This window comes from Papaver somniferum, chromosome 1, assembly GCF_003573695.1.
Source record: "Papaver somniferum cultivar HN1 chromosome 1, ASM357369v1, whole genome shotgun sequence".
Classification (NCBI taxonomy): Eukaryota; Viridiplantae; Streptophyta; class Magnoliopsida; order Ranunculales; family Papaveraceae; genus Papaver; species Papaver somniferum.
The window spans coordinates 170,587,960-170,660,048 of record NC_039358.1 but is presented as its reverse complement, the minus strand read 5'-3'; the positions used below and the strand labels follow the sequence as shown (position 1 = coordinate 170,660,048).

The 72,089-nt window shown below is 35.3% G+C and overlaps 3 protein-coding genes and 1 non-coding gene across 6 annotated transcripts; 3 read left to right on the top strand and 1 right to left on the bottom strand.

The window, feature by feature from the left end:
- The first annotated feature begins 13,572 nt into the window (after positions 1–13,572).
- LOC113307887 lies at positions 13,573–15,928 on the top strand. Its single transcript, XM_026556358.1, has 2 exons — positions 13,573–15,054; positions 15,239–15,928. The coding sequence occupies exons 1-2, from the start codon at positions 14,002–14,004 to the stop codon at positions 15,707–15,709; spliced, it is 1,524 nt and encodes a 507-aa protein (XP_026412143.1). The 5' UTR covers positions 13,573–14,001; the 3' UTR covers positions 15,710–15,928.
- Positions 15,929–23,710: 7,782 nt separating this feature from the next.
- Positions 23,711–27,133, top strand: LOC113307873 (NADH dehydrogenase [ubiquinone] 1 alpha subcomplex subunit 2-like). Of its 2 annotated transcripts, none has more exons than XM_026556340.1 (4): positions 23,711–23,835; positions 25,551–25,684; positions 25,826–25,932; positions 26,749–27,133. In XM_026556340.1, exons 2-4 carry the CDS (start codon positions 25,599–25,601, stop codon positions 26,850–26,852), a joined length of 297 nt encoding a protein of 98 aa, XP_026412125.1. In that variant the 5' UTR covers positions 23,711–23,835; positions 25,551–25,598; the 3' UTR covers positions 26,853–27,133. The 2 variants fall into 2 exon arrangements, with proteins under 2 accessions (XP_026412125.1, XP_026412132.1); XM_026556347.1 differs by lacking the exon at positions 23,711–23,835 and adding an exon at positions 23,903–24,039.
- Positions 27,134–46,704: 19,571 nt separating this feature from the next.
- Positions 46,705–46,777, bottom strand: TRNAK-UUU. Its single transcript has one exon. It is a non-coding gene; the product is annotated as a tRNA-Lys (tRNA).
- Positions 46,778–48,588: 1,811 nt separating this feature from the next.
- Positions 48,589–51,432, top strand: LOC113307860 (protein SLOW WALKER 1-like). Of its 2 annotated transcripts, none has more exons than XR_003339358.1 (2): positions 48,589–50,320; positions 50,933–51,432. XR_003339358.1 is itself a non-coding variant. In XM_026556328.1 (2 exons), the coding sequence occupies exon 1, from the start codon at positions 48,639–48,641 to the stop codon at positions 50,226–50,228; it is 1,590 nt and encodes a 529-aa protein (XP_026412113.1). In that variant the 5' UTR covers positions 48,589–48,638; the 3' UTR covers positions 50,229–50,245; positions 50,933–51,432. The 2 variants fall into 2 exon arrangements, 1 of the variants encoding a protein (XP_026412113.1); XM_026556328.1 differs by having other exon boundaries at positions 48,589–50,245.
- The last annotated feature ends 20,657 nt before the right edge of the window (positions 51,433–72,089 follow it).

The following is a 72,089-nucleotide window of genomic DNA, read 5'->3' as shown; positions in this document are numbered from 1 at the left end:
AGTTTGCAAACTGGTACACAAACTATAGGTTCCGGACTTTGGTCTTGTCCGGCCATTTGCAAACGGGTACGCAAACAGCCGTCCCGGAACTAACTCAGGTTGAACCGTTCGCACACTAGTATGCAAACAAGGTCTCCGGACTTTAACAGTTAAAACCTTCCGCATACTAGGTATGCAAACATGGTTCCCGGACCTGAATCATACCAAGACAGTTTGCATACTAGGTACGCATACTGTGTTGTATCCAGACAAAGGTTTTTATTCTAAACTCCCATTTCAATCATTGAAACATCCTTAGAAGATGACAATAGCTTTCTCAAACAAATTATTAGCTTCTAGTATTTTTTAAGTGATCGAATGATCAATACGAAACTTTCCAAGTCGACATCAAATGATTGTCTCACACAAATCATGTAAGATGTTTCAAGGAAATTTCCACATGATCATCTTTTGACTTATTATTTAGTTTCCAACAAATAAATTGTTTCCACCTAAACTCGTCAAGAATAATGATGAACGTATCTAAAGCAAAAAGCATCCAACACATATTTCGAGAAATAGATAACGAGATAAACTCGTCTCAAAATATCAAATATGTATAATATAAAATTCTATATAGCTATACGACTTAGTCTCACTAGGAGATAGAATAGAATAGACTTCTGAGTGATAGATAAGTTTAGTCTCCACATACCTTTTGTTGATGAATTTTTTCCAAGCTCTCTTCAGTAGATCTTCGTCTTCAATCGACGAACGTCGTGAAGTACACATTCTATCATAATCCGAGACATAGCTATAAGTAGACTAAAAATCAAGAATATAATTTTGATCAACTAAACTTGACAAAAAACTTGAGATAGCAATGCTTGCGAGTTCGACCGAGCAATGCTCTAACAATCTCCCCCTTTGTCAATTTTAGTGACAAAACTATCAATACATATGGATTACAAAATAAATAAACTTTGTAGCTTCTCATCCATCATGCTTGATTTCCTTGGCTCTTCAACATTCCTTGAATTCTTCGCCACTCCAAGTACTTCAACGATCCTGAACGTGTTCAACTCAACATCATTGTTGTTGAAGATCCGTAGCCATAACAATAAGAAAACATATGAAAACATTTTTTCTCAATCATTGTTATACCGTGTCATAGTATGATTACACATCATCAAAGTCCAATTGTATCACAACTTTGACAATAATACTACGGTGATATGTATCACTCCCCCTTAGTCAATACTTCATCTCACAATGAAAATCACTTCCCCTTACATAATGATCCGTAAACCATATGTATGTAGTGTGAACTACTTAATAATTCTCCCCCTTTTTATCAATATAAATTGGCAAAGGTACGAAAACTACGGGATCATAATGAAATTCTAAAAGAGATAATTCATGACTAAAAGAGAACATATCAACTTTGTTTCGATGATTTCACATAGTCGAAACTTAGTGTATTTATCAAGGAGTTTATAAAGATATAAGATAACTCCTACAATATTCCACAGCCTCACTCCCCACAAAAAATTGGCAATTAAGCACAAGTTCAATTAAGACCTCTCCCCCATAAAATGTCATTCCTGAAAGAACAACAAGAGCGACCTTACTTTTACAAGAAAAGAAGGATTTCTTTGGACATGAACAAATTACATGAACATGAATTTGTATCCAGTAAACTCGAATAAATTAATCACAAGAAGACCTTATAGATTAATTTAATCGGAAATGCTCAACATAAGAAAACTTACGTAGCCATACAGTACTTTCACATAGAAGTAGATCAGGGAAAGATCAATACTGCGGAATATTCAAAAGTTCATTCTATCTTTTATCAATATTTGCATAAAGACATAATAGACTTAACTTTTGAGCATATATGAGATAATCATAGTTCACAGATGTAAACACACATATCCCATAAAATATTTTTGTAATATATAAAACCAATAAAGATTAGTACTGCAAAATCTTCCAAATAACTTAGAATTTAAATAAATAAATCTAAAAACATTGCAAGATGAAAATCGTTGGCAATAGCTATGTGTAATAACAATATTTATCATTCTTAAACACAAGAATAAATTCTCATAAGAAGTTTCCTAGACAACATAAAATCAATTCCTAAGAACCAAAAACAAACTCAACCAAAAGTCAAAGAACACTTACGGAACCCTCGCGAGTCTTAAGCCCTTTGAGCTTGTGATTAACATCATCTACTGCTTCTTCGGAGAAGATATCCTCATTGAGAAGATCTTTAACATGTGTCTTCATGAGAACAAGGTCAGAGTTAACCTTTTTCAACTCAGTTCGCAACACATAAAGACCCTTCATAGTATCAACGAGCTGCAGTTTTGCTTCCTCAAAATATTTAAGAAAATCATGAACCACTTCAACAGAAACCATTTCATCATGCTCTATATCTTGATGAGTATATGCATAATAGCATGAGACATCAGAATAATTATCAGTATTTTGAGCTTTGACATCGTCAGCATATACTAGGGTTCTTTTCTTTTTCCCTTTGGAACCGTAACCTTTACCTTTATCAAGAAACCCTTTCGTAAAATCATAAGTCCGAGAATGAGATGACATTCTTGATGTGATAAAAATAACCTAGAGTGAGATAGCTCAACTTCAATAGGTTAGGTATATAAACGGTTTTTCGGGGAGTATTTTTTAGGGTTTTTGGAGTCGGTTCGTGACATGTCACAAAGGTACCCGTACGACCACAAATTTAACCCATAAGAGAAAACTTATAAACAAAAACTGTAAAATTCTTTTTTAAAAAAGAACACAGTAAAATTTTACTATGTGAAAATTTTCTTTCACAATTTTTAGCTCAATAAATTTTATATTCTCACAGGAGGAAAATTTAGAGTACAAGGGAAGCAAACTAAGCATTTTAAGAAGCAACTTAATTTTTCAAAAATTAAAAAGTAGACACTAGAAGAGATTCTCGACAAAAAAAAATAATACTTATGCAAAGTAGTCTACAAACAATAGTCTCGTTATGAAGAAAATAGCCCAACTAATTAGAGAACACTTTACCAATAAGTATACCTGATTATTAGCACATCTTACTCAACATGATTTTTCATGAGTAAGATTTCAATCCTTGTGATTAATTAACACAAGTATGAGCTTTATGATCATCAAATGAATATTGTTCATGGTTAATCCTCTTTTTCCTTCTAATTTTTGGAGGAAACCCTTTTTGACATGAAAAAGTATCAAAAAACTTACTATTATCAAAGTATGAGACTAAGTTTGAATCCTTACCTGAAGAGGTTTGTCTGGAGGAATTTGACAACCTATTAATAAGATCTTTGTACCATTCAATTATCATATTTAGGTTGTCCTTCACATCTCCATTGTTGTTTACACTTTCTGGCACCTTTCTCACATCCTGAACATCATCCCTCACCTTAGTTTGAGGTGGATCTTTCAGAATCTTCTTGACCGATTTGTGTTAACGCTACTATTACAAGTTTGAACGTTAGACGAGCAGATTGAGCTGACTTTCCTGGAAGAATTCACAGAGTGAGTACTAAAACCGATTGGTTTAGACATCCGAATGTCAGTTACACCTTTGAGTATTAAATCTAAGGTGTGTTGAAGTCGACCAAAATAGTTGCCATTCAACCACAATTTCACTTCCGTTGAACATGTCCTTTTGAATCACAAAAGAGACATACTTTCTGATCACCAGAGTGATTAGAGCGAGTAGGATTAACAACATCGACAGAAGATTTTTTCCTTCCGTCAGATATGGTGATTCCTTTATCAGAGGAAGTTACATGCACATCTTTATTAATAGGAAGGGTATGCAATATAGCTTCTGAATCTGGTTTCAACAGAGAAACATGATTACAAGTAACCACGTTTTCAGTTATCACTGTTGGGTTAGAAGTAATTGGTATAGTAGACTCCACAGAACATTCTTTACATTGAATATAGAGTTTACTCAATAGACGTTCGATTTCCAATGCATCCTCCTTGAGTTTAGCCTCGAGTAAGGTTCGAGATGAACAAACTACGACGTTCTCCTCACGAAGAATCTTTAACTGGGAATCACGATCCTTTACCATACCAAAAATCATATTGAATTTGTGTTTCAGCTTATTGATTTCAACTGCCTGGATTCTAACAAGATTTAGAATCGCTGCACTCTCTTGGGCTGCTTCCTTTTCTACTTCAGAGTCAGACTTGTCAATAAGGTAATTAGGGTAACACTTATCAATATTTGTTTGTTTCGTGGGAACAGAATGTTCATCTATATGCGAGATGGCCAAGTCTTTCTGTTTAATAGATTTCACAGAAACAAACCTTTTATTCCTGGTGATGCGTTTTTCAGAGATAACACTTTTGTCCGTAGAGTCAGATTGCTACAATCACAGACTTATGAGGTCTTGGCGTGTTTACCTGCTCTGATACCAATTGAAAAAGCGGGGGTATAACAACCAAACCCAATAATTCATTCGGCAATCTGTATGGACTAACTCCAATATAATTCCGAGAGCACCAGCTAATAAAGCGAGATCAACCAAGAAAGATATCAAGGAGTTATATCTCAATTTCTCAATATAATCTGCAACCAAAAAGATAGGAATCTGTGAGCCCGATTGATATGAGAAATACCTTGGATGGTACCAAAGACCAATGCCCAAGTCCCAATCAATTCATATCCAACAATCAAGGTCGGATTTACCAATTGATTTAACTACGCACAACTTGTGATATTTCAATTATATAAACAAATATAATGCGGAAAAGAAACAACACAAACACCAAAAGTTTTATTAACGAGGAAACTGCAAAAGCAGAAAACCCCGGGACCTAGTACATTTTTTAATACCACACTGTATTAAGCCTCTACATACACTAGCCTACTACATACACTAGCCTACTACAAGTTAATTTCGGACTGGAATGTAGTTGAGCCCTAACCAAGTCTCACACCGATTAAGGTACAGTCCGGTTCCTTACGCCTCTAGAACCACGTCGGATTCTGCGCACTTGATTCCCTTAGCTGATCTCACCCACAACTAAGAGTTGCTACGACCAAAGTCGAAGACTTATAACAAATCTGTCTCCCACAGATAAGTCTATTCTGATAGATAAATTTGTCTCCCACAGAAATACCTATGAAGTTTTGTTCCGTCTTATGATAAATCAAGGTGAACAAGAACCAATTGATAATCCAGTGTTATACTCCCGAAGAGCAGCCTAGAAATATCAATCACCTCACAATAACTTAACTATATGTTAGTAGAAGAAATTATTGTGGAATCACAAAGAATGAGACGAAGAGCTTTGTGATTACTTTTTATGTCTTACCTACCGGCGATAAATCTCGAGCAAATATTAGAGAAGATAGTACTTAGTACAATAGAACAAGTAAGATCAGAATACGCAACTACAGAGAAAATAGTTGGATCTGGCTTCACGAATACCAAATGAAGCCTTCAAGTGGTAAACCTATAATGGTTTTGAAAAACCTAGGTTAAAGGAGAATCGACTCTAGTCGCAAGTAGGACACATGAAAGTTTCGGGATTAGGTTTTCCATTTGCTAGAGTTCTCCCTTATGTAGTCTTTCAAATCAGGGTTTGCTTTCAATCAAAGCTAAGATAGCTTAGTAACAAAGCATTCAATATTCACCTTTAGATGAAATCCTGATTTAAGATTCAAGCTAAGTTTGCTTAAAACCAAAGCAATATCTCTCCACCATTAGATGGTCATAGCTTGCTATGCACAAATGAAATATATATTCATTTAGATATGGGTAACCGTACCTAAACGTGTATATTGACTTGGCTCAATAAAAGTTAACCGAAGTTAGCCATATGAACACTTTTGTCTTAACTGCATTCATCTAACACTTCTAGATCAACTATGATGATCAATCAATCGTGAAAGATGTATAATCAATTGAATCTATATGTATTACTCATAGAGTTATTCAATTGTTTACTATCTCATAGAAATATATATGAACAAATTGAAACAAAACCGGATTGATTCGTAATCGTACAAAGTACTTATATAAGAATCAATTCATGAATATTAAGCCACGGTTTGGAAAGATTGTGTTCCTTAATTCATAAATGTATTTGTTCATGAGTATGAAAATCATACGTAACCGATTTTAGCATTTTAACCACTAAGTTTGCAAACTGGTACACAAACTATAGGTTCCGGACTTTGGTCTTGTCCGGCCATTTGCAAACGGGTACGCAAACAGCCATCTCGGAACTAACTCAGGTTGAACCGTTCGCACACTAGTATGCAAACAAGGTCTCCGGACTTTAACAGTTAAAACCGTCCGCATACTAGGTATGCAAACAAGGTTCCCGGACCTGAATCATACCAAGACAGTTTGCATACTAGGTACGCATACTGTGTTGTATCCAGACAAAGGTTTTTATTCTAAACTCCCATTTCAATCATTGAAACATCCTTAGAAGATGAAAATAGCTGTCTCAAACAAATTATTAGCTTCTAGTATTTTTTAAGTGATCGAATGATCAATACGAAACTTTCCAAGTCGAAATCAAATGATTGTATCACACAAATCATGTAAGATGTTTCAAGGCAATTTCCACGTGTTCATCTTTTGACTTATTATTTAGTTTCCAACAAATAAATTGTTTCCAACTAAACTCGTCAAGAATAATGATGAACGTAGCTAAAGCAAAAAGCTTCCAACACATATTTCGAGAAATAAATAAGCGAGATAAATTCGGCTCGAAATGTATAATATAAAAGTCTATATATAGCTATACGACTTAGTCTCATTAGGCGATAAAATAGAATAGACTTCTGAGTGATAGATAAGTTTTAGTCTACCTTTTGTTGATCAAGTTCCTCAAAGCTCTCCTCAGTAGATCGTCATCTTCAATCGATGAACGCTGTGAAGTCTAAAGCTCAACTACACATTCTATCATAATCCGAGACATAGCTATAAGTAGACTAGAAATCAAGAATATAGTTTTGATCAACTAAACTTGACAAACAAGTTTGAGATAACAACGCTTGCGAGTTCGACCGACCAATGCTCTAACATGATCCAATAATACTTTGGATAGAATTGGAAGTTGGTCACCTCCAGAAGCACCGTTTCTAACCATAAATTGTGATGCTTATTATAAACTGTCACTTAAAGATTGTGGTACAAGACTAATTCTAATAAATTGTGAAGGTAACCACCAAGGATCAAGATGCATCTTCAGCAATAAAAATCTAAATGCAAAGAAAGCGGAATGCATGGCTCCATTGGAGGCAATGAGATGCGCATTTAATCTAAATCTGGATGCATAATCGTAGAGACAGATTCATCTAATGTTGCTACTGCTATCAACGGTGCAGAAATGCTTGTATTAGCTGGAAGAATTTATCAATCATTAAAGACATTAAATTTTATCTGAATAATTTTAGAGTTTGGAAAGTTACTCTGTAATAAGAGAATGCAATAGCCAGCAGATATACTGGCTAAATATTCGAAGAAGTTTAAGAAATCAAAAACGTGGCAGGAGAATGCTCCTGAATTTTTATGTATTCATTTCGAAGATGATATGAGACGTATCCCTCCAAACTCTATTTTTTAATTAATAAAAAATTCCTTTGCATCAAAAAAGAAGAAGATGATAATGGAAAAAAAATAGATGATATAGTTTGACGAAAGTTGATGTGAACAATTTCAAGTTTAAAGTTCAGCCGGAGATTTAAACACCGATGAAGTAAAGGAACCAATGAGCAACAGACAAATCTATAATTATGTTATACTTTGAACTAACTAATAACATTTATCATGCTTTTGTAAGATATTAACTCGCAATTGTTCGATGTAGTTACATATGATGTTGTGGGATAACACGAACAATTGAACAAGTCTAGCAAACCAGAGGTTCTCTGGCCTAACAATGACTATCTTGATATAAAGTAGATAATATCACTAATCAGAAGCAGAAGTATATTTTCAAAATTCAGCATTTTTAGAAAACTAAAGTAATTTGGAAAAGAACAGGTAAAAAGGATATATAATCTACCGAAATGTTGTTTGAGATATATGGACAAGATGAGGTGTCGACCAGAGAACTAGGGGTACATACTATGAGTATGTGTCCCATAATTATATCCAGACCGTGCTAATTTGGTAACCCGTAAAGAGCTGCATACATTGACTTCATACCAATCAGTATCGATCTGTATCAGAAGATACATGCCGATATGAATATGATACAACCCTTATTTGATAAACCACCCTTATTTGATATAAAAGTAATCACGCGTATATAGATAAACTGAAGATCTCGAATAGAAGTCCACTGAGAGGCAGAGCCAAGGGTTGACTAACTCTGGCTCTGGCCCCTCAAAATAATAAAAAATAATTAAAAAACGTATATATTTTTCAAATATTTTTTTTATTTTGTCACCTAATTTTATATTTAGCTTTATATTTGGTCCGCTAAAATTCCAAAACATTTATGATTTTCCTATTAACCTCCTCAGTTGTAATTTCTGGTTCCGTCACTATCACTGATACAAATACGTATCAGTAAATACTACACTGTAAGTACGGATCCACAAACCATGGGGAAGGGGTCGATGCTTGGTAAACTTTGAGACAGTTTGGGTAGGATGTCTTAGTGTGTCACATCATTTTTCATTACAGTTCTGTCGTTTTGGTTTATGCGTATGTGGAGTGTACTTAAAAATCTCACATCTCCCATCCCAAATACTCCCTCAACTTTGACAAAATTGTGTTTTTTTTAACAAATTTGTACCAAAAAATTGGTATATTTCCTACTAAAATTTTTTAATTATCAAGAAAGAAACAAAAACTAGGATATGAAAACTACTCCCTCCGTTCCTTTTTAATAGACTGGTTTTGTTTTTAGAGAAAATTAAGAAATTAAGAGAACTAATCATTGAAAGTGGTCACATGACACTTGTCAATAAAAGAAGTGAAGTGAAATGGTCCCCATGACACTTGTCAGCAAAAGAAGTATAGTGAAATGGTCCACATGACACTTGTCTTCAAAAGAAGTTAATAGAAAAATGGTCCCAGAAAACTAAAATAACATTTGATTTTTTTAATTTGGAAACCCGCCTATTTTTTTTGAAACATTTATTTTAAAAATCAGCCTATTAAAAAGGAACAAAATGAGTAGTATATGTGAACAAACAATTTAAAGTGAAAGTAATTTGAAGGAGGGAGTAATTGTTAGGTCCACAGACTCCACCCCTTTAGAGTTGAAGTTTTTCGTTTCGTTTTTGGAGGTAACAATCCTTTGGAGTCGAAGTTGAGTTGTAGATGAAGACGTGATCTGCATAGGAACTAGTGCTCTAATAATTTTTCTCTGTTCGACTGACAAACAGACTTATGAGCTTTCGACGATGACATTTGTTTTTTAACTTACAAATCCACCAATCATCTGAACTTGCCATATAAAACTAAAAACTGAACCTATCGAACGAATACAGCTCCACCTTCCAAGGTTGTAGGACCCACACTTCGCTCGTCTGAATTCTGATTGGTCCACCTTTAAACCCCAATAATTTAAGTGACTTATTTATTACTACTATTCAATTAATTATTTGTATTTCTTTTGTAAGAAAGATTAACCGATGCCATTGAACAATGAACCACTTTGCTCACAAATAACTCAGATTATTTGTGTTGCTTGCCGAGTAAATTTTAAAAGATATCAGAATTTCATTTCTTTTGCGTTGCATAGCCGGACTTTCCAGTCATCTCTTAGCCTTTAGATATGGGGTACCTTGATTCATTTTTATTATTGTGGACAAATCACCCACTGCTGAGAATATATTTTTGTCTTAATGAACAAAAGTTTCTTGGTTGCATATTGCATAATTACGTTTTGTATTAAATACTAGGATATGACTCGTGCCTAACGGCACGGGGTTTGGGGTTAAGTTTCTGTCACTCCATCATTAACACGTTCTAAGTATAGAGTATCCAGTTACATTAAAGAAAATAAATCTGTATCGCATTGTCTAGAAACCTGCCCTAGAAGTATGTATCAACAACCTAAATGATAGGCACGGGCAAGGATATGTGTTTCAAATCTATCCATCGATTCATACATGTTGTAATTGTTCGAGAAGAATCGAACCGATCGATCCAGGTCTAAATGTTTTGAGGAGTTGGTTAATAAACATGTCCTTATCCTAGAATCTTTAATATTGTGTATGTAAGTCATACAACCCTTTGGGACAAACATAGTTAATCGTCAGAGCAAATCCTATGGGAAGTAGAACATTACTTCGTTCACTACTTCAAAAAAAAATATCATCAAAGGTCATTCACGAAACTTGTAACAAAACTAAAAACACCTAAAATTACTTTAAAGTCAATTAGATTAATCTTGCAAAATCTGTTAGCATTAGAAGTTAATTTTTATCTTTGGTATAAATTGTTTGGTTCCCAACTTACATAGATTTGTGCTTATTCATTTTCCTAAAATTTATAATAATATTTAATTCTTGATCCATTTTTCTCTCGTCTCTTTACTTATTATCATGAACTATTTCTCAAGCATGCATAGTTGCACGAAGTTGGGGAGAAACGACAAATACAGAAATCATGACAAAAAAGGGGAATAAAGAGAGATGTGAGAAACTGAATCGAGTAAAATTAAGTCACGCGTAGCCTTGCATAATCCCATGAAGTACAGGAGAAATAACGACAGAAACACAAACCATGACAAAAAAGGGGAATAAAGAGAGGTGTGAGAAACTGAACCGATTACAATTAATTCGCGTGTAGCCTTGTGTTTGGTCAATTTTTTTATAGGTTTCATTTTTCTTCCTGCCCCTACCCGACAAATCTTAAAATCACAACATCTTCTTTTTTGGAAAAATCTGGCCTTTAAAAATTGTTTTAATATAAAAAAAAAAGTAATTTGAAAACTAAGATCAAATTAAAGCAAAACAAAGAAAAATTAACCAAGGGTGACTAAATAATTTACCTATCTTAGGACACATTTTCTCACCCTACTACCACTACGTCTTCCACCACTACCACCACCAGTCTCACCAATACCCACCACCATTATCCCCACCATCGATCCACCACCACCACCCACCATCAAAACCACCATTAATGCTTAATTTACCTATCTTAGGACCCCTTTCTCACCTTACTACCACTACTTCTTCCACCACTACATCATCGTCACCACTCCACCAGTCTCACCAATACCCACTACCATTATCCCCACCACTGCCACCATCACAACCACCATAAATGCTTACTGATATGGTAAATATCAAATAAATTTATTATGTATCAACAAAAATATATTCATGTGATTAATTAAAGAAACATTTATTATGAAATATCAATTGAATATTTATTATTGAATTTTAATTAAACGTGATCATTTATATCGGTAGATTTATGTTCTGCAAGTATAAATTTGATCGTTATTTATCTAGCCTAACTTGTCCAAACTTTGTTTTATATTATGGAAATGTAATCAATTTTATTTTAATACTAAAAACCGTGATTTATTCGATCGGGTACTATAAATAGCTGGGATCCCATTTGGGTGATCAGCGGACCGACAGTCATGATCATATTGTCTTATATGATTTAGTATCCTCCTCAAAATATTTGTGTTTTGTCATTACCAGTTGTACTAAAAACAGCCAACTAAGTCTATCATAATAAAAAATTTCTCATTTTGTAAAGACACAAAACTATTATTGTCCACTACTATTCAATAACATCCACCACCGCACGTAAAAACCAACCACACCCACTATTTTTTCCACCACCAGTAATGTTACCACCTCCACCACTCACAAATACTCGCCACTGTTTCCACCACTTACTGCTTCTTTCACTACCACCATTAAAAATTATTAATATAATTTTTAACCGGGGTCACTGTAGTACAATGATTAAGTCATTGGGCGACGGTACCACTTACCTGAGCTCGAAACTCGCCAGCACCAAATTCTTTACCGATCAATATGTATATAGTTTTTAATAAACTTATTTATTAATGAAAATATGTATTTATTAGATTCATTAAATGAACATTTATCATGAAAAATTAATTAATCATTTATCATGAACAATTAATCAGACACTAATTAATAAAGTATTTATAACGGTTAGTTAAAAAAATTAGGACCGTAGATTTATCCCTCCTAAACAAATCTCGGCCACTCTTTATCTAGCCTAACTTAGCCAAGCTTTGTTTTATACTCTAGATGTTTCTCGATTTGTCCTTAAATCTTCATTTATATTACCTGGTCTTAAAAACTAAGTAGTATGGTAAGATTGACATGATCACATGTACATAGGGACTTATTTTCCTCGGCTACATTCTATATGTGGGATGTAGGATTGTATGCATTTTCTGAACGTCATCCATGAACAAAATGAAAGTTACCGAACAAAAGATCATTGGAAGTGTCAGAATATGGAAATTGTTGTAACTAGTACTCCCTCCGTTACCTTTTAATAGACTGGTTTGGTTTTTATAGAAAATTAAGGAAATTAAGAGAATCAATCATTGAAAGTGGTTCTCATGACACTTATCAATAAAAGAAGTGAAGTGAAATGGTCATTATGACACTTGTCATCAAAAGAATTAAAGTGAAATGTTACACATGACACTTGTCATAAAAAGAAGTTAAGAGAAAAGTGGTCCCACAAAACCAAAGTAACATTTGACTTTCCAAGTTAGGAAACCAGCCTATATTTTTGAAACACTTATTTATACAAACCAGTCTATTAAAAAGTAACGGAGGGAGTAATCGATAATGAATACATATAGTATAGCAATTATACGTGGTGAAGGTGAGGTGAACTGGTGATTAATTCGGGTTTCTTATAAGTTCACGTCTTACATTTAGGCCATAAACTTGAATGGAACACGAAGAAAACAGATGTCACCTACCCTCAGGTTCTGAATTTATTTAAGAGTATGAACCCTAAATTCATTACAGCCTCTTTTAGTAAACCCATAATAATAAATTTTGAACACAAAATAATTAATTAAATTTAAATATGTCAAACCATTTATTGTCAGAAAATCTTTCCAACTCTCTTCATTAATTTGTGATTAAAACCAAGGTTGTATGTCTAAAAGTTGAGACACGGAATCGCGTTGTTTCTGAACTTTTACAGACATAATAGTCACCACTTGATCTACTTAAAATAACAAATGTTGTTAATCCCCGAAAAACGAACAAGCTTGAATATTTAGTTAGATCTAATTATGTCCACTTGATCATAATAAATTAAATCAGGGTTATTTTACTCCAAATCGAGCAAATTATCAATCAAATGGTTGGATTGTCCACCGAGGATATTCGCAGTATGGGACCCACAAAACGGCGGGTCTAGATGGAAGACCTTTTCTTGGCTACTAAACAAAATAATGATCCCCGGACATAAAATTATTTGTAAAGGCTTCTTTTGAGAAAGAAAGGGAAAAACAACCTGAGGTAATGGTTTTGTTATTTATATCATCGTATTTTATATGGCATTCAAAGTACAGCTGTTTCATCATCAAGACAAAAAAACAATTCAAATCACAAATAAAATTAAAAAAATTCTTTCCATTATTATTATTATTATTGGCTTGATAAACAAAAAACGAGCACATGGCTTGTGTGCTGTCATGACAAATTCACATTTCATACACACCTTATTATCATTCAACCGAATCACCACTCCATATTTTCTTAGCTGTTCCTATTAAATGTCTCTTTCTAATCTCTAAATCCCAAAAAAAAACTTCCCATAAAGTCATATATATCTACACATACAATAATTTTGTATCTACATATTGACAGAGAGTTTGTATTGTGAGGAGAAGAAGGTCACCGAACAGCATCTCACATGGCTTCTTCATATTGAGAGAGAGAGACCCACAAATAGAACTATCACCATTACAAGAAAAACATCAAAGAAAACCCCAAAATATTTTTTCTTTTTTGATTCTTTTGTTGTAGTTATGGATTTATTGTCCAGTACTGTTTCATCGTTAGCATCATCTTTCAAAAGTGAATACAAAGGAGAGGAGGAAGAAGAAGAACTGGATCAGCTTTTAGATGAGTATTGGTTTTTTGAGAATTTGTTTCATAGAAAAGAAAAGAATATGTTGTCTACAACTGATTTATGGAACAGTATTCAAAACCATAATAAGAATATAAGATTTGATGATGATGAGGAGGAGGAGGAGGAGAAAAAGAAGCAGAATCAATTTGGTGTTGATGACAATGTTTCTTCAACTACTCATCCCAATGATGAAGATGATGATTTACCGAAAGAAAAAGACGGCGGGAAATTTGTTCGTCAGAGTTCGCTTCGAACGAGCCCATCGCTCCCGCCATCATTAGGAAGAGACAAGGAAATTCATCGAAGATCTTCAAGCAAGTTGTCTAGGCAATACTCACTTAGCTCTTCCAAAGCTGTTCCACAGGTACACGACTCTGAGTTCCAATACTATAAAAGGCAGTCGTCTGATCCGTTGTACAACAATTCGATGCATAACGTTCAAGAGACAGTTTTTGAGAATGATCAAGAGATGGTGGTTAATAAGGAGAAGAAATCTAAGGCGATTACAAATTCTTCGACGAAAGAGATATCAACCTTTATTGTTTATAATAGTTTGCTTCGAGCTCCATCGCTTCCACCATCAGTTGGAAGATCAAACAAGGTTGTACAAGAGAAAGAATCTAATGGAAGAGTGAGCAGATTGACAAGGCAAGCATCACTTAGCTCTTCAAAAAGCGTTACACAGGAATCTGAGATTCAACAAGACTATAGACGACATTCCAACAATATTCAAGAAATAGTTACTGGGAATCAGAAACAGGGGATTAAAGATTCAGCCTCTATTACCAATTCTTCAAAGGAGTCATTAATATTTGCTCCTAATTTGCTTCGAACCCCGTCTTTACCACCCTTAAGGAAGGAGGAGGAATCTCTTCGCAGATCAAGCAAGTTATCTCGGCAATCATCGCTTACCTCTTCGGATGTTATGCCTCCAATAAATATTCCTAAGGTACTTAACACTATACTAATTACCATTTTCAAGATTTTGGCTTGTTTATCCAATTTGTCTATTTTAGCAATGGTGAAATGAATAGTAAAATGGACCACTCTACCAATTAATAGATATGTACAAATTATAATGCACAGGTCATAAATTGTTTCTAATCGTCTCTTTTATCTGTTATTTGATTTAGATTGGACCACAGCCGGCGATGCGAAGCCCGGGAATACCTCGACACCGGTCAAAAAAAGAAGATAGCAGCATACGTAAGGATGGAACAAGGACTCCCCCACTTTGTGCAACTAAAGAAGTGATAAGAAGAAGCTTAAGTTACAAAAGGAGTTCTTCAACTAAGATCGATCTCGAAGTGGAAGAAGTACAAGGATTCAAGGACTTAGGATTTGTATTTGATACAGAACAAATTAACGAAAGTTTGGCTAACATAATTCCTGGTTTACAAGAAAAGAAGTCAGTAAATATGGAAGCAGACGAAAATGAAAAGAAAACAACAAGAAGACCTTATCTATCCGAAGCATGGTTAGTACAACCATCAAAACCTACAGTTCCAGCTTGGGTTGACAAAAGATCGGCAGGAGACATGAAAGAACAATTGAAATATTGGGCTAGATCTGTTGCCTCTAATGTAAGAATACAAGAGTGTTAAAACAAAAAATAAAAAAAAATTAATTAATATGATTTTGATGATGAAAATCCAAAACAGGTTTGGGTTTTAGGACTTAGGAGAGACCCAGGATATGTAAAAGACCCTGCTGATTATACTTTGTAATCTTTGTTCTGTACATATTAAATTTTGTACCCGGTACAACATGTTTATTAATGTAAGAGTGGTATTGAAGATTGATGATGCATATTGTTTGTGACACTCATATATATACTTGTCCGCAGTAAGAATCTGCATTGATTGTGAAGTTAGACACCGAAAGTTCAAGCAACGTACAAAGCCTCTGACTGCACAATATTAACAGAACAAATCCTGGTCTGTATGCAATTGCATACACCAATTCTGCACATTTTAGTGTCCGAGTAGAAATTGCATATGAATGCCTTCTATTGTTTGGCTGTCGTTGCCTCATTCAGGTTCTACCTAGGTAGAGATTCAGGACCGGTAGAATGTCTCTGGCATTGAATCGGGATTTAGTCTAACAGGGATGGCACCTCCCGAAAGAACAAAGTGAGATATGAGGGATAACACAGTGACCAAAGACAGAATTCAAGAACAAATAACCACCACCAACAACCACCAAGTGGTTACTTATTTTGGGAAAATTTTGTTGTGATGCTGTATTGCCAGAATGGCAAATATACAATGAACGTTGTCAATCAGGACAAAAATAAAAATGTGACAACTACCACAAATAAGAAAAGAATTCTATGTACCAAGTTTTATTCCTTTATTCGGCTGCAAGCACCAAAACAGGAGTGTGACCCAATTCCAAAACGAATTCTTAACCAACTCATTTTTATCCAAATAAAAACATTTTTTGTGGGAGAAAATTAAAGACAAGGTTGCAATTGCAAGGGTCTTTTTATCAAGGCACGGACTGCCTTATGGAAACCTACTTTAGATAAGAGAAAAGAAGGCTAGGATTTAGAGAGCTTCATACCATATCACGAGAACAGCCTGAAAGCTTATAACTAGCTCAAACTCTCTAACTAGGAGTCTTCTCAACAACTGAAAAAGAAAAAGGCGCCTGGTCATGGTTTTTGTTTGCTACCACTCGGCCTTCCATGACATCATGCAATCCCATCCATAGGGCTGTTCATGGTCGGTTTTGGTTCGGTTTCTAGCCAAACCAAAACCGAAACCAATACTATCGGTTTCTAAAAATCTAAACCAAACCAATCCATTAACCATTGGTTCGGTTTCTAAATGGTTCCAGCCGGTTTCGGTTTGTCCCAGTGGTTTTTGGTTAACCAATAATTATGTCAAACGACTCAAACAAAAAAAAAGATACACAAATTCACAGATAAAAAAATCGTAGTTGCCGATAGTATTGGTTTACACAAATTTACATACAAAAAAAATAAATAAAAAAATATCAAGAATAGTTAAAGCTTAATCTAAATCTAGAGATCAAAAGAAGATATATAATATATCTTAATTTAGTTAGTGATAAACAAAAAAGAATGAAAAAGGGAAGAAGAAAGTCGAGTAGCAGCAGTGACTGCTGTAGTTAGGGGTGGAGAAGGGAGGAGACTGAGAGAAGGAGAAAGAGAAAGAGGGAGAATATCATACTGAAATATTAGATTTAGGGTTTTTATTTATCCTCTAAATCAATGGGTAGAATCGAATACTTGTTAATCAAGGTAGAAACTAAATTTAAAAATTAATCGGTTTTCCAATGGTTTTTGGTTCGGTTTTAGAGATCAAACCAAACCAAAACCAACACTATCGGTTTTCCATTTTCTACACCATAACCAATCCATTAGTAAATGGTTCGGTTTGGTTTCTTCCTAATTGGTCTGGTTCGGTCCGGTTCCAGCGGAAAACCGAAACCATGTTCAGCCCTACCATCCGCACACTATCTATGCCGTCAATCTAGTTTGACATATTTAATTATCTAGCTTGATTCTACCCATTATTGTAATTGAAACCTTGTTAACACAACATTCAGGACATCTTCAACGGGACCCAAAGTTGTACACAATAGTTTCTTTATTAGGGGTTTTCTGTCTTTGGTATTTTTGTATTACGAAGCTATAATCAGTTAGGAAACACATTGCCTTGAAGTTCAAGGAATTAGTGTATATATATATTAGGGTATCACCCAGGCCTTCGGCCTGGTCTCAACCTCTCGTGCGCCTTCGGCGCGTGGGACTTTATGATTTGTCCCGGCTATCGGCATGTCTGATCATTCTGGCTCGCGACGTCGAAATCCTTTCGTCTGGTGGATTATTTTCTAGATAATGTGCATCCATAAAAATAAAGTTACTATCCTTGAATTGTTTCCTTCTAAAAAAGACGCATGTTCCTTCCAAATACTTTGACCTTCATTAAATAATTGAAGAACAATAGAGGTGCACAATGACGTTAAGTAAATGTACGGAATACATGGATTACTTACAAATTGTTGTGGATGGTTTCAAAGTGGGCAAGGTCTGTATCAGCTGGATTGGAATGAACTTTATTCAAGTATAGTTTGTACCCGCATTTTAAAATAGTTTCATTTTCACATTGCATTATAACTGGAAGGTAAATAAACTTACGTTCTGCATTGAGTACTTGGCTCTGGGCGTCAAGTTTGGTTTCACGCCATTCTTATCATGCAAGACCAATACCATCCATTCTGGCCAACAATTTTTTTTATAGATAGCCTTGCTATATTGCTAATGAGGAACTTATAGTCTGTCAAAGAGTTACTTGTTTCCAAAAATAAAAAGTTAAACAAACTATAAGACAGAAAAAGGAAAATCGAAATGGAAATCATAAATGACGGTAAACAGATACTCGAATTAAGTCAGTTTAGTACTGCAAACACATACTCGAATTAAGTTAGTTTAGTACTGCATGATTTGCAAACATAGAGAGATGAGCAGTAGAGATCAATAAAAGTCCTCATCGAGATTGAAGAGAACGAACAAAAGTGAAGAAAAAAGAGAGACATAAATTTCCATTCAGGCGACAACAGCTATAAATAACTACAGGAAGAGGTTGCAGAATTAACCAAATATAAAGTCCCACCACTGATATGATGGGAAAAAACCACGAAGGTTCAAATGTTACAAACTTTTTAAGCAAATTACCAATTTCCATGTTTGGTACCATTACATTCCGGACAATGGTAAATAACAATTAATACAATCAAGCGAAATTAAATGAGAAAATAAATAACCAATTTGACACCAGAATTAAAAAGGATACTAAACAAACATCCTTTGAGAACATTTGAGAACTACTAAATTAAGGCATTGAATTTAAAATTTAACTATGAATAAATTGTATCTAATTTATTAACAAAATAGAGAAATTTCATGACACGACTCTCACCTACACAATAAGTGAGGCAAAACAAAAGCGCATAAATATAACTGCAATTGCTATCTCTAAATCTCGCATAGACCGATGATGGATTTGTGAATGTGCCAGCCGATGAGTTCTCTAGAATGTGTGCGCCTACCAACATGCAGTGATATTGCAGCAGTATCGATACCCTGTAGCATCTTCAGAAAATAAAAGAAACAATATTGATCGACCAACATACATATAGAAAGACACCAAAACCAAAAATATACATAAACACAAAGAAAATAGAAAACCACTTAGTGTTGTTGCTTTCTTTGTAACTGATATTATTTTCTCCCTCCAATTTTCTTTGATGGATTACAAAGAAACAATTGCCGCCATTGGTGTTTTAAGAGAATGATCCGACGAGGGACACCAATAAATCCATTGCACATGGTAAGATCAAATTAGTAGTGATTGAAAAAAAAAGAGCAACATCAAAATAAAGAAGAGGAAGTTACCAAGTTTAAACAATATATTTACTTTGAACGAAGTGTACAAAAACACTTGGATTATGAAGTTTTGATGTTTGAAGTGGAAAAATTGAAAAAGTATGCTACTCTGGATGAAGAGGAGATCACTGGCCTCCGGGAGGCCACTAAAACACCCAGCGTTACATAGAGAAAGATCATAAGGGAAGCAGAGACTGACAAGTTATGTACCAAGTCTCTCCAACTGCCTCCAACAATGTACAAAAATTTTGGTATCCATACTCTTCTACTCCTTTCCTTAGTTAAACATACATTAAATTGATGCTTACACATAACTGTTTGATATCTCTTTGAAGATCATGCAATAGTTACTGGAATAGTTATTGTGGGAGTTCCATCCATAACCTTGGTCTGCATTTCATAAAAAGTTGGTCAAACAAATGGATCAAAAACATATAACTTACATAATTTTGCCGGATAAACCATTTACATGAATATTTTCGCTTAGTAAATGAGAATAACAACAACTAAACGGAATGCGAACAGGAGGACCATAATCGTTTATAATCATTACCAACATTAGCCAAATCCACGGTTGAAGAACAATATTCAAAAAATTGTAAGAAAGAAAAATCTCACCTTTGAGACTCCACCAACTTAAGGAAGACCACCATATTTCTTTCTTAATTTTTCAACTTAATCAGCATAAAATGGGATTGATGATTACCTGAACATACCGTTCATTATTACAATAACCTTTAGCATCATCATGGAACTTAATCAGCATATTTCTTTCTTCTATTCCGTTGTGGCATTGATGGATTCCTCACTTTCACTCTCACCTGCAAAATTCACATCAACAAACCAACCTCAGTCTCGGCTAATGATGTCCAAGATGATGCCACAAACCCTCACCTTCTACCTCTCTATATGGGCTATGGATTTTGCGAGACGATTTGTGGTAAAACTTAAGGTAAAGAGAGAAAGAAGCCACAAACCCTCTACTACGTCCATTCAACAATGAAGAAGGCGAAATAATTATTGAGCAGGAAAATATGTAGAGAGTTAAGTTTTTTTTGTTTCCATGAAACTGACTAATTACGGTTTCCACAGTTAGCGGAATAGGATTCGTATCTAACCGCTAAAGATTTGTACGCATGGCATAATTTTGAACAAATTTTAAGCGACAGCTCTCCACGTATTGAAACTGCAAAAACGGAACCACCAAGATTTGATTAGGTCGTGACACGTTTTGGTGTTAAAACTTTTCACCAGACCTGAAACTTTTTGACCCATTTTCCGCCAAAAGATCCGATACCCCATATCAAAAACGAACGACAGGATTTGTCTCAAGGACAACTGACGGTGGATGGCCAAAAAGACCACTCTGTTTTAGTTTATTGATGCTGAGTCTCTTTGTAAGTCGATTGTACAATTATAATCAATAACAAAGTTCTGTTTAAAGTCTGTTCTTCTCTTTCTCTAAGTTAACCTAAAACCCTAGTAGTTCTAGCTAACCTGTTTGAGGCATACTGAAAGGTTTTGAGGCATACTAAATGATGATACCATCTAGGATATGTTTATTAGGGGTGTCCTAGTCATGATGATGTTACTAGGTGTCACACTCCCATTTATTCGCTTAAAATTTTCATGGACATGACCAGCAATGATTGTGGTTCAGTGAATCAACTTCACCCAGAATCACTCAGCCTTGCATACTCGCATCAAAGTACGCATCTGCCTTCACTCTAAAGGCTTTGCACAACGGAAGTATTTTCTTCTTTCTCCCTAACTCTTCATGCCCCCATAAGCATAAGAGGTTCTGTCATGTACTTAGACAATTCGCATACCGAACCAGCATCACAATTAACACAAAGAATACTGCAACAAATCCATTTTATTGCATTAAAGGAAGATTACAAAACTCGTCCATCACATGAACCAAAACAGAACATTCACCCTCTTGGTGAATGCCTAAAACACTCTACATTAGTGGTTCTTCTCCCAAACGAATAACACTCATTTACAAGGGTTCTATGGCTATTTATAATGCCAAGAACCAGGGCCAATCCGTATGCAACACAGTTGCACGCCTATGGACAACCATATGTCCATAGGTTGTTCCCCTAACCGCCAGCCTTACTTTTTAACTGCCAACTTTAGTGCTGGCTTGCAGAATTGCGCCACACTTGTCTTGAACGGGTAGGACATGCCAAACTCGGTTACAAAGCTCCTTTATAACCGTCTTCAACCTGCTCTTTCACTTTGGCATGCGTGTGATGCACACACACTCGAAACTGACATCTTGAACTCAAATCCGACAATCATTGCACTTCGCAACTTGGCCCTGCCAATGGTTGCGCTTTACTCAACTTGCACTTAGCTTATTTGGATGCCAACATCCAAATACCTTGCCAATTGAGTCTTGACTTGCTTAGTTCAACTTCATACTTCATATGCATCATTTGCATTCCTTTTTCCTGAGCAATTGATACCAATGTCGCATTTGGCCCCGCCATTGTTGCATATGCATTGTCCAAGCCTTGGCTAAAGCTTAGGACTATGCCATAGACCAACTCCTGGCCTATTTTTCACTCTTGCATCATCCTTGAGTTTGAGCCAACTCAATTCCACGGATATGCATCAATGCCAACATCACGTGTTACATCTGTCAACTTTGGCCATGTCTTGCCAATCCCTCAATGAAGCTTCATTGTGTCGTCCAATAAGCTTCATTACTTAGCCAAATGTCTTTACAGTGTAGCACCACCTTTGCGCTTCACTGGCCCTGCCGGGTTATGCCATCCTTAGCACTTGACAGTCTACGCAGTGTTGCACCATTCTGGCTGCACACTGACTTGGCCTGCAACTCTGTAACGCGCAATCATTGTGCGCCACTTGCCTGGCACGTCATACTAGGTTACCCTTTAATTAGATTAAATTACTTAAATAACTTTCAATTTTATTAAGAAATTAATCTAAAACTAATTAAATTATTTAAAAATCTTTAACTAAATTAAAAAATTAAATCGCAACTAATGAAAATAATAAAAAAAAATAGTTTCATTTTTTTCGATGAGAATATTTTGATCATCGATTAAAATCAAAACTAGATACATTTGAGTGCTAAATCCAAATCGCGATTGCTCTCAAATGCATTTTAGAAGGTATTTGAAACAAACCCATCTTGTTTTTGATTGTTTTTCTTTTGTTTGATCGATTCAATAGGATTTAGAAGATGAAAGTAGGATTTACAGATATTGGTTCGGCCCAAAATTATTAGACGAACCTAGCCTTGTTCTTCGTTTTTACTTTTTCAGAAGATCGGTTCGGCTGATCTTGAAAAATATAATTTGAGTCGAACCTAGGATGTTGTTTAGGGAAATATTAGGTTCGTTTGATTCGAATCTGGTTGGTTTTCGGCCGGAATTTTAACTTGAATAGGTTTAGAGATTCATTGATGTTCAGCTGGTTTTGGTATTGCTAAATTTTGAGCGAAACATTATACTGTAGACTAGTTCGAATAAAATTAAGGTTCGGCTAACTATTAGACGAGTTAGAATGAGCCGAACCATAAACAAAAATTCAAATACTTGGGTTCGACTTTAAATTTATAAGCCGAATGGTTCTTCGCGCGTAAAGTTCGGCCTTTAGTTTTCAGCCGAACGCGGAACAGATCTTCGAAAAAAACAAAATTTTTGATGAATTCAACCTAAAGAAAGGAACTTATCATCTTGTACAACTATACTTGTGTATTATATTAGCATAAAGTTCCTCATCACCCATTTTGAATCACAAAATTCTCAGATTTCTCATAAATCTCTATAACCTAGGTTTTTATTCACTTCTTCTTCCTCTCGAAACGTCAAACTCTCTCACAAAAAACAGATTTTTTTTCTACTAATTACTTAATTTTAATCAATCTTTAACAACACTAATTAATCATAATCATTAACATCTAATCATTATCAATATCATCAACACTAATTAAATAAGGATATATTAGCCATTATTAAAAATGGATGGATAAGGGTTGATGGTCTTTTTTATCTAGTGACTCTATTTTATCACCATTTGTTAAAAAAAATGAATATGCCTCAAAAGAGTCAAAACAGGCTTCTTGTAATTATGCTGAAATACTATTAAGCCCATTTAACTGTAGAAAGTTTCAGTTTATAAGGCCCAAATGAGATGCAAGCCCGAAGTCAATGCCCTCTGTGTTTATTCCAAAACCACTCCTCACCTTTTCCTTCTTCTGTCTACAGAAGCAAGGATTCTTTTCATCGAGAAGAGAAAAGTTGAGAGAAGTGAAAATCGCGAATCTTTTTGTTTCAGGTAGTTAATGAATCCTTATCCTTTAACCGTTGCTAGTTTTATACAGAAGCTCATTTTTATTATTATCTGACGGGATGTCATTCTGTCAAATGACATCAAGAAACAATCAAACGAAATGAACCCTCAAATTGAAATCAAGAAAAGAAATGAAATCAACCCTCAACTGAAATCAAGAAAAGCTTAAGAAATTTGAGCGTGATTCAGGTAGATTGTATAAGTAAATCCTATAAATTATCTTAGTATTCATATAAGAAAATAAGAGATTCGCAATTTAGGGTTTCATGTTATAGTAGATTGAAATTTAATTATATCCTTTAAAATTGTCCTACATACTGAGTTCAATGTTTTGTTTTTCCTGTTGATTTTTGGTGGAACTATCTTCATTTCAGATCTACTAATATTAGGTTCTATGTTACTGTCCGTGGCTGAACTTCTGAATCTGATTTTAGTTAGTCATCTTCAATTGGTTTTAATGGTATTGAGTGTGAAGAAAAACCACACTTCAGATATATGACATTGCGATTCTCAAGTGTCTGGTAACAGAACAAGTCAGGGTTTTAGTTATAAGTTATTGTTGGATTTGTTTGTTTCCCTGTGGATCATTGGATTTTTGTTTAGGTGTTGAGTATGTGATGCTTTCCTGGTTATGGGCAATACCTGAGTGCATATTTCTATTGCTCTATTGGTTTTGACTATTACCCGCAATTGTGATTACAACGTATGTTACTTGGGTTAGAAAGATTTTAGCCCTATGAAGGAACTTTCATCTACCTGAGAATTGGTTTAGAATACCGTCCAATCTCTTTAAATTTGGGGTTACATTTATCCGCAAGAATGTTTAGTAGTTTATTGTGCACTGCACTTGACGTTTGTAAACCACGTCTAAGTGCACGGGGCTTGACTTGGAAAAATTGATCAGTGCACAAAATAATTTAAAGTTTCTAATGACTTCTTTTGGTCTGTGAGTTCTAGGGTTTCTGATATTCACAGATTATAAGAGAATAGAGACGGCTTAAGAAGTTGTACATACGGTGATTAAGGCTTTGAAGCGACTGTTGTTTGTCATTCTGATACAGCAGTAAATATTTAGTCAGTTCATATGCTTTCATTTATTCCAGTAGTGATCATCATTATCTTGCTCATTCAATTTATAATGTCAAATTTAAGATATTGCCAACAAATCATTACTCCTCGACATCTAATGCTTTCACTTGCATTTCTGTCTCACCAGGGAAAGAATCTCTTAGTCTTTGACATTTTGAGCATAAATTATTAGTCTTGACGTCCATTAACAATTCACTTAGGCACCAAACTCTAATCATAATATAAAATAATTGCTGTCCAAATTTCAGATGATAAAGATTAAGTACAATATTTAGACATAAATCAAACAGCTCTTACTCTTTCATGTTAAGGTCTCTCACTTACTAATGATCATATGGTGAATCGGTGATTTAATATTTGTTGTGGTATCCCCCTCTTTATATGAAGTGAGAGTAGCTGAAATTGGGTATGAAACTGTTAACTTTCAAGATATATGACTTCTTTATTTTTGATGAAGACCCAGAATCACCCTTTATACCACTGTTCATCTGCAGGAAAACTTACGAGTAAACCTTTTTGTTTGGTTTCACAGCATATCTTCCTCTCCTTTTTTGTATTTTTGAAAAACTAAAAAGTTTTCCATCTGCAACCGTGTTCTTTTTGGTTTTTAGGTTTTTGTTTGCACTCTGTAGACAAGTGATCTAGAGAGAAAGAGGGAGATGGCTTGGAGAGGACAGCTATCCAAGAATCTTAAAGAACTCCGTGTTTTGTTCTGCCAATCTTCCCCGGCAAGTGCCCAAACCAGGTATTTCCTTCTTCTTTTATATATATATAATAATCCACCTTGTTCATCTCGTTTATTGATCTATTTGAATTGTAATTGTGTGGTTCCACTTTCGCACCTAGTTATGTGATCAATGATGAATACTTTATTTGCTGGACACAGAGAATTTGTTCAGAAGAATTACAAAGATTTGAAGACATTGAACCCAAAGCTGCCTATATTGATCCGTGAATGCAGCGGAGTAGAGCCTCAGCTGTGGGCCAGATTCGGTATGGTCTTTCTTGTTTTCAAATTAGCATAATATTTTGTTTGAAAGAATTGGTATTTGGATCTCATGGTTAAAGGCCTACATATCCTATTTTTCGTTTCCAAACATACTCTTACTTACAAAATATAAAAAACTATTAACGGTTCAGTCTGTGATTCACATAGATGATAGATCAGTGTACTTTAATGTTTTTGATTTAGCATAGACTTTTGTTCCTTGAAGCCATCACAGGGAAATAGTTAAGGTTTTCTTCATGAATGTGCTTGGTTCCCATAAGCTATAATTAGATGTCCGGAAGAGTGTCTCATATACCAGGCCAATTTTGTTACTAATCATGTTGGTGAGTGAAGGTCAGTAATGAAGGGGGAGTGGACCATATCTCCCAGATCTATGAGTCCCCAAATGATGGAAAGGCCAAATCCGTCCATTTATTTGATTGTCGTCATTGTTTAGTCGGTTAACTAGACTCAAGTCAGCAAGGGGAAATGGTCATGCATAAGGTGGAGGCTATTTGAAAAATTCTTTGACCATCCTGATGACCAAAATAGTAATGTAAACATATAGCAATGCTCATATTTGGAACAGCAACCCATTTGATAGATTGAGGCACTGAGCGTCTTCTAATAACAAGTACAACATAAATAAACCTGTTCACATCTAGATTTTTGCGAAACCTTTGGATCCCAAGCAAGTACTCTTATATTTGTTTTACTTATTGTATGTATAATTTTTAACTTGGTTTCTAAAGTGATAAATAACTCAGACTGATCTTCCTACTGCCTGAACTTTAAGAACTAACACTGGTTCCTTTACACAGACATGGGTGTTGAACGAGGATTTTATCTGGAAGGATTGACAGAAACACAGATTGAAAAAGTGCTCGAGGAGGTTAAGAAAGCTGGAGCGACCTTCGAAGGATGAATTCCGGTGTTTGTATTTTATATTTCTGGATGAAATGAACCAAGAACTATGACAGATTGCTTCTTTTGAGTGTCTGTGTTTGGTATTTTGGATGAAATAAATTAGGAACGATGTGAATTATTTCCTTGAGGTGGCATGCTGTTCTTCTGGTCATGTTTGCTGTAAGATATCTCTTTGAGAGTGGATCATCATTTATTAGATTACCATTCTCGAAAATCATCTTGTGTACATTTGGTATCAGATTAACATTGCCCTGAATTCAATTATCAAACACGTTTAAAGTAAGAATCTAACCACCCACATAGAGGATCCTCAGGAAAGGCCACTGCTGTGAGTCCACTGATGACGCCATGATCCATTAACCTTTACTTTTCGCCAAGTAACTTCTGCCACCTAGACTTTGATTCTTTTTTTTCTTTCGTGATCCAACTCAAAATCTCGAGTTCCAGATCTTAGCTCTTGGTAACTTCAGGTCTCGTCTCTCCTTGTTGCTCTAGAACTCAGGTTACACACGTATCTTGATCGTTACGTCTGGCACATAATCACGTTATTCAAGTATGTAATCTATTCGATAAAGTTTTTTTGATAGATAAAAGAATTTGGTGCTGGCGAGTTTCAAATCCCTTACAGACCTTTAGAAAGTCGAATCGAAAAGAAAGCAGGGAACAGAGATTCAGTGATTATGATGGTCCTCTCTGTGGGATTCGAAACTCGCCAGCACCAAATTCTTTACCTATCAAAAAAAAAAAAACTTTATCGAATAGATTACATACTTGAATAACGTGATTATGTGCCAGACGTAACGATCAAGATACGTGTGTAACCTGAGTTCTAGAGCAACAAGCAGAGACGAGACCTGAAGTTACCAAGAGCTAAGATATGGAACTCGAGATTTGGGGTTGGATCATGACGAAAGAAAAAAAAATCAAAGTCTAGGTGGCAGAAGTTACTTGGCGAAAAGTAAAGGTTAATGGATCAAGATACGAAATCTACAAGAAACAAGTCGCATAACCGATTACAATTAAGCAGACGTACCTATTTAGATCGAATACGTACAAACCTGTGCAAATCCAATTATAAAGATAAACAATATAATGCGGAAAAGGAAAAACAAAAGATACCAGCAATTTTGTTAACGAGAAAACCGCAATAACAGAAAAACAACGGGACCTTGTCCAGATTTAAACACCACATTGTATTAAGCAGCTACAGACACTAGCCTACTATCATACTTCAAACAGGAATGTAGTTGAGACCGAATCCACCCTCCAAGCAGGATTCTACACACTTGATTCCCTTAGCTGATCTCACCCACAACTAAGAGTTGCTACGACCCAAAGTCAAAGACTTGATAAAAAAATCTGTCTCACATAGAAAAGTCTATTGAATAGATAAATTTGTCTCACAGATAAACCTATGAGTTTTCTTCCGTCTTTTGATAAATCAAGGTGAACAGGAACCAATTGATATACCAGACTTATATTCCCGAAGAACATCCTAGAAATATCAACCACCTCACAATAATCTTAATCGTATGGTAGCGAAACAAGATATTGTGGAATCACAAACGATGAGACGAAGATGTTTGTGCCTACTTTTTATCTTGCCAATCGGAGATTAAGTATCGAGCAAATCTTAGAGAAAATAGTACTCAATCACGATAGAAAACAGTAAGATCAGAATACGCAACTACAAAGAAAATAGTTGGGTCTGGCTTCACAATCCCAATGAAGTCTTCAAGTCGTTAATCTACAGGGTTTTGGAAAAACCTAAGGTTAAAGGAGAATCGACTCTAGTCGCAACTAGTATCACACAAGAGGTGTGGGGATTAGGTTTCCCAGTTGCTAGAGTTCTCCTTTATATAGTCTTCAAATCAGAGTTTGCAATCAATGTTACCTTGGTAACAACGCATTCAATATTCACCGTTAGATGAAAACCTGATTAGACTCAAGCTAATATCTTTCAACCTTTAGATCGAACTTAGCTTGTTATACACAAATGAAAAGTGACTTCATTTAGATATGGGTAACCGTACCTAAACGTGTACACCTTTGTTGGCTCAACAATAGTTAACCGAAGTTATCCATATGAACACTTTCATATCAACCATATTCATCTTAACCATAACTAGTTCAAATGACTCAAATGAAACTAGTTCTAGAGTTGTTCAATTGTTTATATTCTTATAGAAGTATTCACTCGAATCAAGTCATGAACATTATATCTACGGTTTTCAAAAGATTGCATTCCTTATTATATAAATGTATTAGTTCATGAACAAATCGATTTTAGAACATTATCCACTCAGGTATGCAAACGGGTACGCATACCTTAGAGGTCGGACTAAGTTTCGGTTCGCCAGTATGCGAACGGGTATGCATACCTCCAAACTCAGCAGAAATTCCCGGACCTGAACCTCATGCCAGTACGTGTACCCGTATGCGTACAAGGTTCCCGGACTTTCACAAGACCAACCAGTACGCATACGGGTATGCATATTATGGTTCCCAGACTTGGATTACATATATGCAAGTACGCATACTATGATTAAATCTAATTGTTCTAAACTCTCATTTCAACCATTGAAACATTCTTGGAAGACGACAATAGCTGTCTCACACACACTATTAGCTTCAAAGCAATTTTCAAGTGATCGAATGATCAATACGAAACATTCTGAGTCTACATCAAATGACTGTCTCACACAAATCATGTAAGATGTTACAATGCGATTTTCACATGATCATCTTTTGACTTTCGTCCAGAATATAAGATGAACTTGGTTGAAGCGAAAGCTTGCCAACACATATTTCGAGAAATATATAAGCGAGTTTAACTCAGCTCGAAATATCAAATGTGCATAATTGAAGTCTATATAGCTATACGACTTTTATCTCAAATAGGAGATAGAGTAGATAGACTTTTGAGTGATAGATGAGTTCAAGTCTCCGCATACCTTTTGTTGATGAAGTTCCACAAGCTCCCCTTAGTAGTTATTCGTCTTCAATCGATGAACCTCGTGAAGTCTAATGCTCAACTACACTTTCTATCCCAATTCGAGACTTAGCTATAAGTAGAATATAAATCAAGACTTATAGTTTTGGAAAATAAACTTGACAAACAAGCTTGAGATAGCAACGGTTGCAAGTTGACCGAGCTAACAGGATGCTATCATTCTTACAAAAACCAATCCTTCGCATTTAGAAGGTAAAAGCTCCCGAAAATGAGACAAAATATTTCAAAAAAAGTAAAGCACCAAAACTTAATTGAGATGGGTTTCTTCCGATGTTGGAAAATAAGCGAAACATTCATTATACGAAAAAGAAACAAAAAATTTGGCATTAAAAAGATTGAAAAAATATTAGCTAAATTTTAGAGCTATCAAAAAATTAGGACTTCTTAGATTGAGACTTGAGTTTTCAGAAACAAAGAACTAATCAAAGTAAGCAAAACCTGAATTAAAAACTAAGTATCAATCTTGACCATGCGTAAAATTATTGTTTGTAAGGTTGCAACCACCCTAAAAACAAACAAATAATAAATGCACGGTGCTTCTTTACTAGTTATTTTGAGTTTACGTTCGAAAGAATTTATCGATAAAGTTAAAGCATGTGCATCTATACACATACTGGTGGGGATGTATTTTTTGGGTTGGATGTGAACTTCTAACCCTTCTAGAGCTTAGGTCATTCCATCTAACTCCAATGTTTTCTAACAATCAAATGAGCCCCACAAAAATAGAGTTTTTGTTCCTCATAAAGTTAATCTAGAGGTTGCACCACCTTCAAAAAATGCAGTTTCAGATTTACAACATCCATAATCATGAATAACTCTTCAAGATTAATCAAATAACCCTACCAACTAAACTTATCAAGTTGTTCCCCTTGTGTATCTAGGCTCTGCCATTAAAAAATGTGATTCAACATTTATATGCAGAATTTCAGATACTAATAAAGTGCATTGTGGTTTTCATATGTGACCAATTTACTTGAAAGATATTGTTAGTCATGTTTGTGTTATAGATGATGTCCGTAATTTCAGTTGTTTTCATATGTGACCCTGACCTCTCTCCTTTCCCATAAACCGTTAAAAAAAATCTTCTTTGTTTTTATCTTGATTTACCCGGATTTGATCTGATATTTCGGATCTTCCTGGCAGATCAAGGTTAGTCTTCCTAGTTTGTATAGTTTTTGATAAAACAAATTGTTGCTCCCGCAATTTTTAGGGTTCTTTTCATATTTCTGATTAATCTAATTGTTATATATTTGTATAACAATTTCATATAGCCTTCAAGGAGGTTCTATCGATTATTGCAATCGTTTCAAATACATCTCCGAGGACGAATTGCATTGGCTTGACGTAGATCTACATTACCATGAAGATCCATTGCTACCGGACGTGATCGTGTTTTCGATACACGATGCATATTACTCCTCTGTTATAGGAGCATCAAATCTTAAAGAAGAAAATAAACTTGTTCCCTTGAAGAACAATAATTCAAATGGTGGAATCAGAAACTTCACACCATCCCTCAAATAGCATCGATTTCTCAACGAACTACATGAATTTACTACTTTTGTTGTATTTTAGAATACCTAGAATTTGTATTTGTTCATGTATTTCAATTAAGATGTACTTGTTTCTTGTAAGAATTCTTAACAATATATGAGATTGGGAGCATCTGCTCCTTGTTCCTTAAAAAAAAAGTTATAGATAGTGTCAAGAAAATTTAGCCAGGTTACCCAAGATCATTAGCCAAAATTACAATAGTTCATAACTCATGTTATATCATTAGCTCTTATGTGTATTCGATAAAAATAAAAACCATTAATATTGTTTAAAAATCGATGAAAAACCTAGAAAATTGAACAAAAAAGCTTCATCTCCATCATTTAACTCAATTTCACAGTTCATTAAGCAAATATAGAAGGAATAATATGTATATCAGAAAGCTCTTTTTCTCATTCTTTTAGATTCGTAAGCTCAAAGTTGTAAATCATTCCACTATAACCCATGATAGTGGTAGTTGCCTCTTCCTGATTTCTACTCTGGCATTAAAACAATGTCATTTGAAGTTGTTAATACACCTCAAATCCCAATAAATCTTTTTCACAATATAAATACAAACACAAAGACTTCAGGACAATAAGGCAGTAATGTTCAAGGCATTTAATCAAACAGTTGTCTACAACCAAATTGTGCAACTATATCTACAGTTGGGTAACTTCCTAAGCATACCTCAAAAACATCAAGGATGTAACGTTCTCTATGAAACTCCCAGTCCGTTTTTTATAATCTGCATTCCAGCATAAACGAAGCTGTGAATATGGTTAGACTCGCTGATCTAGTTAAGACATGGAAGAACATTTCCACAACAATACTAATCTGGTATAATATGTGAGGAACAACAATTAACAATTATACATTGAAGTATGTCGCTTCCTTGAATTGGAATCAAGAGCCCTGTTAATATTAAGTTAGGCCAGATATTTGAATTGTTTTTGGATATTAGCAACCAAGAGACTACTGCGTCGATTTTGAACGTAGATATTGTACTATGTGCAGTATTTTATATGTGAAATATATATACCACGGAGGCAACAATTACCATTAACTAAAAGATCGTATCAACAAACAACCAAATACCACAAAGCAGCATAGGCTAGATACATGTAGACTTAGCTTAAATATAGAGTATCTGTGAGTAAATTTCTCCTATTTGGAATTACATACTGAAAAAGTGGGGGTCTAACAACCACACCCAATAATTCGCTTGGCAATCTGTATGGACTAAATCCAATATACTTTCAAGAGAATCAACTAGACAGTCAGACTCAATCTTAAGAAAAGAATATCAAAGAGTTATATCTTAATTTCTCAATTTAATCCGCAATCAAACAAATAGGAATTTGCGAGCCCGGTTGAATATAAGAAATAACTTGGACGATATCAAAAACCAATATCCAAGTATCAATCAATTTAATCAACAACCCAAAAGTAGGATTCACAATTGATTGAACTTACGTACAACCTGTGATATTTCAATTATATAAACAAATATAATGCGGAAAAGAAATAACACAGACACCAGAAATTTTGTTAACGAGGAAACCGCAAATGCAAAAAAACCCCGGGACCTAGTGTAGAATAAACACACATTGTTATAAGATGTTACACCAATTTCCTACTACCTATTCGGACTAGATGTAATACCTTTGTTTATGGGTGAAAACTATTTCTGCCGGTTTTGGTAATTTGGGGTGTGTGAATGAGAAGTGAATCTAAACCCTAAACAAATACACTGCACGAGAGTGCTTGTGATTCGAGAAATCAATTTGTACAATTCTGGCCTAAACCAAGAAATGGCCGTTCCAGACTTGCTTCGGTCACAAAGTGAATGAGATGGAGTTGATCTTAGGGAGGAAAGAGAAGAAGGTGTTGAGATTGTGAAGGTGTTGGCTATGTATGACTTGTATCAGAAAGATGAACTGGCTTGCAGAATGTAAGCTATCAGTTCTGGTGTTTGGATACGATTGTATCAACACTTGGTTTCTGTTGTCTTGTTTTGGAAATAGGGAGGAGAACCTATTTATACAAGTCATTGAGCCTTACCCACGTCTCTCGTGGGAAGTGGAGAAAGTGGAGTGATGGAGTAGTGGAGTTGCGTGTGTTAGTGTCACACGATAAGTCTTGCCCACTTCTCCCATCATCACTAACCGTCCATGTCTTCCTGACACGTTCTTGTGATGGCGCGTTGTGCGCTGCACGCTGTAAACCGCCAGACCAATACCCCAGTATGTATCCCCAAGTTTTTGACATGATTAATGTCTCGAGTGTGTGGATCGTGGGACCCACAGAAAGCATGTGATGCTAGGTTAAATAACTATGTTATTTAGGAAGTCGATATTTATGAACTATCGTGTGAATTCTATGCATGTAATGCATTGAATATATTCAATATGGAGAAAGCATCGTTGTTTTTAAGGCTTAACGGAGTGAGTCGCGATTTAAGCGTCTTAAAATAGATGCATGTCTAGCCATGTTCATGTGATGGTTTGGAGGCTGCGTAGGCAAGTCCTCCCTTGGCCGACCACATGGTGTGGTAGAGTGGCGGATGGTAATCACCCCGACACCTCATTGACCAGTTAACTCTTGACCAGGGCTATATAACCAAGCAGGTGAATTTGAAAGGACGAGATGATCTTGTGACATTCATCTGCGACCGTTAGTGGAATTAGGGTTTTGAAGAGGTGCGCAACCATCACTCTTCATCTTGGTCGAAACCAAGCTTGGGGACATTTTTTGGCAGGACCAACTGGGCATGCGTGTGGACGGCACGCCGATGTACATGTCCATACCTCACTGTCATGTGAAAGTGTGATCTCGGCCACTCAATTCGACCGGTGAAGAGGAGTGGTTGAGATCGATTTGCGACAGAAATCTCATGCCGCAAAGAATTTTTAAAGAGGCGCAACATGCCATCTTTAGGGCGTGCGAACCAAGGCATCCAGCCATGGGTTTCCTTGGCCGATCGGGCGTGGAGATAGGTGGGCCCACAGTGATCGTGTTGGTACTCACCGGACCTGCTTAATCTATTCCTGGACCCTTCATCCGAGCAGGAGAAAATGGACGCTCGTGATCGATTCGCGACATAAACCCTAATTAGGGTTTTTACCGGACGCGTGTTAGCTAGTTCGGCTAACCGAAAATACATGATATACACCTCATCTGGAGAGGCCGATTGTACGAGGCACTTATTAGGCATGTGGTGAGTGTGGTGGTATGTGTCCGACCACCTCAGCGTTAATCTAAGCCATCCAACCGTGCTGGTGAAGTTGGATGGTCGTGAACAAATTTTAGGTTTTTAGTGGACTTTCCTGCGACCCTCAATTCTTCACGCCGACACAACTTTGGATAATCGTATATTGCAATCTGGTCAGGTTAAGGAAGAGTCGGTCATGCAGGTAGGAAGAAGGTCCGCCAGTGTACACCATGGCGCTTGTTCGACCGACTTTGGGATGATCCACGCCAGTGAAGCTGGACGGACGTGATGAACTTGTGACTACCATAGACGGTCTTTGTTTGTACGATTCCTCCAAGCTGCTCCATACCAGTCTGGACATCCAACTTCAGGCTAGTGTTCGATGGTAGTTTGGGAGGCATGGTAGGTATTCGACCGACCAGGGCATAAGTGGGCCCGCTGGTGGTCATTAATGTAGTAGCCTGATCCTGCTGAGGATCGTCTAGGCTGGTTAAATCGTGCGTCCAACTTGCGTGGTCATCATTGTTTCTGAGACTGATATGGACAGTTCAAATTCAAATATTCTCAATCGGGTTAGTATAACACACCGAGAGATGTAGCCTGTACGCGTATTTCGTGCATGCCTCACTATTAATACTTGGAGATTCGTGTTACTCTGCTTTGAAATAACACTCAGTCGTCATGTCGCACTAATAATGAGAGTTCTGCGGGAACAACACAGAAAATACAAGGCTGGTCATGCATTAATTTATAATGCTATAAATTCATAGGGTATATGGGATTTGTTGCTACATGCTCCATTCTAGGTGAATTAGTAAAGTGAAGAAGTATTCATCACTCATTAATGGCTTTATCCTTTAAAGGATGTCAGCGCATAATTTTGGCTTTACAATTTTAGCCTTAAATGAAAATCCACCATCAACAACCCCCTTCAGCTGTATTCAAGCACTTATAAAACTCCTAGCAGAACACCGATTTTCATTAGGAATTCTTCTCGTAAATCTTCTAGCAGAACCCAAGTCTCTTTTTAGAAGATACAACAACATGGTTGATATGTTTCGATCTTTTATTTTCACAAAATACCGAATCGATTTCCATTTAGATGTAAATCAAGGTTTTTGAAATCTTGTGTTTGTTTTGAGAAAAAAAATTACTAGCTAAAAGTAATATCAAAACAAACTTGTAGATTAGGGTTTTAACTTATAATCAGTATGCGTACACACAAGGAGTCCGTGAACCTTATTTTCGTAAGTGAACTTAGGCGATTCCAAAGATCAATTTCCAAGTTAAGAAAATCCTAATAATTCTACAACAAGAACAACTAGAATAAATCTAGAGATATATTGTTTAAAACTTCTTAAGGATTTTTACGAGATACCTTAATCGAAGTTTTCTTTCTAGCTTCTGATTTCGACTAACAAGTGTTGGTATACGGTCGGAAACTAAAATCTATCAAAACCTAGGATTTATGATCAACAACTCTTGAATGGTTTTATATCAGAAGAGAAAACCTTAGAATAGACAAGAGGTGAAAAACCTAGATTACAAGTTGTATAATCAATCACGAAGATTAAATCCAACTCGGCTTTGTGATCCCCAATACAAAGACTTTTATCTCACTCTTGTTCACGAAGAACAAAAGACATGGAAAACAACCTTATGAAGCTTACACAAATTTTCCAAAGGGGATGAAAACGTGTAGCATTCACGAACCCTTTATTTATAGTGAACAATAACTTGGAAGCTACTTTCAAGACTCTCCTAATTTTGGGAGTCTTTCCTAAGTTACAATTCTTGCCAAAATAATTAAATAAATAATTAATTAGCAAATATTGTATTTATGTGAGTAAATCACATTTTAACTTAGGGAGGAATCACAAACACTTTAATATGTTAATCAAATATGTTTGGAGTAATAGATATCCTGCCTAGATAAGGAAACATCAATTACATGACCAAAAATGGCTTCTAGTCACGTAATTGGGCTCAAGTCCGTGAACCGTTACAAACAGACCATGGATTGTTTCCTACAAACGAATTGTAACAATTACAGCAACACTTATAATTATTACTTTAATAAATGACTCATAACTTCATCGTTACAACTCGGAATTGAGTGATTCTTGGCTCTTTGAATTCGTAAGCTCGTTCACTATAATATGAGAACCTTTCCAGGGATAAAGTTCATTGTCACAAAGTCGTGGATCAAATAACCTCGAGTATATATATACATAAGTATACATTTACCGTCATAGGAACTGTTCCATAGAGTGAGCATTTGTTTCGATAGATTAGAAAGGTAGAATTGAACAAGAATACAAATTAAATCAATTGCCACGTACCTTTTTTGATGAAGTCCTTGTTGATGTCTTCTTGTAGTCTTCAAACTTCATCCGCCAAGGATAGCTTCGATTCTACTTCTTAGACTTAATCTAGTCTGAAACTAACCATAGTATACTAAATCAAGAATACATTTTGGCAACTAAAATTGACAACTAACTTGACATACCAACGCTAGTGGGTTCAACCGAGCAATGCTCTAACAATCTCCCCCTTTGTCAATTTTAGTGACAAAACCATTTTACATATGGATTGTACTTGTTAAAAACATTACAGCTCCAAAATACGACATGCTTGATTTCCTTGGTTCTTCAACTATGCGTGTGTTCATCCTGTACTTGTTGAAGATCCATCATAATATTATTACACATCATCAAAGTTCAATTGTATCACAACTTTGACAATAATACTACGATGATATGTATCACTCCCCCTTAGTCAATACTTCATCTCATAATGAAAACCACTCCCCCTTACATAATGATCCGTAAAGCATATGTATTTGTAGTGTGAACTATACATTAATTCTCCCCATTTTTGTCAATATAAATTGGCAAAGGTACGAAAACTAGTGCGATCCTCATGAAATTTTCATAGAGGTACTTCATGACCAAAAGAGAACATATCAACTTTACTTTAGATGATATCACATAGTCGAAACTTAGTGACTTCGTCAAGGAGTTTATTAAGATACAAGTTAACCCCTACATGTAGTTGCACTCCCCACAAAGATTTGGAAATTAATCACAAGTTCAATTAAGAACTCTCCCCCATAAAATTTCATTCCCGAAAGATCAACAAGAATGACCTTTCTCCAGGAAGAAGGATTTATAATTGAATTTTAGAAATCCCACAAGGAAATACGGGCTAAGGACCAATCATTGAAATTCTCTCATGAGATCGTGTTACTAAAAGAAAAATAGAATTTTCTCATGGTAACAAAAAACAATATGTAATCATGAAGATCAAGTATTGTGATCATCTTTTCTAAGATACAAACTTGTATAAACAAGAATTGATATACTCAGAAGGAAGAATAACCTTTTCCACAAGGATTTACACCAAGAATGGTTACCATAAGTGTATGAAAAAGTCTCTTTGACAATAAAAACCAACATCCAATGGCTTTGATTATTGCTTCTAACCTGTTATATTTAAGAATTTCAATCACAAATCAAGTTAGGTAATTAAGAATCATACACGTGGTATTTAGCCATATGAGCACTTTCATATCAACCTTATTCATCTTCACCATAACTAGTTCAAATGACTCAAAAGAACTAGTTAGAGAGTTGTTCAGTTGCTTAGATATCATAGAAGTATATAAGACACAATCGAAGCAAAAACGATTTTGATTCACTCGAATCGATTAATGAACATTATAGCCACGGTTTGCAAAGATTGCATTTCTTAATTTATATATGTCTTAGTTCACGAATAAACTGTTTTTAGAAAATAACCTACTTAAGTAAGCATACTGGTACGTGGATTTAAGTACTCGGATTAAGTTTGTTTTCAGTTCACAAACTCCAGCAGAAATTCACTGGATGTGAACTTCTGACAGTACGCGTACTGGTACGCGGACTTTAGTTCCGGTTATCCTGAGCAGCAAAGTACGCATACTTTGGTTCAAGGATATTGGACTTACACACATATGAGTTGTCTCACAATTTTTAACCATGGTTATGTATTCTAAACTCTCATTTCAATCATTGTAACATTCTTAGAGAACGTTATATAGTTGTCATTCACAAACTATTTTTCGTCAAAGCGATTTTCAAGTGATTGAAACTAATATGACTTTCGTCGCTCTTAAAGATGAACTTGGCCAAAGCGAAATCTTACCAACACATATTTCGATAAATATGTAAGAGAGTTAGACTCAACTTGAAATAATAAATTGTTCCACATATTCAAAAATTACCCATCATAATATTTGTTCCCCAATTCTTTTGCAATCCTCACCGCATTTACAAGGACTTCTTGGTGCGGATGCACTTCCAACACAATCAGGTTGTGTAGAGGTGAACAAAATCTTGCTCACCAAAGGTATTCGAAACAAAATCATGCAAAGACTCTAGGATTTTAACAACTTCCTTGAAACTTTCAATAACTGTTCCATACCTTTTTAAAACATTATCCCTTGTCGAGCTCTTATCTGGGAGATCCTTCTTAATAGTACTCGTCGCTTTATTGATCTTCTTTGGTACCCATTTCTGAGCAGCTTTTGGAGAAACGTATTTCTTTTTCTCCCCAATATAATTATGAAACTTCTCGGGGGAAATACTAGAAGAACTGATATTATGAGACTCATTTTTTCTCCTGATTGGAACATCAAATCTTGTCATCTTAACAGAATCGAATCTGGATTTATCTCGTTTAAGAAATCTGCAATTCCTTTGCAAGTGACCTGGTTTTCCACAATAAAAGCAATGTTTAGCAGAGTGGAAAAAGTTATGTTTAGTGTTACCTGAATGTGTATGTGCTTGCTTTGAAGCTTGACAGAATTTCCTCTTTTCGTCATCGGCAGTTGGTAGAGATACTTCACTTTTGTCAACCGTGAAAGGTTTTGATTGAGAAGAAACTTTAGCTCAGACAAATTTTACCTCTTTGAAAATACCAGGAGCGTTTATTCCTTCATAACCCAATCCTCGTGTATCACGATGAATTCTACATGCTCCCAATATTGAGGTTAATTTATCTGAGCTGTTATTTCTATACAAACTCTCTTTTAAGCTCGAGTTTTCTTCTTCCAACCTTTTGACCTTTTCAAGCACAATAACTAGATCATTCTTGGATGATTCATATTGAACTTTGAGATCTTCTCGTTCCGAATCAAATAACAAGTTCATCTCGATGTTCTCCAAGTTATCTAGCTTTGCTTGAAGAACAATTTCCTGATCTCGACCTTCGGCAATTTCTTCTTTAAGCTTTCGTATTTCGTTGAGATAATCTCTTGCACCAATAGAATCAAGTTGGTCTTGCAAGTATTTATTCCGACTACGAAGTCTGTCATATTTAAATTTCTCACTGAAAATGGTGCTTTGAGCTTCTGATAGTTTCCGATGACATTCTTTAAGAATATTATTAGCAACTGGATCAATATGGAACACTTCTTCGTCAGAATCAAAATCAGTATCCGAAAGGATTTTCTCAGAAGCTAATGGAACCTCGCCTGCGTACTCTTGGCGATCATAATCAGGTCCATCATCAAGAGTAGGCAAAGCTGTTGCATATGCCGTTTGTCTACGGCTCCAGCTAGGACATACTGAAGACAAGTTCCCGAAACCACGACAGTTATAGCATTGTACATCATTATTTGGAGATGTGTAAATTTATAAAAACTCTTTTTCCTGTCTCTCAGGAGTTTTCTAAATTGTCGTGGAGTAACATCCTTAGTATCTGGCGAACCAGATTTATCCTTAGAGGATTCAGAATTATTTGCGGCTTTAAGAGAAATCACCTCTTTTCTAGATGTGTGCTCATTATCAAAGATCTTTAACTTTCTAACAAGAGTATTTCTGGAGAGTGTAGAAAGATCGTTTGCTTCTTCAATGACATGTTTCTTAGACTCGTATCTTGATGGTAGAGACCTGAGAATTTTGCACACAATAACTTTCTCCGGAATATTCCTAATGAATATGAGGAGTTAAATATTTAAGAAAGTCTTTGGTTAAACTCATCAAAGGTTTCATCATCATACATGCGGAGGTTTTCCCAGTCAGAAGCTAGATTTTGAAGCCTTGCTTCTTTCTCTGCGGTATTCCCTTCGAATACGGTTTCTAAGATATCCCAAGCATCTTTAGACTTATTACACGTAGTCACGTGATGCTGAAGATCTGGGGTAATGGCATGGATGATAGCATTTAATCCATCAGAATTTTGCTTTGCAACAAGAATCTCAAGATCATCGTAATCACCAATATCCTTTGCAACAGTTACACCGTCTACTGTAACTAACGGAGGATTATAGCCATTAACAATACGAACCCATGATTGAAAATCTCGTGCTTGAATAAAAGCACGCATAGCAATTTTCCACCATAAATAGTTCGTGCCATCGAAGGTTGGCGGTACATGTATAGAGATAACACTTCTGTCCATAGAATCAGATTGCTACAAACACAGACTTATGAGGTCTTAGCGTGTTTGCCTGCTCTGATACCAATTGAAAAAGCGGGGGTCTAACAACCACACCCAATAAGTCGTTTGCCAATCTGTATGGACTAACTCCAATATAATTTCAAGAGAATCAACTAGACAGTCAAACTCAATCTTAAGAAAGTATATCAAAGAGTTGTATCTCAATTTCTCAATTCAATCCGCAATCAAACAAATAGGAATTTGCGAGCCCGATTGAATATAAGAAATAACTTGAACGGTATCAAAAACCAATATTCAAGTGTCAATCAATTTAATCAACAACCAAAAGTCGGATTCACAATTGATTGAACTTACGTACAACCTGTGATATTTCAATTATATAAACAAATTTAATGCGGAAAAGGAATAACTCAGACACCAGAATTTTTTTTAACGAGGAAACCGCAAATGCAGAAAAACCCCGGGACCTAGTCCATAATAAACACATACTGTTTATAAGTTGTTATACCAATTTCCTACTACATATTTGGACTAGATGTAATACCTCCTTCAGCTGTATTCAAGCACTTATAGAACTCCTAGCACAACACCGATTCTCATTAGGAATTCTTCTCGTAAATCTTCTAGCAGAACCCAAGGCTCTCTTTAGAAGATATAACAACACGATTGATATTTTTCGATCTTTTGTTTTCACAAAATACCGAATCGATTTACCTTTAGATAGAAATCAAGGTTTTGGAAATATTGTGTTTCTTTTGAGAAAAACAATTACTAGGTAAAAGTAATATCAAAACAAATTTGTAGATTAGGGTTTTAACTTACAACCAGTATGCGTACACACAAGGAGTCCGTGAACCTGATTTTCGTAAGTGAACTTGTGCGATTCCAAAGATCAATTTCCAAGTTAAGAAAACCCTAATAATTCTACAACAAGAACAACTAGAATAAATCTAGAGATATCTTGTTTAAAACTTCTTAAGGAATTTTACGAGATACCTTAATCGAAGTTTTCTTTATAGCTTCCGATTTCGACTAACAAGTGTTGGTATACGATCGAAAACTAAAATCTATCAGAACCTAGGATTTATGATCAACAACTATTGAGTGGTTTTATATCAGAAGAGAAAACCTTAGAATAGACAAGAGGTGAAAAACCTAGATTACAAGTTGTATAATCAATCACGAAGATTAAATCCAACTCGCCATTGTGATCCCCAATACAAAGACTTTTATCTCACTCTTGTTCACGAAGAACAGAAGACATGGAAAACAACCTTATGAAGCTTACACAAATTTTCCAAAGGGGATGAAAACGTGTAGCACTCACGAACCCTTTATTTATAGTGAACAATAACTTGGAAGCTACGCAAAGCTATTTTCCTTTTTCAAGACTCTCCTAATTTTGGGAGTCTTTCCTAAGTTAAAATTCTTGCCAAAATAATTAAATAAATAATTAATTAGCAAATATTGTATTTATGTGAGTAAATCACATTTTAACTTAGGAAGTGAAAAGGCGAGGGTACCCAAATATACCTCAAGCTAAAACTTTTCCTTCCTATAAGTCCTTTCTCCGAAAGTGATTGTCTATGGACTGAGTCGAGACAATACAACTAATCGGTTCACACTTCGTGTGATCGTCTATGGATACGAGATCGAGACAATACAACAACGAAGTATGTTTACTTGATACAAAGGTTCGGACTTAACCAAACACAATAGGATTGCTTATCAAGTAAATAGGAATTAATGTTTGTGTAATTTACTTTAATTATAATAAAACAATTACAATGCAGAAATATAAAGTAAATGACACAGCCAGATTTTGTTAACGAGGAAAATCGCAAATGCATAAAAACCACGGGACCTTGTCCAAAATTGGATACTCTCAGGATTAAGCCGCTATACAAAATGAACCAACTTCATATAGTTGAGACCAAACAACTAAACCTATAGTTCACCTAGTTCCGTATGTATTCCCATGCCTCCAACTTATGAATAAGTCACGTACTTGGAACAATTCCTTTGGTTCGTATTCCAAACAGTAAAGGAACAACAAATCTGTTTGGTATCAACTCTCTTCAACAAAGTGATATGAGTCGGACAAAGGCTCTTCTGTTTATATTAACATTAACTCTTTCTTCAGGTTCTTAGATCTATCTTATGTTCAATTACCCAAAGTAACCATAAGATTTTGCAATCAATACCTTTAATCCCAAGGAACCGTATTGATGCCGATCTACTCAACTATTCCATCCAATCTACCACAAGGATAAACCGATTATAGTGAGATCCTCTTTTTAACAAAAAAAGTATTGTGCACACCAAAGATTTATATAACCAAGTCAGAAATCTTCTATCTCTTCTTTGTCTTCAAATCTTCTTAGATCTTCAATAAATACCTGCACACAACTACTTGAATCTCTTGTGATAAATCACACACACAACAGAGTCTGTTAACAATGGATTATCACAAGATCGTCTTTAGCACTAGCAACAGTCTAAAGATCCCCGTCGAAACTTCGAACTAGTTTGAGTGAATCTTATATCAGAAGAGAAGATTCTCAAGCATAAACAAACGAGGTGCAATCAAAGTTCAACCACCATTAGTCAATCAAATCAATCGAAAACAAAAGATGAACCGCAATTATCTAGTTTCCCACCAACGATACTCGTAGAGCTTCTCAATCCCAAAGAAGTCTTTAAATTGAGCGGCCGTAAGAGATTTCGCCTAATTAGGTTACTCTCCTCTCCGAATAGGCGGCTTCACCAGTAACAGCACAACAGAGGAAGTTTACTGTCACGGAGGATTAGTTTGCTAGAAATGAAAACTTCAAGTATTTATAGACAAGGAAGTTTGGACACCAAGGAATTTCCAAAACCGAAAATATTCTCAAGATATTCAATAATAATTTCCATATTCGGTTTTCATAATTCCTGAGAATGCTATGTCCAAAAATATTGATCGAAAATGTCCTTGGAAAATCTTTAACTAGCAAATGCACATTACTAATTCTTATTTTCCATATATAATTAAAAACCTTAATTAAAAGATTCTTAACTTATTTAATTTCGATCCTGGGATTTACTTCCTTCTTAGCCGTTAAGGAATATCTTTGAACAATAAAAGATACGCATAAATGCACGTGTTCAAAGTGTGTCGACATCCTTACTTTGCAAGTCCTCTTTCATACTTACACACTTGAAACCGATTTACCACGCTTCAAAACAAGTTTAGAATTGGTTCACCTACTTTCAAGAGCTATGTGATTGATTAAGATTTCTCAATCACAAATAATGGGTTTAACGAATCTACCAAAACAAGTTTTGGTTCTACCTCCATGTGAGTACTGTGCATAGTCACACTAGCTTTCCAAAATTCGGTTGACTAGGTACTAAGATCGGTTCCCCACATATATATGGTATCTAACTCATATGTGTTGCACATGTCCATAGGATCGGTTCCCCTTTTCCTAAAAACGTGTTGCACATGTCCATAGGATCGGTTCCCCTTTCTGCTAAAACATGATGCATCTCATACAAGGATCGATTCCCCTTTGTGATGTGTTGCACCTCTTACTAGGATCGGTTCCCCTTTACCCAGTGTTAGGTCTTACAAACTACACAAACTCGATCATACCATCAGGTGATTACTTAAGATCGGTTTCACTAATAAAAGTCATACCAATACAAAATTCAGGCCTCATGTGAATAGTTTTACCAAGAACACAAAAAAGTCATGAGCGGTTATACTAATCACACATATTGGTCGTTCATAAGATATGCAACGAAGAACAATCCCAATAACGCCTGGCGATTTTCTTTTCGATTCACAAACAAAGTTCATGAACTTACTTCCTTAAAACACATGTAAAAATATTGTTTCATAGGATGAAATCCTCACCTCATACCCATACATAATAACAATAGCATTCAAACGATTATGTCGATGTCTTATCTACAAAGTTTAATGGTTAAGCAATAAACCTCGTATTGTATTCCTTGATACTATGTCTATCTAGAGTGTTCATGCTTCACAGTTTGGTTTTCAATATGCACGACTTGAAAGATATGTTAGGGAATGAAACAGTTCAAGTCAAATATCACTAACCTCAAGTGGAAGGATGATGTTGTGGTTGTAGCTCCTTACTTCTTCACTTCTTCAAGTCTTCGAAATACTTGTAATGTCTCATATCCTAATACTTTCAAGCTAACCTATACGAAGTTGACTCTAGTACATTTAATCAAGCGACTCTTAAAATGAGTTTTGGTTCACTAAAATATGACAACCAAACTTGACATACTAACGCTTGGTGGGTTCAACCGAGCTATGCTCTAACAGGAAGGAATCACAAACACTTTAATATGGTAATCAAATATGTTTGGAGTAATAGCTATCTTGCCTAGATAAGGAAACATCAATTACATGACCAAAAATGGCTTCTAGTCACGTAATTGGGCTCAAGTCCGTGAACCGTTACAAACAGTCCATGGATTGTTTCCTACTAACGAACTGTAACAATTACAACAATACTTATAATTGTTACTTTGATAAATCACTCATAACTTCATCGTTACAACTCGGAATTGAGTGATTCTTGGCTCGTTGAATTCGTAAGCTCATTCACTATAATATGAGAACCTTTCCAGGGATAAAGGTTATTGTCACAGAAAACGTGGCTCAAATAACCTCGAGTATATATATATATATATATATATATACATAAGTATACATTTACCGTCATAGGAATTGTTCCATAGAGTGAGCATTTGTTTCGATAGATTAGAAAGGTAGAATTCAACAAGAATCCAAATGAAATCAATTTCCACATACCTTTGTTGATGAAGTCCTTGTTGATGTCTTCTTGTAGTCTTCAAACTTCATCCGTCAAGGATAGCTTCCATTCTACTTCTTAGACTTAATCTAGTCTGAAACTAACTATAGTATACTAAATCAAGAATGCATATTGGCAACTAAAATTGACAACTAATTTGACATACCAACGCTAGTGGGTTCAACTGAGCAATGCTCTAACATATACTATATATCAAAAGTTTATGCACGTAACAAAATTTCGATCTGAAAAGGTTATGAACAATTACTACCTATGAAGACCACAACATACTATGTCCATGCATGAATCTTAAGTCCAGGTAAGCTTAATCATTTAATTATTGCACAAATAGTTTAAGAAGCTTACGCTCGGTTATACCCTGAAGACCCTGCAAAAAATACCAAAAAAAGTAAAGTTCAACATAGAGTTTGTAGAATTTCTGCTGGTAATAGGTTCCTGATGCCCGTTTATGCCCACGGTCTCTGAGAACCCACTTTGAACTGTAATGGATTAAAAAAAATAAATTAACATTTGAGTACCTATGAAAACAATCCAAGACGCCTCAGTTCGAATCTTACACCTGTAGTAAAGCACCAATGAACCTTGATAAATAAGAAGTATAAGTGAGAACAAAACTACCATAACTGATATGCAGAGACAATGAACTACCTCAGTTGGCTATCTATATACCTATTAATTTCCAGTGAACTCCACTTCAATATAAGTGTGATAAGTAATAAGATTGGGTACTGTAGAACGAACCATGTTCGATTAGCTGCACCAAAATTTTATGCATACAACCATAAGGTCCCTCCGCCATCTGTGGGAATCGAACCCACTACCACATGGTTAAAACCCATGCGCTCTTCCAACTGAGCTAAGATGGCAAGTGACAATACATGAAAACTGAATGAACTCTGGTAGAGCGATGAGATTTATAATCATATATCATCTTGGGTTATTATATTGTAGAATTTGCACAGAACAAACATTCATTACGACTTTAATATTCAATGTCTGAAATCAGGCTTACCATCACAATAAAATTATCCATTAACCAAAGGGTCCGAACACTTGGCAATTTCATTCAGCAAAATTAAGTTCCCTATCTGCAACAAAATTGTGTCAAAAGACATTACCAATTCATACCATCAGTGGAACTTTAATCCATTACAATCGAGAAACTGACTGGTTTTCTGGATGACCAAGTTGAACATATTTGATAGAAAAAATAAATTTATAAGGAAAAAGAGGTTTATATAAGAGATGCAAAGGAAAAAATCATCTGTTTATGGATCTAGAGTTAACTATACCCATCAACGACACTTGTAAAAAGCAATTTGGCATACCTTAGTTATTGAGAGATAATTTTGTTTTTAGAACATATAAAATTACCTGCATATAATAGAGTATAATATTGGTAAGCCTACATCAACAACGAAGCTATATGTTACCAAGTCTTCCACGAATTAGTGTAAATAACAATAAAGTTGTACAAACTGACCTTGCTTGAAGGACGTGTCTAACAGTTGAGGTGCAAAGTCAATGAAATTCAAGTATGGATACATGAGATACAACCACTCAGAAAACACATTATCATAACAGAGATGATAGACCCATCGAAGACTTTCACCGTGGAATGCACCGTGAGAGGATGCACGGTCCAAATGAGCGTGCTTAGCATTTGGATGGAGGTGGGGCAGGAGTGAGTCCCACCCCCACACTCACACGGTGCAATGCGTTGTGTAAATTTTGGGTGGGTTAATCATTTTTGTTATCATAAAGGCAATAGCCATACCTGCCAACAAAATTTGAATCAATAATAACTTGGAAAACACATTATTTACAAAAATCAATAATAACTTGGAAAACACATTATTCAGAAAGCCCCAAAAAATAGCTAGCATGCAATTCCTAGAATATAAAATCAATAATATGAGTGATCGGTAAATCCCTACTTTCTAAATGAATAACATGAGCGTAGAGTTTATATGATTTAGCAGTGGCAATATCCTGACATAACCAAAACGAATTAATTTGGACTTGCAAAAACATGCAGGTACCCTATGGCAGTGTGAATTCACATAAGATACCTAACACCACTAACTGTACGAGATCCACACCTCTTAGAAGCATAACAGTATCTTCCTTATGATGCCAGCAACAATGATAAAAATAATGATAGGCGAACCAGGGGCGGAGCCAGCCCATTACAAGGGGTGCAAGTCCAGCTGACTCCAAAGTCCATTTTAAGCCTTATAATTTTTTTTTTCTAACAAACAGGTCCATTTTTGTACTTTCGCACCCTTGAATTTTTGGTTGCGCCCATAATAAATTTTTACACCCCTTCTCATGATTCTTGGCTCCGCCCCTGCAGGGAACCATACAAAATCAGACGGATTTGAAGTTTCAGAGTGGAGAATAGGAGGAGAAGAAAAGAATAATCGTAGTGGTAGAAAGAGAAAAGTGTATTCATATGACACAGATAAAAAAATAACGGCCTTGATCAAATAGACGGCTGAAAACATTTCAAAGAATAACCCACCACGCATTTCCTTCACCCGCAAAACCCAACGTAATATTACTAACATTTTCAGACCGTCGAATAGAAAAACTCCATCCAGATAACATGTACCGTCGGATGGGACATCCGGATCGATCCAGAATCCAGAATAAAAGCTCCTCCTAAAACCCTAACAAAGCCCTAAAATTATTTCACACCCGACAGAGCTCTGAATATCTTCTTCAATGACGGAAGTACAGATTGGGAAAACCTATCCAGTAAAATCAAGACTAAAACCAAAATCAAAGAAACCCACATCAACAACAGAATCAAAATACTGGAAAAAATCATACAAAACCACTCAAATCCCCAACCTAATTTACCCAATCACATCCATCGATTTCTCCCCTTTAACAAATGATTTCATCACAACTTATTCAGCTTCAGCAACACTCTACAGCTCACAAACCTTGGAACCCACTTCTAAATTTACTTCCTTTAATGATATAGCATACTCTGCTAGTTACCGTCATGATGGGAAACTTGTTGCTTTTGGTGGTGAATCAGGAGATGTTCAAGTTTTTGATCTTAAAACTCGATCAGCACTTCGTCGATTGAAAGGTCATTATCGTTCTGTTCGTTGTGTTAAGTATCCCAAATTTGATAATCTTCATTTGTTTTCAGGAGGTGATGATACATTTGTTAAGTATTGGGATGTGGCTTCTGAAACTGAGTTGCTTAGTTTCCAGGGTCATAAAGATTATGTAAGGTCTGGGGCATCGTCTCCTGTAAGTTCTGATTTGTTTGTTACTGGTTCATATGATCATACAGTTAAGTTATGGGATACTAGGGTTTCGTCTATGAATTCTACTATGAATATTAACCATGGTAAGCCTGTTGAGGATGTGATATTTTTACCATTTGGTAGTTTATTAGCTACTGCTGGTGGTAATTCTGTCAAAATTTGGGATGTTACTAGTGGAGGGAAATTAATTTATGCTATGGAAAGTCATAATAAGACCGTGACTTCGATTTGTGTTGGTAAAATTTTGAAAGATGGGAGTCCAGAGTCTGATGAGAGTAGACTTTTAAGTGTTGGGTTAGATGGGTATATGAAAGTGTTTGACTATTCGGCTTTAAAGATTACACATTCCATGAGGTATCCTGCGCCGTTGTTGTCTGTTGGTGTTTCCAGTGATTCGTCTGTGAGGGTTATTGGTACTTCTAATGGTGTTATTTATGCTGGTAAAAGGAAAAAGAAGGATGTCAATGGTGTTAGTGGAAAGGAGTTGGGGGAATATAGTATTAGTTCCGCACCAGAGAAGCGAGCTTTGAGGCCGACCAATTTCCGATACTTTCAACGAAGTCAAAGCGAGAAACCTTCTCGAGGAGATTACCTGATTAAGAGACAAGCGAAAGTGAAGGTAACTGAACATGACAAGCTTTTGAGGAAGTTTAGGCATAAGGAAGCTTTGGTAACTGTGTTGAATGGGAAGTCGCCACATGATATGGTGGCAGTAATGGAAGAATTGGTTGCTAGGAAGAAGTTGTTAAAGTGCGTTTCTAATCTGGACGAAGATGAACTTGGTTTGTTATTGAATGTCTTGCATAAGTATTGTACCGTGCCTAGATATGCTGGTTTCTTAATTGGATTAACAAAGAGAGTTGCACAGATGCGAGCTGAAGATATTAAAAGTTCTTATCCTTTGAAGGGATATGTTCGGAATATTAAGCGTTCACTCATGGAAGAAATAAGTATACAAAATTCTTTGCAAGAGATTCAAGGTATTATTTCGCCATTGCTGAGGAGTGCAGAAAAAGCTTTTGGTAACTAGCCTGTTCATTTCGTGAGGTACTTCTCTTGTTTCTGCATCTGTTGCTAGAAAACAGTTTTGCAGAATAATAAGCAATCACCCGGGAAAAGCAGGTGATTAATACTGTGAGGGTTTATGCTGATTACATGCTGATTGCCCTTTAGGTTTGAAACAGTTAATTATTGCATCTTTGCAATTTGTTTCCTAATTCATAATTTGAGTATACAAGAATTATCACTCATGTTTAAATTACACCTTTAATTGTTCTCGACAATCCCTATGGCACCACTTACAGAATCTTTTACACATAGACACTGATTACACCACTTACAGAATCTTACAGATCTGTTTAAATTACACCTTATATGTGATTTTAGGTAACAAGTTATGTGGTGAAACCACTTACAGAATCTTGCCTCTATTTTTAATTGCAAATTTGCTATTAGTCAACTGATAGGTCGTAGGTTTCTCATTGTTGAAATGTTTAGGTACCTTGCAGTTTGGAACTTGATACTCGCATTTGTATAACTAACTAAGAAGAGTTTTTATTTCCTGTGAAGCATAAACACGACTAACAGACAAACATACATTGGCCTTGGACTTGTTTTGCTGTGTATCCCACTTAGTTTTCACTGCTTCTCCCATCCCTTTCTGCAGACATTGTGATAATGAACTTGTGGTATAAAAAAAGATGAATTTGTCTTATGCGCTTATATTTGTTGCAGGGAGTATTATGGTGGCAAGATGGAAGTGGAGCTGTTTGTGCTGCAGTTGCCAGTTATGTATTCTCTCATAGAAACTGTTAGATATCTGAGATGGATGTTATGCTTGGTCTCGGAATATCCTTACAGGTGGATGTGAGTGCTCATTACGATTTGTTATGAGGTGTAGCTAATATCCACTGTTTCCCGACCCAACCAAATTTATTCTGTTCTTTACTAGTTGTTAAATTTGTGCTGCAGTTGCCAGTTATGTATTCTCTCATAGAAACTGTTAGATATCTGAGATGGATGTTATGCTTGGTCTCGGAATATCCTTACAGGTGGATGTGAGTGCTCATTACGATTTGTTATGAGGTGTAGCTAATATCCACTGTTTCCAGACCCAACCAAATTTATTCTCTTCTGTTGTTAAATTTCTCAGATAACTCACTAAACTAGGGTTTCATGTTTGACTCTGTTTGCTAACCCTTCATCAAACTTGAAAGATTATTTGGCATTTTGCACTTATGTCTGAAATAATTTGATTGCATTCTATGATGTTTAAAAAAAAAATCAGTGTCAACACTGTTTCACGCAGTAACAGTTGGCAGTATGAGGTGGTGGTTTGTATTCTATGATATGCAAATTTGCTTCTTTCTCTAGCCCTCATTAAGCATGCCTGCTCTCTTCACGAGACATTATTAGTGTGTCATTAACACAGTTATATCAAGGTGGTGGTGCATTAGCTTCGTGGGATTAACACCCTCCAATGTTTTGACTAAGCAGGGTTTTGGATGACAAGTTACTTTTTACTCGGGTATGGTGCCTGTTAGTTTTTCAATAGTTTGATTAGAAATTTGAAGAGTTGATTCCTATCAGAATTAAGTTAGCTATTTTAACTTCCCTTGTTGTTAACCCTGGAAAGATTGTCTCCCTGCCTCAACCCTCTTGTAGGATATAAAGGTTGACAAGGATCACCATTTAGCATAACAGGAATTTTTGTTGTACAAATGCATTGGTAAACTAGAGAGCCATCTGTCACTAAAACCCATTTTTTCGTGACATTCATTAGAAATGACCGTTCAAGGCGATTGAAGGCATTTGACAAGTTTAAAAGCTATAGGACCACCTTTTCCAGATTTTCTCTTTATACAAAGAACAACTTTATGGGTCGAAGATATATTTTCAGCTATTAGGAACATAAGCAGCTTGGAAAAGATCTGTATGAATTTCTCAAAGCAATTCTAGTATTGCTTTAACTGCTTTAGAACAAAGCCTGTAGAGCAAAACTTAGTTGATGTTGATTGTATAAGTGATATTAGATGACCAATGTTGAGTTAGAGCAAGGAAAACAATATTGTGAATAAGAACCTTAAACATCCTTGTGAGTCTGTGACTATTGCACGTCAAGTCTGGGTCGAAAACTACCCATTTTGGGTGTTTGGGTGTGAATGTGATGTCTTTTACTTGGAACGTCAAGCAAAACATAGAAAAGATTTAGGAAACTTAAAAAATACATATTAAGCTCTAAAAAAACCAAGGTGATTGAAGAGAAGAGAAGTTGATTCGAGATCATCTCCTGCCGAATTTTGAATTTAGATCGATTTCTTAGTTTTTAATCATCTCCTAAGAAATCAGATTAAAAAAAAATTCTGAATCTCCATGTTATTATTCTCTTCGTGTTTTTAGGTTTTGATTTCATCATTCAGAGAAGAGAAGTTAATTCAAGACCGATTTCATGCCGATTTTGTTTTAGTTTAATTGATGAATAGAATTGAAGTTACAGTTTCACTTTATTCTAGATCTGTTTTCAATTCAGTTTATATCTCAGCTTTATTATCGGTTGAAATTGCATCAATTGAAGTTATTTCGACTATAATTCATTGAATCCTAGTTTTCAGATTTCATTTTGATATTTGTTTTGACGGGGTTTTTTCATTTATTCTCTTGTGTACATCTTTTTACAGTTAAACATGTTGATTATGTTAATTTTCTGTACGTGTATTATGTTTGTTTCATTTTAGATTAAGTTCGTCAGAGTTTTGCAGGAACCAAAACAGGTTTCGTCGTATTATGTTGGAACCAAAATAGGTTTCATCATATTACATATGTTTTGGTTCCACTTATTTACCACCCATATTTTTCCTATTTGCTACCCGCTTAAAATTTTGAAAGTAATTCTACTTTCCAATTTTAATTTTTCCTATATACCACCTACAAAAGTCAAATTACATCAGACTAGCAATTACTTTTGTTATTTATCTTCTTCCTCATTGATCTCCATTTTTATTGAAAACCATTGAAGAACTAAACAAAAAGAAAAAAAAGAAAAATTCTTTTTAAGAACCTTTGTTAGAATTTTGTGAGATCTACACCAAAACCTTATTAACCTACGACTGTAACTATGTAAGATTCACTTAGCCAGTAGTCCAGGATTGGACGACTACGAATCACTACCTATTTGGAGTGTAGGAGAGGATAATTACAGTTTCATCTACACGTACAATTCAAGAATAACGTAGGATTAACATTTGTCTCATTGATCAAATAAAACAAAAAAACATTTGTTGGCTAAATGACTAAATTAGGGTTAGTCCACGAGTGAGTTGGAGGGAGTTTAATGTATTTTGAATCTTGGGGATTTTGAGGAAGTGTAAGAGAGTATTGGGAGTTTGGGAGAGTTTGGTGTGTTGAGTGTAGGGAGTTTGAGACACTCTCCCAAAATCTCTACTTTTTTGAGAGATTTGGAGTGAGGCAAAAATACACTATAAACTCCCTAGAACTCCCCAGAACTCCAAAAAAAAAACAAACTCCCTATCATTCTAATTTTTACCACTAACAGGGAGTTTAAGAGTTTCTTTCAAACTCCCCCACGACTAACGGGGTTTTCTAGGGAGTTGGGGAGACTCTTCTAAACTCTCCCACGACTAACGGGGATTTTAAGAGACTCCCTCGATCTCCCTCACGACTAACGGGAAAAAACACAACTACACCCAACTCCCTCAACTCCCTTGAGGACTAACACCCAGTAAATCCAACTAAAGTCAAACAGGGGTTAGTCCACCAGTGAGTTGGGGGAGTTTAATGTATTTTGAATCTTGGGGATTTTGAGGGAGTGTAAGAGAGTATAGGGAGTTCGAGAGAGTTTAGTGTTTTTAGTGTAGGGTGTTTGAGAGACTCTCCCAAAATCTCTACTTTTTTGAGAGATTTGGAGTGAGGCAAAAATATACTTGAAACTCCCTAGAACTCCCCATAACTCCCCAAAACAAACCAACTCCCTAACATTCTAGTTTTTACCACTAACAGGGAGTTTAAGAGTTTGTTTCAAACTCCCCCACAACTAACAGGGTTTTTTAGGGAGTTTGTGAGACTCTTCTAAACTCTCCCATGACTAACGGGGATTTTGAGAGACTCCTTCGAACTCCCCCACGACTAACGGGAGAAAACCGAACTACATCCAACTCCCCCAACTCCCTTGAGAACTAACACCCTGAAAGTTTCTCATCAATTTGCATAATGAAACACGAGACCATTATTGTTTATACACAGTCGTTTTCTTCCTTAATTTGACAACGTACATATCATTTTGGATATTTTTTTGGTTGCTCGATTAAGAAATTAGAGGGAGAAAAATTTGAAAGAGCCGGTGGCAGTGGTATCATTTTTGGTCACTCGATTAAGAGATTAGAGGGAAATTTTTTTGAAAGAGGCTGTGGTGGTGGTGGCGGCTTGGATAATTTATAGATATTTGGGTTTTAGAGTTTTTAGATGTGGGGTGGACAAAAAAAAATGTATGGTTTAAAAAACGAAGTCAATATACATATGAAGGTAGTGTTTAGGATATTTTACAATATATGTGGATAGTAAATAGGATAATTAGGAGTGATAATTAAGGTGAGTGGCAATTAGGAAAATGATGGGTGGCAAATAGGTAAAACCTATGTTTTCATCTAGAATATGTGGAGACCATTTTTGGTTTCTTCATTTTTTACTGTTTTTTTTATTCTATGGATTCATCTGCACTATCTTGGAAATTTTTCATTTGAAAGCAATCAGACATTTGAATCAATTTTACAAGACAAAGTAAATTTTTGACAATTGAAACCATGCATAAGAAATTGAAATGTGTTATAAACTATTATAAGTATTTTGAATCGAAACATATAATGATGCAAAATTCTATTACATCTAGTTAACAAGTATTACAACTAGGTTATTCATATTGTTGTAACCTATCCTCTGAATTATATTTTTCCAGCAATACTTCATATTCTCTAGAAATCCTATTGCTATCAGCGGTTTTAAGCTTTTCGATCAAAGTTCTCGTCCATCAGTATTTGGTTTTATAAGAGTTTTCTTCAGCACCAACATTTTCTTCACTTTGAGCAGGCACTCAATTGCTAGTGCCATCAATCTACTCATTTGCAATATGCTCTTTATTCACCGAACTTCCAGCACCGACATTCTCTTCACTTCCAGCAACACGCTTTTCATTGCCATCAGCAACCTGCAGTTCAGGATTAATGTACTCTTCAAGACTAATATTCTCTTCCCCTACGCGCTGGACAAACACTTTTTCATGTTCACTATACGGAAACAACAATGATCCTTTACAGTGACCCACATTCATCTGCATAACACAAAAAATTGGTTTTTAGTTAAATTATTTAATGTAGCCAAGATTGGTTTCATCAAAAAAATTGTAGACAAAAACATATGGAACCAAACATTGTTCCAACAAATATTAACAACGTTTTTATCATTAAAAATGCAACCAATGCGGAACATATGGAACCAAACATTGTACCGATACGGCTCTTTTTCTCTTTTTCTCCTTGTTGTTAAACCATATCTAAACCATAAGCACCAACAAAATGATGAAACCAATAACTGAAAATTGTGAAACCAAACATATGGAACCAAACATTGTACCGATACAAGTTTGTTTCTCTTTTCTCCCTATTGTAAAATCATATCTAAACCTAAGCACCAACAAAATGATGAAACCATGACCATAACTAAACAATTATGAAACCAATAACTGAAAATGGTGAAACCAAATCTGATTACATCAGTTAAACATACCCAACAGAAAACACACCCAACAGAAATATGTAACCATAAGTGGAGATGGTGAAACCAAATATGGTTTCATCAGAAAAATAAGAAATAAAACCCACCAATATAATTTTTTAAAATTGAACTATTTCACATTCAATTGGAAAAAAAATGTAACCTAAGCCTAACTAGTACAACCGCTACCATGGTGGGAGGGCCGACCGAAGAAGAATCTGAAGATGAGGTATGTATGCAACTGCTTTCCCCCCGTTTCAGAAAAAGTGATATTTTCGCCTTATTTCAGAAAAAGTGATACTTTCACTCAGTTTTAGAAAAAATGATACTTTCGCCCTGTTTAAGAAAAAGTGATACTTTCGCCCTGTTTAAGAAAAAGTGATACTTTCGCATTGTTTCAAAAAAAGTGATACTTTCACCCCGTTTCAGAAACGGAGCGAAAATATCACTTTTGCTGAAATTGAGTGAAAGTATCACTTTTCCTGAAATGGAATGTGAAAGGATCACTTTTCCAGAAACGGAAAATTAGTCGATTCATAAACCAAAATAGGGTTGCAAGATGTGTTATGCATCCTTTGTGGTGGTTTGCATGATGACTATGTATTCAATTTTTGAAAATTGTGTCTAAAGTGAAAGTATCACTTTTCTTGAAACGGAGGGAGTACATACATAATTTTTTGTTTTATTTTTTGAAGCATGTACATATATTTTATTAGTTGCAACGGAAAATTAGTTGATGTATAAACCAAAATATGGCTACATAAAGTATTATGTATCCTTTGTGGTGGTTTGCATAATGGATATACATTTAATTTTCTAAAATTGTGCCTAAAATGATAAACACTTCCGAATTTTTCGTAAAAACTCTATATTTGATATTGTTGTTTGTGCTCATTGCATAAATTTTTTTATAACCTTTCCAACTAGATAAAATTTGTAAAATTCCCCGACACGGATTTTTAGATATGTTATATTAAAGTTTGCTTTCCAATTATACTCTAAAAGAATATGATACATAAGGAAAATTAGGATACATAAGGAATTATGTGAAAAGGCTTCACCAAAACAAGCCTCACCAAATTCAATCTTTTTATCAAATTGAACATTTTTGTTAGGTTTCAATTTACAAAAAAGTGGTCATAAAAGGGACTCCCTCCCTTCGGGCCCTCCTGTCGGTCAGCCCAATTAATATGGTAAGACTCTGATTAGTTTACCAGATTAAACCTAAACCTAACAAATGAAACCTAAACGAAACAAAAAACCCAAAAATAAAAAAGATTAAACTTAATCTTTATTTCACAATCAATTGAAAAGAAATGAAGCATCAACCCAATTAATGGCTACGCTCATGTTGATTTCATCAAAAAAAGACCAAAAAAATTAACATCATCAACACCGAAACCATAGAGTTGGTACGATTCTTACCTTTTGGAGTTTTTTCATTGTTTCCGTTAACTTCTCATCTCTCTTTTTTTTCTCTTGTTTGGTTTGCTTCTTCACCATTTTGTTGTTTGAGAGGATTTAGGTCATAAAATTAAGAAAATTTAGGTCACAATTGGTTTCATTGGTTGAAGTAAGTAATCATTGAAAAAGAGAAGAAGGGAAAATCGAAAATCGGAGGATGATTTTCGCTACCGATGAAGACAGGGATAATGAATTTCTTAGATCTGATATTTTTCTTATGTTTGAGAGACCAAGAAAGAGAACTAGAAGAAGATACATGGTGGAACCGAGTGAAATACGTGAGGATATTTTAGACAGTTGGGGGAATTTGGGGTTTATTTACACCATTTGTTTTGTTGGAGTTTTATTATTCGGATGGTGATATCTCTGCGACTGTAACCCGTGCGTTATAAAAAATATCCAAAAGTTCCAAAAATCAGTAAAGGATGGAAAAAGATATTTTAATTTCAAAGATCAGCAAAAATGAACATTTAGAATATTTTACAGACCGTGGAAATTAGTCTGTGAAGGAGGGACTAGTGGAATTTTAAAACCAGCATATCAAGAGAGCTTACTCACTATTCGCAAAAATAAATCCAATACCAAGCAAGTCCTGAATTCTGATCACTACACAAGGACTATAATGATACACAATGACTAGGAACAAAAATAATATTTACTGACATGACATTACTAGCAGAAAGGAAAGGTTATATTATCCCTCTAATAAAATATTAAAGGTTAGCCTTCTATCGGTAAAACTCATCTGACTAGTACAGAATTTATATTTCCAACACGCCTCAGCTGATAACACGTGCGTGCTATTCCGAGAGTAGAATTACTCAGAAGAACCTGCCAATGAAACAACACCAAATTGTTAGATAAAATCCAATAGGTCGCAAGAAATAACTCTGAATGCTTGAAGTGATTGTGCATGAAAAGGCACGATGACAAACCAATGATGGTCACAGAAAAACTTGCTATCCAAGAAGACATCTTCTGGATTTGGTAACTAGTGCACCATAATGTTTTCTGACACATCCTAGGTGCACTGATGGTGGAGCAATTACCATCGTCTTAATACACAAACAACTGCTGACATCAAGTTTCTATTCAGGCCAAACCATATGCTGTTTAACTTGATCACATACCTGACATTTTAGAATCAGATGCATCCTCTTGAGGAGCTTTCCCAGAATCTTTGGATTTACTTTCCTGTCTTTGAACTCTCGAAGACGTCAATTTTGCTGCAGACTTAAAAAGAATGTATCAAAGGAGCATCCTCCTCATCTTGATCTTGTTCTTATGGACCTTCCTGGTCAGATGCACTAATAGAGTCATCTTCTTCACTTGATTCTTGTTCATCAAAGAGTTTCTTCCCCTGTATATTACGGCGTTTATGTGAACGACCTCGGTGACCTGCAGAAGATCCCTCTTTGTCGTATGATAATAAGCAACAATATTAGCTATCAGCCCGATATATGTTAACCAAGAGAAGGGAAATAATGATAATCATGACCAGATTTAACACAGATGACATTATGACAGCCTTGCAAAGACATACTGATCAAATCAAATGCATGATTTAAGACCCAACAATATTGGGGGAAGGGCTCCTTTTAGTTCAGTATAGCTAAATACTGAGCGAAGGATCTTATGAAATAGATCCACAAAGCACACAAAAGAAACATGTTTTGAGTAGAGCCATACGTAACAACATTTACTACCAGCTCAAAACTCAACCGTTGATTTGAGCTAGGACCATATGATTGAGCATGGTTGCTAAAAGTTTTGAGCTTTTGAGCTGGTGCAAGTAGACTTTTTCTAAGAAACAAGTGTGTGTAGATATTTAAAGTTTTAAAAAGAACTGAACATTAAGCATTAAGGAATATCGAACTGAAGTGCAGAACTAACAGTAAGGAATAGCCACTGTGTTTGATCAGACCCTAAATAACTAAACAATTCTAGTTAATCATTAGAAAGATACCAATTGAAAAGACGAGGGTATCCAAATACACCACAATCTTTTATTTATCAACCTATAAGTCCTCTACCGAATGTGATTGTCTATGCACAGAGTCGATACAATACAACAAATTCGGTTCACACTTCGTGTGATCGTCTATGGACACGAGATCGAGACAATACAACAACAAGGTCACTTGTGTGATTGAATACGGATACAAGATCGAGACGATACGATAACAAAGTGTGCACTTGATAATAGGTTGGGTAATAACCGAAACTCTATAAGATCAATATCAAGTATTAAGGAATTAACGTACAAGTGCAATCTACTTTAAATTATGTAAACCAAATATAATTGTGGAATAGTAAAGTAAATGGCACGACAAGATTTTGTTAACGAGGAAACCGCAAATGCAGAAAACCCCCAGGACCTAGTCCAGTTTTGAATACTCTCATAATTAAGCCGTTATAAAAAATCCAATACCAACTTCGTATAGTTGAGACCAAGCAAACTACCCCTAGCTACTTAGTTACCTCAGTATCCCTACGCCTTCGACTTCTAGAGTCACACATGTGAATAGTGAAAAGACGAAGGTACCCAAATACACCTCAATCTAAAAAATTTCAACCTATAAGTCCTTTCTCTAAAAGTGATTTTCTATGGACTGAGTCGAGACAATACAACAAATCGGTTCACACTTCGTGTGATCGTCTATGGATACGAGATCGAGACAATACGACAACAAGATAACTTGTGTGATTGACTATGGATACAAGATCGAGACAATGCAACAACGAAGTATGTTTACTTGATAAAAAGTTCGGACTTAACCAAACACAATATGATTACTTATCAAATAAATAGGAATTAACGTTTGTGTAATTTACTTTAAATTATAATAACAACAATTATAATTGCGGGAAATAAAAGTAAATGACACAGCAAGATTTTGTTAACGAGGAAACCGCAAATGCAGAAAAACCCCAGGACCTTGTCCAGAATTGAATACTCCCAGGATTAAGCCGCTATACAAAATCAAACCAACTTCGTATAGTTGAGACCAAACAACTAAACCTATAGTTCACCTAGTTCCGTCTGTATTCCCACGCCTCCGACCTGTAATAAGTCACGTACTTGAAACAATTCCTTTGGTTCGTATTCCAAACAATAAAGTAACAACAAATATGTTTGGTATCAACTCTTTTCAACCAAGTGATGTGAGTTCGACAAAGGCTCTTCTGTTTATCTCAATAAACTCCTTCGTCAGATTCTTAGATCTATCTTATTATCAACTACAAAAGTAATTGTTAAGATTTTGCAATCAATACTTTTAATCAGAAAGAATTGTATTGGTGCCGATCTACACAACTAATCAATCTAATCTACCAATAGGATAAACCGATTATAGTTGGATCCTCTTTTACCGAAACAAGTATTGTGCACCCAAAGATTATGAATCCCAAATCAGAAATCTTCAAAGTCTTCTTTGTCTTCAATCAACTCGAATCTCTTGTGATCAATCACGTACAGAACGGAGTCTGTTAACAATATATTATCACAAGACGTCTTTAGATCTACAAACAGTCTAAAGATCCCCGTCGAAACTTCGATCTAGTTTGAGTGAATCTTATATCAGAAGATAAGATTCTCAAGCATAAACAAACTAGGTGCAATCAAAGTTCAACCACCGTTAGTCAATCAAATCAATCGAAAACAAAAGATAAATCGCAATTTCCCACCAACCGTACTAATAGAGCTTCTCAATCCCAAAGAAGACTTTAAACTGAGCGGACCTAAGAGATTTCGCCTAATTAGGTTACTCTCCTCTACGAATAGGTGGCTTCACCAGTGGTGTAGTAACACAACTGAGATAGTTCGTGTTGTACAAGGATTAGTTTTCTCGAAATGCAAACTTTGATATTTATAGACCAAGGAAGTTTGGACACCAAGGAATTTCCAAAACCGAAAATATTCTCAAGATATGCAATATATTCCAGATCCGGTTTCCATAATTCTTGGAAATGCTTTGTCCAAATATTGACCGAAAATCTCTTGAATAATCTCCAACTAGTAAATGCACATTACTAATTTTCAGTTTCCTAAAATAAAATTTAAAACCTTAAATAAAAGATTCTCAATTTTATTTTATTCGATCCGGGATTTTCTTCCTTTAGCTATTAAGGAATAACTTTGAACAATTAAAGATAAGCGTTACTGCACATGTTCAAACTATGTTGACATGCTTATTTTGTAAGTCCTCTTTCATACTTACAATCTTGAAACCGATTTTCCACACTTCCAAACAAGTTTAGAATTGGTTCATCTGACTTTCAAGAACTACGTGATTGATCAAGAACACTCAATCACAAATCATGGGTTTAACGATTCTACCAAAACAAGTTTCGATTCTACCTCCGTGTGAGTATTGTGCATAGTCACACTAGCTTTCCAAAATTCGGATGACTAGGTACTAGGATCGGTTCCCCACATATATATGGTATCTAACTTGTACTTGCTGCACATGTCCATAGGATCGGTTCCCTTTTGCCTAAAAACGTGTTGCTCATGTGTCCATAGGATCGGTTCCCCTTTCTGCTAAAATCTTGTTGCACCTCATATAAGGATCGATTCCCCTTTGTGATAGGTTTCACCTCTTATAAGGATCGTCTCCCCTTTACCCAGAGTCGGTCATAAGAATAACACTAGTCGATCATACCATCTCAGGTGATTACTTAAGATCGGTTTCACTAATAAAAGTCATACCAATACAAAAGTCAGGCCTTTGTGAATAGTTTTACCAAGTACATAAACAAGTCATGAGCGGTTATACTAATCACACATATTGGTAGTTCAAAATATATGCAATGAATAACAATACCAATAATGTCTGGTGATTTCTCTTTCGATTCACAAAACAAGTTCATGAATTTACTTCCTTAAAACAAATGTAAAACATTGTTCCCTATGATGAAATCTTCACCTTATACCCATACATAATCACAATAGCATTCAAACGATTATGTCGATGTCTTATCTACAAAGTTTAATGGTTAAGCAATAAACCTCGTATTGTATTCCTTAATACTTTGTCTAACTAGACTATAATCATTCATGCTTCGCAGTTTTGTTTTCAATACGCACGACTTGAAAGATACGTTAAGGAATGAAACAGTTCAAGTCAAATATCACTAATCTCAAGTGGAAGGATGATGTTGTCATTGTATCTCCTTACTTCTTCACTTCTTCAAGTCTTCGCAATACTTGTAATGTCTCATATCCTAATACTTTCAAGCTAACCTATACGAAGTTGACTCTAGTACATAATCAAGCGACTCTTAAAAGGAGTTTTTGGCTCACTAAAATATGACAACCAAACTTGACATACCAACGCTTGGTGGGTTCAACCGAGTTATGCTCTAACAATCTCCCCCTTTGTCAATTTTAGTGATTAAACTCTTACATCATATGGATAAACAAATTACAAGAATTCATTACACATACGCTTGATTCCCAAGTTCAACAACACAATAACCTGTATACATTCAATCCTTAAATTCCGTTGTTGGCATTATAATAACAAAGCTAATACTCCCCCTAAGATAGGTAGATTTTATCAATCCGCACGTCTTTGTTATTTCCTTTGTAGTCCATATAACTACAAGTATATGATATGTTACTCCCCCTTAGTATATGCTTTTATTCTTTCGTTAGATAAACGTTTAAGCACCAATGTCCTTTCCCTTAGTAATACCAATCAATATAAATCAATACCAGTATCACTTGTTTACTCCATATATTTCTCCCCCTTATTGTCACAAAATGACAAAGAAACGAAAAAATAAATGACAAATCGAAAGGGTCTTACAAATCCTAATAGACTTGCAACCTATAGGGTTAAGCACGAGGGTTCTAGACACCATTTTTGATAACCAATATCAAAACCGAAACTACAAAGTAATTTGTTTTGATATGTTACCAAGGAAACAATTGAGCGAAGCAATTTTCCTAAGAGTTTAGCAAACCAAAAGTTAACTAAGCACCTTAGTTCCTTTGCTAAACCGATTGTACAAATACAATCGCTTGTTCGATAAGACCAAAATAAAGATAACTCTATTTTTCTCATCAGGTTTTTATTATCCATATAATTTAGATCTTTAACTTTTAAACAAGACAAGTACTAGGTTAGTTAACTAGCATTTCTTGTTAAGGTATTCGATTAGACTTGAATAACCGAAACCTCCACTTTGATAAGTCTAACTAAGATCAGAATTAACTTAGTTTCTCTTATCCGAAATCGAATTGGACTAAAAAATTCATCCCGTAAACCTTTTCTTTCGTTAAGCCATAAACAATTCATACAAACCAAATAAATCAACTTGCATAATTATTCACCTCAACTGGAAGCAGTCGAAACAACATAGATATTAAAGCACCGCAAATGCACCGAAATTTTGTAAGCCTAAACAATTGATACCACACAATAAAGCAAGATAACAATAGTTTTTCTTAATCGGAACCAATTGAATCACACACACATCCATACACAAATAATGGAATAAAACATCAATTGTACAGAAATTTTGTTAAGTAAAAGCAATAAATATATGAAATAAAATCAGGTTTTTTTTAAACAGGAAAACAATTAACTAACAAGATTGTTACCTCAAATTTCGCATCCTCTTCTCCAATATGTTTGCATCTTCTTCCAAGGATAATTGATATCGAAATATCATTATGTTGTCATCCTTATGCAAAATAAAAGAATAACAACAACCAACCTTTACCAGAGAAAGGTTGAAAACCGGTTTTTAACTGTTGCAAGCAAAAAGTTGAAAACCCCGAAACACATATGCTTTTATGCTAAACCAAACGATTCAATGTATTGTGACTTTTTCACATATTGTTTCTATCAGAACCCCTCATGATCCTTTGATAAATCCTACCAACATGGGCTAGAACTTAATCCTTCTAAATCAAAAAGTCACTCAAACCATAAGAGTTCACAACATTATGAGATCGAATATCAAGTTTAGAAAACCGAAATCAAATATCCCATAAACATACATAGCAATAACATAAAGCATTCAAGCACGGGCTATGTAAATCAAAAACTATCACAAGAAAAATTACAATTCAAATAATTTTATTCATCATAATAGTTTTGTTCATAATAGACCTAACACAATCATTGAAAGAAATCAAAAATTGATGTCTATTTTCCATTTTTGAAACTCTAATTTCAGCTTTTTAGAGCATCCTTAAAAGTTGAAGCCGGATCAGAAGATTTTACCGGATTTCAATCATCTTCTATAATCACTAGTCTTGATTCAAGACTAACGACATTGTCATTGACTTCCTTAACTTCCTTTCGCAAATCCTTTTCCATGTTCCTTACTTCACATAACATTAAATCTAATTTTAGTGAAAAATTCTTTAGAAGATTATCATTAAGAGAAGAGATCTCTTCATTAGGAACATCATGTTGAAGTTTTGGAGATGAATCAAAATCGTCATCAGAAGACTCGGGACGAAGTTTCTTGTTAGGAAACAATATAGTCCAGACTTTTTTGGTTTTGCGAGAGTTGCAACTAGAGGTAGACATTCTGTCAAATCCCTATGAAAATGAAGTAAGAGGTCTTCCCTCTTCTAAGTTCTAAAACTTTTTCTCAAAGATCTTTGAGAATATTATTTCAATTAAATTCTTGATTGAAAAATCAATTTTTTTTTTTAGAAATATTTTTATACAAAATATTTACATCTATCCTTACTGTATACTTTTAAGGGCAACAAGTAAGGATCCATGATAACCAGTTAGGTTGTCACCTTTTTGGTTGTTGAATTTCTTCCCTTGAAGATTTCGACATTCTTACATGGTTGAGAAGACATTACGTTTGAACTTTTAAGTTCAACTTTTAATCTTGATGTAAGATCATGATGTTCGAAGAACTTATTCTCCCTTTTTGAAGAGATCTTTGATCTACATTTAGATCTTGATTTTCCGATTTATACAGTTTCTCTCTCTGTTTAGTATCAGGATATTGCCTTTGAAAATTCCCTTTTTGTTTGCACAAGAAGCAAACACCAGAATTGTTGCGTTTTCTGGATCCAAATTTCACAGATTTATTTAGCCTTACCTCCGTGTATCTTGATACATTCATACAAGGTGATGATTTATCAAAGCAATTGAGTATATCTCTCATATTCTGATTTTTTGCTTTTAACTTCCTTATCTCATCTTGATAACACTTAATATCGAGAATGAGTTTAGATACTTGTACCTTTCCGGAGCATTGAGTAACCTCGATTTTCTTCAGTCGCTCGTTAAATTTTTCTTTATCATTCAGAAAACTCAATTTGAGTTGATCAAGCAATGATTTTATTTCAATGATGTCAGATTAAAGAAGGTGGGTTCTTTTATCTTTACATGGAAATAGTTCTTTGAAAATCGAAGGAGTAAACTCTTCTTGAGTATCTAGAGTTGGAAGAACTTCAGAGTCATAGACTTCTGCAATGGTTGCAACATGATCTGTCTCATCAACTTGATCACTCTCATTAGGACAATAATCAAGTGTGGCAGTGTAAGCATTACTTTTCCACTGTGTGTCCTTAGTTGGACAGTCTAGAGAAATATGACAGAATCCTCTACACTTGTAGCATTGAGGAATAATATCATCATCATCCTAGGTGTCTTCACGTTTATGTGAAGGAACATGTTTTCCTTTTGACACAGGTGATTCTCTTTTTCGATGTCTCAACAGTTTCTTGAATCGTTGAGTAAGAAGAGACAAATGATGATTTATTTCAGATTCATGTCCAGCAGTTCGATCTTCCTGATCTTCGGAATTTTCCGAATATTGAGTCGGAACCCTTTTTATGGCTTTGTAGGCCAGATTGTGTTTTTGTTTAGACAAATTTTCCTGATCAAATATCTTCAGTTTTCCAACTAGGGAACTTCTAGATAGAGACGAAAGATTATTAGCTTCAATGATTGCATGCTTTTTAGAATCATATCTAGATGGCAACGATCTGAGAATTTTGCATACTATATCCTTTTCAGAAATAGTCTTTCCAAGAGAGAAAGAAGCATTGATTATCTCAGAGATTCTAATATGAAACTCTTCAAAAGTATCGTTGTCATCCATTTGAAGATTTTCCCAATCGGACATAAGAGTTTGAAGTCTAGCTTCTTTCTCTGATGTGTTTCCTTCGAATATGATCTGAAGATTATCCCAAGCTTATTTCGAAGTTTGACAAGCCAACACATGATATTGTAAATCACGACTAACAACATGTATAATAACATTCAAACCATCTGAATTCTTCTTATAAAAAGCCTTTTCTTCGTTTGAAAAATCCACTAAGCGTTTAAACTCAGTTTCTGAATTTTCTACCTTTGGGTAATTATAACCATCGACGACTAATAGCCATGTATTAAAGTATCGTGATTGAAGAAAAGATCTCATAGCAGAATTACACCATAAATAGTTTGTTCCGTCAAATCTTGGCGGTACGTTAATTGAAGTCGATTCATGAGAACTCGATTTCATTCTTATAGGTTGGGTCGCACCAAACACAGATTGTTAGATTTTTTCGTGTTTGCCTGCTCTGATACCAATTGAAAAGACGAGGGTACCCAAATATACCTCAATCTAAAACTTTTCCACCTATAAGTCCTTTCTCCGAAAGTGATTGTCTATGGACCGAGTCGAGACAATACAACAAATCGGTTCACACTTCGTGTGATCGTATATGGATACGATATCGAGACAATACGACAACAAGATAACTTGTGCGATTGACTATGGATACAAGATCGAGTCAATGCAACAACGAAGTATGTTTACTTGATAAAAGGTTCGGACTTAACCAAACACAATAGGATTACTTATCAAGTAAATAGGAATTAACGTTCGTGTAATTTACTTTAAATTATAGTAACAACAATTATAATTGCGGAAAATAAAAGTAAATGACACAACAAGATTTTGTTAACGAGGAAACCTCAAATGCATAAAAAACCCGGGACCTTGTCCAGAATTGAATACTCTCAGGATTAAGCCGCTATACAAAATCAAACCAACTTCGTATAGTTGAGACCAAACAACTAAACCTATAGTTCACCTAGTTCCGTCTGTTTTCCCACGCCTCCGACCTGTAGTAAGTCACGTACTTGGAACAATTTCTTTGGTTCGTATTCCAAACAGTAAAGGAACAACAAATCTGTTTGGTATTAACTCTTTTCAACCAAGTGATGTGAGTTCGACAAAGGCTCTTCTGTTTATCTCAATAACTCCTTCGTCAGGTTCTTAGATCTATCTTATTATCAACTACTGAAGTAATTGTTAAGATTTTGCAATCAATATTTTTAATCACAAAGAATTGTAATGATGCCGATCTACACAACTAATCAATCTAATCTACCACAAGGATAAACCGATTATAGTTGGATCCTCTTATACCGAAACATGTATTGTGCACACCAAAGATTATGATCCCAAATCAGAAATCTTCAAAGTCTTCTTTGTCTTCAAATCTTCTTAGATCTTCAATAAACACCTGCACACAATCAACTTGAATCTCTTGTGATAAATCACGCACAGAACGGAGTCTGTTAATAATGGATTATCACAAGACGTCTTTAGATCTACAAACAGTCTAAAGATCCCCGTCGAAACTTCGATCTAGTTTGAGTGAATCTTATATAAGAAGAGAAGATTCTCAAACATAAACAAACCAGGTGCAATCAAAGTTCAACCACCGTTAGTCAATCAAATCAATCGAAAACAAAAGATAAACCACAATTATCTAGTTTCCCACCAACCGTACTAATAGAGCTTCTCAATCCCAAAGAAGACTTTAAACTGAGCGTCCGTAAGAGATTTCGCCTAATTAGGTTACTCTGCTCTCCGAATAGGCGGCTTCACCAGTAGCAGCACAACTGAGATAGTTCGTGCTGTACGAGGATTAGTTTGCTCGAAATGCAAAATTTGGTATTTATAGACCAAGGAAGTTTGGACACCAAGGAATTTCCAAAATCGAAAATATTCTCATGATATGCAATATATTCCAGATTCGGTTTCCATAATTCCTGGAAATGCTTTGTCCAGATATTGACCGAAAATCTCTTGGAAAATCTCCAACTAGTAAATGCACATTACTAATTTTCATTTTCCTAAAATAAAATAAAAAACCTTAAAGAAAAGATTTTCATTTTATTCGATCCGGGATTTTCTTCCTTTAGCTATTAAGGAATAACTTTGAACAATTAAAGATAAGCGTTATTGCACGTGTTCAAAGTATATCGACATCCTTACTTTGTAAGTTTTCTTTCATACTTACAATCTTGAAACCGATTTGCCACAACCAAACAAGTTTAGAATTGGTTCATCTGACTTTCAAGAACTACGTGATTGATTAAGAACACTCAATCACAAATCATGGGTTTAACGGTTCTACTAAAACAAGTTTCGGTTCTACCTTCATGTGAGTATTGTGCATAGTCACACTAGCTTTCCAAAATTCGGTTGACTAGGTACTAGGATCGGTTCCCAACATATATATGTTATCTAACTTGTACTTGCTGCACATGTCCGTAGGATCGGTTCCCCTTTGCCTAAAAACGTGTTGCACATGTCAATAGGATTGGTTCCCCTTTCTGCTAAAAACTTGTTGCACCTCATACAAGGATCAATTCCCCTTTGTGATAGGTTGCACCTCTTACTAGGATCAGTTCCCCTTTATCCAGAGTCAGTCATACCAATAACACTAAATCGATCATACCATCTCAGGTGATTACGTAAGATCGGTTTCATTAATAAACATCATACCAATACAAAAGTCAGGCCTTTGCGAACAGTTTTACCAAGAACATAAAAAAGTCATGAGCGGTTATACTAATCACACATACTGGTAATTCAAAAGTTATGCAACGAATAACAATACCAATAATGCCTGGCGATTCCTCTTTCGATTCACAAAACAAGTTCATGAATTTACTTCCTTAAAACAAATGTAAAACATAGTTTCCTATGATGAAATCTTCACCTTATACCCATATATAATCATAATAGCATTCAAACGATTATGTCGATGTCTTATCTACAAAGTTTAATGGTTAAGCAATAAACCTCGTATTGTATTCCTTAATACTTTGTCTAACTAGAGTATAATCATTCATGCTTCGCAGTTTTGTTTTCAATATGCACGACTTGAAAGATACGTTAGGGAATGAAAAAGTTCAAGTTAAATATCACTAACCTCAAGTGGAAGGATGATGTTGTCGTTGTAGCTCCTTACTTCTTCAGTTCTTTAAGTCTTCGCAATACTTGTAATGTCTCATATCCTAATACTTTCAAGGTAACCTATACGAAGTTGACTCTAGTACATAATCAAGCGACTCTTAAAATGAGTTTTTGGCTCACTAAAATATGACAACCAAACTTGATATACTAACGCTTGGTGGGTTCAACCGATCTATGCTCTAACAAATATCAAGTCTTTTGGATCATATTCCAAAGAGCAAAAGAAGAATATGTTTGGTAACACTCTAAATTAATCTTGCTACAAGATATAGATGAGTCGCTGACAAAGGATCTTATGTTTAATCTAATAAACTACTTTGTCTGGTTAGATCAATCTAAATGTTGGTTACCGAAATAATCAAGTTCTAGATTCGCAATCAATCAATATAGATCTCAAAGAGAAACTATAAAGCGATGTCGATATCACGCAACTAATCAATCAAGTCTATCAAAGATAAACCGATTCTAGTTGGATCCTAGCCGATCAATGTTTGTGCACTAAATCCACTAGATACGAAAAATAATAAGAATTCTTATTCGTATTCAAATTTTTTATTGCCTTCAAATACATGAACAACAACACTTGAATTCTCTTATGATCAATCATGCACAGAACAGAGTCTGTTAACAATGGATTATCACAATATGTCTTTAGATCCGAAGATGGTTCTAAATATCTCGTCGATGCTTTGATCTAGTTTGAGTGAGCCTTATATCAGAAGAGAAGGTTCTCAAGAATAAACAAACTAGGTGCAATGAAAGTTACAACAATCGTTATTCAATCAAATCAATAATCGAAAACTAAAAACACTACAATTATCTAGTTTCGCACCAACGGTAACCAAAGTTACAATAACCGTTAGAGCTTCTTGACCCCACAGAAGTCTTCAAACGAGCGGTCGTAAGAGATTTCGCCTAATTTGGGTATTTTTCTCTCCGAATAGATCGCTCAACCAGAAACTACAAGAAATGAAGTTTGCCTGACTCTTAGGATAGTTTGCAAGAAATACAAACTCAAGTATTTATAGACCAAGGTTATTTGGACAACAAGGTAATTCCAAAATCAAAAATATTCTCAAGAGCATTAAAGTACCTAAATTCGGTTTTCCTATTTCCAATTAATGTTAACCAACATTTCTGAAAACTCTCATGGAAAAACTTATATTATTAGTCTAGCACATTAACTAATGATATTTTCCAGAGGATATGCTTTAATTGCTGGTAATTAGCTTTTCACTTTTTCGGACCAGGGATCACCTTGAGTATCAAGGAATATCTTTGAACAATAAATGATAAGAGATATGTGCATGTTCAAATATGTCGACATCAGGATGCTTCTTAACTTGACAAACCCAAAACCCTACTTCACACACACCCTGAACAAATATGTGAACCATGGTTATTGGTTTTGTACATGGAACTGATTAAACCATCACTCCAAAGTATATTGTGACCAGTTATAACATGATTCCCAATACAAGCCGTAATCAGTTACACCTTGCTCAAAGTAGCTTGTGACTGGTTACACCTTGCTTCCAGAGTTATCTTGTGATCGTTTACAACTTGCTTCCCAAAGGTAGCTTGTGATCGATTACTACTAACTTCCCAATTCATCTTGTGATAGGTTGTAACTTGGTTCCCAAAGTAACTTAAGACCGGTTACAACTTGCAATTTCTTTAGTCATGATTCCAGTTTCAACGACTTAGTTGTTGTTCCAACAAAAAAAGAAAAAGAAATTTGGGACACTTCTCTGGGGCCTGACGGCTTTCCGGCCAGCTTTTTGCATGAAATCTATGACATTGTTTGGAGAGATATTTGTTTTCTTATTCAACGTTTTTTTTTGAATCGAAAAAGCTTCTGAAGGAGTTAAACAAGACCTTTTTGTCCGTGATACCTAAAAAAGACCATTTGATGGAGCCTAGTGACTTTTGCCCTATTGATATGTGGCATACAATTCACAAACTAATTTCCAAAATTCTGGCCAATAGGATCAAACTTTTCTTTGACAGATGCATTTCTCCTTTCCAAGCCGCGTTTGTGCCTGGAAGGCAGTTTGTGGACAATACAATCATGAAGAACAAAGTGCTTAACACTATGAAAAATAAAAAAGGAAAGCAAGGATTTCAAGGTATTAAAATTTACATGAGAAAAGCCTTTGATATAATTGAGTGGAGTTTCCTCAGCAAAATCCTTTGGATGATGAGATTTTTGCAACATTGATGTGACCTCGTTTATCAATGTTAATCTACTATTTCGATGTCTGTTCTTTTCAATGAATCCCCCAGGAAAGTGCTCTCTCCTTCCCGTGGGATTAGGCAAGGGGATCCTCCGTCCCCTTATTGTTTATCATTTGCATGAAAGCGTTGTCTCGTATGCTCCTTCAAGCAGAAGAAA

Bases quoted from the DNA above. Each gene is read 5' to 3' on its own strand.
- LOC113307860 (XM_026556328.1), top strand. From the start codon at position 48,639: ATGACGGAAGTACAGATTGGGAAAACCTATCCAGTAAAATCAAGACTA.
- LOC113307887 (XM_026556358.1), top strand. From the start codon at position 14,002: ATGGATTTATTGTCCAGTACTGTTTCATCGTTAGCATCATCTTTCAAA. The intron at 15,055-15,238 runs GTACTTAACACT...TATTTGATTTAG, and splicing joins CTCCAATAAATATTCCTAAG to ATTGGACCACAGCCGGCGAT.
- LOC113307873 (XM_026556340.1), top strand. From the start codon at position 25,599: ATGGCTTGGAGAGGACAGCTATCCAAGAATCTTAAAGAACTCCGTGTT. The intron at 25,685-25,825 runs GTATTTCCTTCT...TGCTGGACACAG, and splicing joins CCGGCAAGTGCCCAAACCAG to AGAATTTGTTCAGAAGAATT. The intron at 25,933-26,748 runs GTATGGTCTTTC...TCCTTTACACAG, and splicing joins TCAGCTGTGGGCCAGATTCG to ACATGGGTGTTGAACGAGGA.